Source organism: Chlorocebus sabaeus, chromosome 7 (assembly GCF_047675955.1).
Source record: "Chlorocebus sabaeus isolate Y175 chromosome 7, mChlSab1.0.hap1, whole genome shotgun sequence".
In the NCBI taxonomy this organism is placed as follows: domain Eukaryota; kingdom Metazoa; phylum Chordata; class Mammalia; order Primates; family Cercopithecidae; genus Chlorocebus; species Chlorocebus sabaeus.
Window position 1 is genome coordinate 96,215,820 of NC_132910.1, and position 60,948 is coordinate 96,276,767.

The 60,948-nt window shown below is 38.3% G+C and overlaps 1 long non-coding RNA gene and 1 pseudogene across 1 annotated transcript; one reads left to right on the forward strand and one right to left on the reverse strand.

Moving 5' to 3' along the window:
- Positions 1-16,850: 16,850 nt before the first annotated feature.
- Positions 16,851-52,859, reverse strand: LOC140712104 (uncharacterized). Its single transcript, XR_012093554.1, has 4 exons — positions 52,436-52,859; positions 51,302-51,511; positions 17,062-17,197; positions 16,851-16,975 (listed from the first exon to the last, which is right to left on the reverse strand). It is a non-coding gene; the product is annotated as an uncharacterized lncRNA (long non-coding RNA).
- Positions 34,885-35,737, forward strand: LOC103236727 (nicotinamide/nicotinic acid mononucleotide adenylyltransferase 1 pseudogene; annotated as a pseudogene).
- Positions 52,860-60,948: the final 8,089 nt, after the last annotated feature.

Genomic DNA, 60,948 nt, shown 5'->3' on the forward strand with positions numbered 1-60,948 from the left:
CTTTGCTTCATCTGAAGTGCAGAGAAGTGCTTGCTTTGACATTCTTTTATCTAAGGTGAGTTTCTTGAGAAGATATGCAGTTGCCTTGAGCCCTCTCCTATATCCCAGACAAATTTTGTCCCAGGCTGTGAATGGTGTTTGGTTCATTTTTTGTTTTTTTTGCCCATTCATCTCCCCCCAAAATTATCTACTCTTCCCCTGAATGTGCCTACAGGCTTCACATTCCCTCTCTTCCATGAAGAAAGACACAGAAGCTTCTAAACCTCATGGGGTTAATAGGCCTCACTTTCCTGTGATGCACCTGTGCATGTGATAAATTTATATGCCTTGTCTTCTGTTAGTCTATTGTAAGTTCATTTCTCACTCAGATATCATATCTCAACACGAAAGAGAGAGGGTTATGTCCCCCCAATGCTATGAAACCATTTTATACAAATCTTTATGTAAATACCTATTTTAACTTTTGTGTGTGTAAATACCTAAGAATAGAATGGTTGGGTCACATGGTAAGAGTACATTTAACTTCAGAAAAAAGTGCCAAATTATTTTCCAAAGTGACTGTACCATTTTCCTTATCCACCAGCAATATATGAAAATTCTGGTTGTTCCATATCTGCACAATAGTATTAGTCCAAAAAAAAAAAAAACAAAAATCAGCCCCTCTAATAGGTATGGAGTGGTAGTACATTGTGGTTTCAATTTGCATTTCCCTAATGACTAATGATGTTAAATATCTTTTCATATGTTTATTTGCCACATATCTTTTTTGGTGAAGTCTGTTAAATTTTTTTTGTCCACTTAAAAAAATGCGCTGTCTTATTGAATTATGTGAGTTCTTTATGTACTCTAGATACAAGTTCTTTCTCAAATATGTATTTAGCATACATTTTACTCAGAGTCTGTGACTTGCCTTTTCATTTTCTTAACAGAGTGTTTTGAGGAGTATGTGTCAATAATTTTATTGTCAGTGTTTTAATTTTGATGAAGTTCAATTTATTGATTTTTACTTTTATGGTAGTTGCTGTTTTAAAAATCTTTGCCTATCCCAGGATCACCATGATTTTTTTTTCTCTGTTTGCTTCTAGAAACATTAGACTTTTGGCTCTGATTCATAGGTTTGCAATCTATTTTGACAATTTTTGAACATGCTGTGAGATAAGGATTGATTTCATTTTGTTGTTGTTGTTGCCTGTGGATATCTGTAATATTATGAAACCCTTGAACAACACAGGGGTTAGGGGTGCTGACCCCCTCATACAGTTGAAATTTTACGTATAACTTTTGACTCCCAAAAACTTTACTAATACTGTTGACTGGAAGCTTTACTGATAACGTAACAGTTGATTACCACATATTTTGTATATTATGTGTTTTACATACTCCACTCTTACAATAAAGTAAGCCAGAGAAAAGAAAATGTTACTAAGAAAATTACAAGGAAGAGAAAATATATTTACCATTTATTAAGCGGAAGTGGACCATTATAAAGATGTCCATTCTCATTGTCTTCATTTTTAGTAAGCTGAGGAGGAGAAGAAAGGGGAGGGGTTGGTCTTGCTGTCTTAAGAGTGGCAGAGGCAGAAGAAAATCTGCATGTAAATGGACCTGTGACAACTCAAACCCATGTTGTTCAAGGGTCAAGTGTAATCCATCATTATCAATTACCGAGAAAAGAATGTTGAAATCTCCAACTATAATTGTGAAATTGCTCTTTATTTTTTCAGATCTATCAGATTTTGTTTCATGTACACTAAAACCCTGTTATTAGATACATATTGCTATGGTCTAATGTTGGATTCCCCTCAAAATTTGTATGTTGAAACCTAATTCCCAAGGTGATGGTAGTAAGAGGTGGAGCTTTTGGAGAGTGATTAAGTTATGAGGACAGATTCCTCATTAGTTGGATGGGTGCCTTTATAAAAGAGGCCCCAGAGCGTTGCCTTTGCCTTCCCACTGTCTGAGGACACATAGAAGGTACCATCTATGAAGAACAAGTCCTCATGTGATACTGAATCTGCTGGTACCTTTATCTTAGACTTCCCAGCCTCCAAAACTGTGGGCAATTTCTTGTTTATAACTTACCCAGTAGATGGCATTTTTGTATAGCAGCTCCAATAGACTAAGACACATAGTGTGTAGGTTTCAGATTTTTAAGTCTTTACGAATTTAGTTCTTGTTTTTTCTTGTTTGTTTGTTTGTTTGTTTGTTTTGAGACAAGGTCTTGCCCTGTTGCCCAGGCCAGAGTATGGCAGTGTGATCACAGCCCACTGCAGCCTTGACTATCAGGCTCAGTGATCCTCCCACCTCAGCCTCCTGGGTAGCTGGGACTACAGGTGTGCACCACCATGCCCAGCTAATATTTTGTATTTTTTGTAAGGAAGGGAGTTTGCCAAGTTGCCCAGACTGGTCTCGAACTCCTGGGCTTTAGGAATCTGCCTGCCTTGGCCTCCCAAAGTGCTGGGATTACAGCCTACTTCTTTATTTTTATGACGACCTTTTTATCCCTGGTAGTGTTCTTTGTTGTGAAATATATCTTGTCTGATATTAATAACTATTGCCAGCTTTTAAAATTCATTTTAGCATAGTATACTTTCCTATTCTTTATTTTAACTTACATAGCTTTCTATTTAAAGTGGGTTCCTCATAGACAGCATTTAGTTGAGCCTTGTTTTCATCCATGCTGATAATCTCTGCCTTTTAAGTTGGGTGTTTAGCCTACTATACTTAATGTAATTATCAGCATGGTTGGTTTTAAATCTACCATTTTCTTATTTGTTTTCTGGTGCTTTTTTTCCTCATCTGTACTTTATTACCTTTCCCTTCTTCTCCTGTCTTCTTTCGAATTGTGATTTTTTTATGATCTCATTTCATTGGCCTTTGTTTTGTTTTCATTCTAGTATTTTTTGTTTATCTTGTTTTTTTTAATTGGTTCAAGTTTACAGTATGTCTTTCACGTGTTAGAGTTTACCTCCAAATAATAATATATCACTACATTTATAGCTTAAGAACCTTATTTGAGTGTATGTTCATTCCACTCTCCAACCTTTGTGCTACTGCTTGCTATCTACATTTCACTTTTACATATTTGTAAACCCCACAATACGTTATTACTTTTAACAATCAATTACCTTTTAAAGAGATTTAAAAATAAAAAATATATTTTTATCTACATATTTACTGTATTTTGTGTTCTTCATTCATTTGTAATATCCACGTTTCCAACTGTATAATTCTTTTTTTCTGCTGTCTAAAGGACTTCTTTTTAAATTTATCATAGTGCCAGTCTACTGGCAATAAATTTTCTCAGCTTTTATGTACATATAAAGTCTTTTTCAGAGTGTCACCCTGCTGTGTTTTGGCTCACATTTTTTAATGAGAAGGCTACTGTTATGTTTATCTTTTGGTATAGGCTAAATTTTGCATACACACACACTGTACCCCCAAATTAATACGTTAAAGCCCTAACCCCCAATGTGGCTGTATTTGGAGACAGAGCTTTTAGGAAGTAAATAAGATTAAACGAGGCCATAAGCGTATAGTTTGAATTTTATAGGACTGGTGGCCTTATAAGAGGAAAAACAGAGATACGTCACTCTCTCTCTCTTTCTGTCTCTGTGTGTGTATGTATGTGTGTGTGTGTGTGTGTATTTGTCTTCATGTATACACACTAAGGAAGGGCCATGTGAGGTCATAGCAAGAAGGCAAGAAGGCAACCTGACCAAATTCCTTTGTTATTATTATTTCTTAAATAAATTGCTGTTGTTTAAGCCACCTATTATGTGGTATTTTATTAGGCAGCCTGAACTGACTAACACATCTTTACCTCTCCATATGTAACATTTCTGTTTCACTTTTAAGATTTACTCTTTATTACGAGGCTGCAGCATTTTGGTCGTGTTGTGCTTTTGTGTTGTTTCTTTCAAGTTTTCTGCTTGGGGTTTGTTGAGCTTCTTGAATCTGTGGGTTTATCATTTTCATCAAATTTAGAAAGTTGTTACCATTAATTTTTTCAAGTAATTTTTCTTCCCTTCCCTTCCCAACTTACCTTTTCTAGTACTCCAATTATAAATATATTAGGCCGGGCATGGTGGTTTATGCCTGTAAGCCCAGCATGTTGGGAGCTGGAGGCAGGTGGATAGATTGTGTACAAGAGTTTGAGACCAGCCTGGGCAATCTGGTGAAACCCTGTCTCTACAAAAACTGTAAAACTTAGCTGGGTGTAGTGGTTCATGCCTGTGGTCCCAGCTACTTGAGAGGCTAAGGTGGGAGGATTGCTTGAGCCTGGGAGGTCGAGGCTGCAGTGAGCTATGGTTAGACCACTGCACTCTAGCCTTGGCAACAGAGTGAGTCTCAAAAATAAGTAAATAAATTAATTACATAATTAACTTAGATTACTTGACTTTGTTCTACTGCTTTCTGATGTCCTATTTATTTTTTCCCAGTCTTTTTGAATAGTTTCTATTATCAGGACTTCAAGTTCTTTTTTTTTTTTTTTTTTTTTTTTTTTTGCCTTCTGCAGCAGCTAAATCTGCTGTTAATTTTACCCACTATAGTTTTGGCCTTATATATTGTATATTACATCTCTAGCATTTCCATTTGGGTCTTTTTTATGTCTTCCATTTCTCCCCTCATCAGGCTCATACTTTCATCCACCATCCCGAATCTACATAGTATATTTGCAGATGGCTTAATGTCCTTTTCTACTAGTTCCACCACCTGTGTAATTATTTTATATTTGTCCAGCTTTATATTTGTTTAAAGATGGGGAAGTAAATCTGATTCTTATTATTCCATCATGTTAAGGAGGTAGAGACTTTAATGTTGTTGGGACAACTGTTGAAGAGTTGCTTTATGTATCTGAGGTATGAGAAACAATTAACCAACTAGAAAAATATTAGAACTTATTATTAAGTTAATTCCAACTGGGTCAAACCTGTTGTTTGATATAATTAGGCAAAATATATAATTTTATTATTAGAAAACAAAAATTGACTGTGTCTTGAAGGTTCTAAATTTTTTCTTAAATACAACAAAATGTTTTTATATTAACCATATTTTTCCTGTTTCTATACCACCACAGTCACTAAATTCACACAAGGTGTTTGGCAGTTTCTATGATTGTACTCCTGTGTGTGTCAAAAAGATGCCTGCACTACTGGAAGAAGTTTTGATGTTAGCTGCTAGATGTTTAGATCTTCACTTGCAAATATCTAGCATAGTCTCCCTGCTCAAATCCCACAGACAGAATTTACTATCTCCAGGCTGGATGCGGTGGTTCATGACTGTAATCCCAACACTTTGGGACGCTGAGGCAGGCAGATTTTTTGAGGCCAGGAGTTCGAGATCAGCCTGGTAAACATGGTAAAACCCCATCAGTACTTAAAAAAAAAAATTAGCCAGATATGGTGGCACATGCCTGTAATTCCAGCCACTTGGGAGGCTGAGGCATGAGAATTATTTGAATCTGGGAGGTGGAGTTTGCAGTGAGCTGAGATCGCGCCATTGCACTCCAGCCTGGGTGACAGAGCAAGACTCTGTCTCAATTAAAAAAAAAAAAAAAGAATTTCCTAACTTCAGTTAGTATCTAGTAAATGCTCAACACTTCTAAGCATATCTTCAAACTGATAAGTGAAAACAGAGCTGTAAAAATCTCCTTTTGCACAAAGCACTATTATTTAGTTATTTTAGATGAAAGCATTTGTGTGTTGTTACATGGCAACTTCTTTGGGGAAAGCAGCATGTCTTGTACCTATAGCTATATCCACAGAGACTATGCTGAGCATATAGTGAGTGCTGCAAACATTTATAGAAATCAGTGAACAGACTGCTGTTTACACTCAAAAGATACTCAATGATCTTTGATAATAATTTACCAATAAGTCTCAGAGCCTGTTAATTCTTGCATTTTCAGCTGAGCATCCAGAAAATTGAAATAATAAAAATGATGAAGTAGAGCCTGAGGTGTTAAGGATTATCATTAATATCTGTTGTTCAGAAGCCCTTATGCAATGGTCTATTAAAGTCCGGATACAGAAACTTAAAAAGACTGGATTGCTGGCGTCAGACTGAATTCCTAGAAGTGAATTCTTAACCTTAAAGATAAAACTTGATTCTGGCAGCATGTATTTTTATGGTACCATAAACATTGAACCCATCTTAATTAAGATTATATTCCATAAGCAATAGTTTTTCTTATACATTTTGTCACTCGTTTTGCAATTTCATAGTTAAATATTACCAAAGAAAAGTTGTAAACATTTTGGCTGTCTTTAAATGTTTACTGAACTTTGCTTGTCAGCAGCTGGTCATTGCTATGTACTGTCTGTCTTTTTAACCAAGCCCAAATTGGAAAGAAAATAACAGATGTTCCGTTAATTATTTTTCTGTGTGTATGTGTGTTTGGCTATCTTTCAAAGACATCGGCCATAAGCATTGCTTATTGATAGTCATCTTTTTTGGTTGCAAACTAATCAACTTGCAAAAATAAAATGGATCCTACACAAGGGATTTAGAAAACACTTTATAAAAAAGAATGCCAATAGCAATGCTTATAGGAACTAGACCACACATGTAGACCAAAGCATGTATTGTGTACTTTGGGAATAAAAAATGAAGTTGTTAGCTACATGAATCTTAAATGATTATATTAATATGCTGGATGACTTGGGAAGTTGGACAATTGATCTTTCACTTTTTGTGTGTGTCTCTCTATCTTTAACACCTCTATCATTTTCAATGGTTTTTCACTTTTTAAAGCTTAGCTCTGTTATATACTCTAGGTCATAGGTATAAATGAATAGAATAATTCCTGCATTCAATTTATTATAAATTGTCTATAACATATATAGTAATTTCATAAAGGAAACTTCACATTTTATAACGTTTTATGTTTTACTTAAGGACACAAGCTTGTTTAACTCGACTTATTTTGGTTTTGTTCTGTTTTGTTTTAGGCTTTTAACAGCCTGAAGCCATGGTTTTCCGTTTCTGTCTCTAGTGATAAGCTTAAAAGAGGGATGAGAAAGGGGATTTACCGGCCCAACCAGAAACACGAACTAAGAATCCATGACTGTATTCTCTCCCTTAGACACCCAATAGCTTCTTTCTCCTAGCAGGATAAATATCTTTGTAAATGCTAAGGTTATCTATGCAAATGTTTCACATTCTTTTTGGCCACACTCACTCAATTAATTCCAAGATAGCACCTGTATTTTTTTTTTTTTTCCTTATTTCAAATACAGGGTAAAGGAAAAGCCTTCGCTATGAAAACATTGTATTATTTTCTCACAGCTCCAGCAATATCTGAGTTAAAAATTAGAAAAGCAGTTTCAGATAGTAGTTTATCAGAAAACAGTGAGGTTCTGCCACCAACAAGATATGTGATGCATAATGTAATTTTTAATGAGAGAAAGATAGAGCAGAGAGTATTACCATTCCTCCATAGTCACACAGCAGCTCTAATTGGAACTAAACCCAGACATCTTGACATTCAGTATCTTTCTTGTAGAATGGCAATAAATCTATGAATAGCTTTGTATTTATAAACCCAGATTCTACAGTTATATTACTTGAAATAACTATTAACAAACATTTATTTATTCATTTTCAATGTTAGACAGTTGCATTAGTGAAATAATATCCAAACAAGCATAAATAGTGCCTACATAACAGATTTTTAAATTAGTTTTCAAATTAGCATTCAAAGCAACTAACTATATTGTAACTCAAAAATACACTCAGCTGTGATACTGATGTAGACAAAACTATCTGAGAAGAAGCCTCGATGATTTGCCCCTTGAATCACTACTTGAAAGACAGGTAGGATGAAGGCTAAATGAGCTATTCCTGTAATATAATGATTTTTATGTCTTTTCTAGTAAGCATCAGATCGTACTCCGTTAGTGCTTGTCTCTTTAAAGTGAGTAAAACAAAAGACTACATACTAATTTCAATGGATTCCGCAATCACTTGACAAAACTTTGGCACTCCTCCTTTGAAATTGTCTTTCAAAACTACAACAAAAGCAGGATCAATATTCTCATCTTGCTTTTACCCCAAATGTAACTATCTAGATTAATCATTCACACATATATTTAATGTTTTTGGCTGTTTTTCTTAATCATATCCATGTTAAAAGTTTCACCACCATTGAGCACATTAAAAATAATGAACCAGAAATTCTGAAGAAATTCCTATTAAAAAATTTGAACTCAGGCAGAGTAATTGTCTTCTATAGAGAAGCTCTCCCCACACACATACACAAACACACGTTGAATATTTATGTTCTAGTATCTTTTAGAGTCATATCTTGAATACTAATTAATTAGCAAATACTTATTGACTATACCAGAAAAACAATATGGCATAGTAAAACAGAATTTGGCCTTTTGATTCAGATTAATCTATGTTGCCACCTATTCTACTATCTTGATAAATTATTTGCAATTTTGAGTTTCTGTATCTTAATTTGTAAAATGAGGATGATAATGCTTGTTTTGCAAAGTTGTCATGAAGATTAATGAAGATAATTTATCCAAAAGCATTGAGAACTCAAAATGTAGTGTGAGACAGGTACTTTAAGAAGTCATCTCATTTTAGCCTCAAATCAACTCTTTTTAGGAATACCAGACAAATTAAGTAGCTTGTTCAAGTTTCCATAGTCATTAATCAAATAAATAAATTGTGTTTAATCACTACGCTTTACCCCACCATGCTAGCCATGGTAGGCATCACAGAAGTGAAACAAAACAAAACAAAACAAAAACAAAAACAAAAACAAAAAGCACTAATCTTCCTTATGAGGCTTAGAATCTGTAAAAACCATTCCTGTGAATATAGGAGACCCAGTTTACGGCACAAAAATAGGCTGAAAACCTAATTTTCCAAAACTACATTATCTAATTGCCCTTTAATTTTCTCTTTTCAGTTAGACTGTTTATTTTTTTTCTTTTGTTTCTGATGTTTTTAAAAATCCCTACTGCTATAGCAGAGATGAAACTTGTACAAAGTACTGGGTGTCAGAGAAGAGTACCCAGGATGAAACGTCCTTAGCTTGTTATGCAAAAAAGAGATTGCTGTAATTTATGATGATCACACTGGAATAGTAACTATCTATAACTTCATAGTAAAGCAGTCTCTCTTGAAGTCCATGTCACTGGACCACTTAACATGATAGTGAAACTGACATGCAGCAAGTTTCTCTTGCTACATTAGTGAGTAAGTATAGCCCATTAAATAGTATACAGGATAGGCCATTTTTATTGCCTGGATTTTTTTTTATTTGTAAAAACAGTTTTATGGAAGTATAATTGACATATAATCAATTCATCATTTAAAGTACAAAATATGATCAGTTTCGACATATGTATAACCTGTGGAGCCACTAGCACAATCACAATAATGATCATATGCATCAGCATCAAAAGTTTCGTTTTACTCCCTTTATAGTCCCTTCTCCTTGTCCCTTCCTGCAATCCTCCTTCCCCCAGGCAACCACTAACCTGTTTTCTGTCACTATAGATTAGTGTGCATTTTCTGGAATTTTATATGTATGCAATAAGTATATGGTTGATACTCTTTTTGGTAGGATGGGGTTGAGTCATGTTGCAGCGCGCATCGCTAGTTTGTTCCCTTTTGTTGCAGTAGTATTCCTTTGCATGACTACACCATAGTTTATCCTTCTGTTTTCCTTTTGATGTACATTGTGATCTTTTCAGTTTTGGGCTATTACAAATAACGTGTCTATGAACATTTCTGTACAAGTAAATAGAATGCTTTCATTCCAGAATGTCTACTCATTTCAAACTAGATATATGCTTTCATTTCTCTTGAGTAAAAACCTACAAGTGGAAAAATTAAATTATGTGCTAGGTGTATGTTTTTTAAACTGCTTTCCAAAGTGATTATACAATTTTACATTCTCATGAGCAGCATATCAGAGTTCCAATTTTTCCATATCCTAGCCAATAGTTATATGGCAAATATTTATATATCAAACTTCTTAATTTTAGCCACCCTCATAGCTGTAAGACTAATAATGATGAACTTCTCTTTACATACTTATTTGCTATTTGTATATCTTTTTTGGTTGCCTGTTTCAAATATGTTTAAGTATTTTGCCCAGTTTTTAGTTTGGTTGTTTCTCTTATTGTTGAGTTTTGATAGCTCTTTTTATATTCTGGATACAATTCCTTTATCAGATGTGGTGTACTGAAAAACATCTCCACAAAGATGTTCATGACCTAATCCCCAGAACCTGTGAACATGTGTACCCTGTATGGCAAAAAGGACTCTGCAGAAGTGATTAAGTTAGCGATCTTCAGGTGGGGGATTATCCCTGATTATCTGGGGACCCTATATGTAATCACAAGAGTCTTTATAAGAGAAAGTCAAGAGGGTCAACGTGGGAGAAGGCAGGGATGTGACAAAGGAAGCAGAGATCAGAGTGCTGTGGCCAGGAGAAAGGAATGCTGGCAGCCTCTAAAATCTGGACAAGGTTTCAGCCAGTTCTTCCTTGCAGACTCTGGAAGAAACCAGCCCTGTTGACACTTTGGTTTCAGTCCCTAAAGACTCATTTTGGACTTTTAACCTCCAGAAACGTATAAGAATATATTTGTATTGTTATAAATCACTAACTTGGTGGTAACTTGTTATAACAGCAATAGGAAACTAATCAATCAAATAACTACTTTGCAAATATTTTTCCCAATCTGTAATTTGTCTTTTCATTCTCTTAATAGTGCGTTTCAAAACTGAAGATGTGTTGAACATTGATGTAGTCCATTTTGTCAATTTTTCAAATAGTGCTTTTGGTGTAATAGCTAAGAAATCTGTACTTAACCGAAGGACACAGATAATTTTTCTGTATTTTTCTCTAGATACTTTATAGTTCTATATTTTATATTTAAGGGTATGATGTGTTTTGAGCTAATTATTGTGGAAGATGTGAGGAATGGATCGAAGTACATTTGTTTGTTTCAGAACCTTTTATTGAAAATACTGCTCTTTCTTCACTGTATTGCCTTTATACCTGGTCAAAAATGGGTTATCGATGTATACGGGTGTTAACCTCTAGAATCTGTGTTCTCTTGCATTGATCTATGAATCTATTTTTGCCGCAATATCACACTGCCTTAATTATTCTAGTGCTTTAGTAAGTCTTAAAGTTAGGTATTATTCATCTTCCAACTTTGTTCTTTTTTCAAATTAGTTTTAGCTTTTCTAGGATCTTTTACATTTTCATAAAATTTTAAAGTCAGCCTGTCAATTTCTATAAAAATGTCTGCTGTGATTTTGACTGCGGTTACATTAAATCTACAGATACATTTCCGTATAATTGATATCTTAACAATATTGAGTCGTTTGATCCCTGAACATGATATGTCTTCCCATTTGTTTAGGTCTTCTTTACTTTTTTCAGCAATCTTTTGTAGTTTTCATTGTATAGGACTTGCATATATTTTGTCAAATTTAACCCTAAGAATTTTGTATTTCTTGATGCTTGTAACTAGTATTTCTTAAATACTTGTATTTCTTAATACTTGTAACTAGTATTTTAAAAAATTTTAATACCTGATTGTTTATTGCTAGTACATAGAAATAAAATTGATTTATGTATACTGATCTTCTATCTTGCAACCTTGCTTAATCACTTATTAGTTCCACAGAAACAATGGTGGCTTCTCCAAATAGGGATAGGTTGGTTTCTTCCTTTACAATGTACATGTCATTTATCCCTTTTTATGGCCATTATTGCATTGGCTAGAACTTCCAATGTAATGTTGAATAGAGATAGTGAAAGCAAATATCCTTGAATTGTTTGTAATCCTAAGAGGAAAGCATTTAGTCTTACCATTTTGAATAATACTATCCATAGGTTTTTTTCATACATGGTCTTTATCAGACTGAGAGAGTTCACTTCCATTTCTAGTTTGCCAAGAGTTTTTATCAGACGCGGATGTTGGACTTTGTCAAATGCTTTTCTATGTTTATTGAGATGATCATTTTTTGTTGTTGTTAATGTGGTGAATTACCTTAATTAACTTTCTAGTATTAAACCAACTTGCATTACTGGGACAAACCTTATTTTGCCATGACGTATTGTCCTTTTTACGTATTGTAGTATTCCATTTGCTAACATTTTGTTTAGAATTTTTGTGTTAAGTTAATGAGTTATGTTGGTATGTAGTTTTAAAGTTTTTCACTGGTTTTAGTATTAGGGTAAAACTGGCCTCATAGGACTAGTTGGAAGTGTTCCTTCCCCTTTACTTTCCTGGAAGAGTTTGTGTAGATTTCGCACTGATCACCCGTTTTCTTTAGAACAGGAGAGAGTTAAATGCAAATTCTATTTATTTCTTTATTAGATATACAATATTTGAGTTATCTATGTCTTTTTGAATGAGGATGAGAGCTTGTGTCTTTTAAGAAATTTTTCCATTTCCTCTAAGTTGTCAAATTTATTGGCATAAAATTGTTCATGATATTCTCCTATTATCTTTTGAATATCTGTAGAATCTCATGTGATGCCACTCTTATTCCTGATATTGATAATTTATGCCTTCTCTTTGTTGGATGTGCTGGTATAGTTTTCTTCATTTTCCTTGTGCTTAGGGATTGTTTAATTTATTCCATCTGCGAGTTTATAGTTTTCAACAAGCTTGGGAAGTTTACAATATTATTTTTTCAAATATTTCTTCTGCCTCCTTTCTTTTTAGGAGCTCTTATTATGACTGTATTAGGCCATTTGAAGTTGTTCCACAGGCACTGGTGCTATTTGTTTTCTTTTTGTTCTTTTTCTCTCTGTTTCATTTTGGGTAGTTTCTATGACTATATCCTCAAGTATACTAATCTTTCCTTCTTCAGTGTTCAGTCTGCCATTAATCCTATTCAGTGCATTTTCATTTCAGACATTGTAGTTTCCATCTCTAGCAGTTTAATTTTGTTTTTAAATATCTTCCTTGTCTCTAGTTCACTTTTAAAACTACAGAATATGGTTGTAATTGTTGTTTTAATGTCTTTGTCTATTAATCCTAACATCTGTGTCAATTCTGCATTGGTTTTGACTGGTTAATTTTTCTTTTTATTGTGTTTCATATTTTCCAGCCTGTTTATATGCTTGGTAATTTTTGGTTGGATGTCAGACAGTGTTAATTTTACTTTGTTGAGTGTTGGGATATGGATACTTTTTACATTTTCTGTAAGTATACATAATCTTTTTCTGGAATGCAGTTCTATTACTTGGTAATAGTTTGGGTTTTGTCTTCCTTTTAAGATTTATCAGGCTGGTCCAGAGCAGTGTTTAGTTCAGGGATAATTTTTTCTCACTACTCAGGTAAGACCGTTCTGCACTATGAATTATGAGTTTTTCCAGTCTGGTTGGTGGGAAAAGGCACTTTCCTATCCCTGTGTGAACACTAGGCAGTGTCCTTCTAATCTTTTCAGGGAATTCCTTTCCTGATTTTCTCTCATGCATTCGTGCAGGTCTCTGAAGTCTTCACTCTGTGCTCTTCTCTCTTCTCCAGTTCTCTGTCCTATGAACTCTAGCCATGTCAATCTACTTGGATTCTCAACCCCATCCCCTCAACTCAGGGAATCTGCTGGTATCCTCCTGGATTTGCCCTTTCTGCACTGCAGCCTGGAATTTCTCTCAAGTCAGTAAACTGAGGCAATTGTAAGACCCACTCCACTCTCTTGAAATATCAGTGTCTCATGTATTTTGTCTAGTTTTTTGGTCGTTTCATGTACGAGGGTAAATTTTGATCCTGTTTCTCTATTTTGACCAACAGTAGAAATCCGGTTTCATTGTGTTTTAAAGGTACAGTGTTAGAGCAGGACTTCAGGATATTTCACCAAAGTGTGCAAATTTACTTTATTATTCCAAAGTAACAAAGAGGCATCTTGGATGTATATGCAAACCCCAGCAATTATGTCTTATTCACCCTTGCATTCTTAACATCTATCACAGTCTCTGGCCTGTAGCACATACTGGGTGCTTAATAAATATTTTAAAAATTAATCATGAGTGAAGTAAAGTAAAAAAGTATTGCAAGGACATTACATTCAGATGTTGGCTGTTTGACTTCTGGATTCTCTCTCTCTGTTTGTGTGTGTTTTATTTTTATTTTTCCTTACACAGCCAGGCTTTCTCCAGGGAAAAATATATCAGGGATAACATTTCTAAGCAACTTCATTTTTACATCCTTCTAGCTATGTGACTTCACAGACTCCCTTCTCCTCCTTTTTCCAGCTGCAAATGAAAAAGTCCTAGGGAAGGACTCTAATCAGCCCAGATTAGGTAATATGCCCACCCACATGGTGAGAGAGAACACAATACTGTTATTTTTTAAGAAAGTGTTTTTCCCATTAAAGTATATGTCATTTATAATAATTGTGGAAAATTTAGACAAGTATAAAAAAGAAAATATAAGTATTACACCATCTATAGAAATCCCGTGTTAACCTTTTGAGACCTATCTTTCCTCTTTATGGAACATTGTCATGGAAAATAGGGGAGGGTCCACAGGGTCTGCATGTTTTGCATGTTATTTCAGTTCTTATTTGTAAACACTTGAATTAATTATTTCTGAGGAAAGTTAGACGGAGATGGAAACCAACTAGATCCTGTAATTTGCCTGTAAACACAACAAGTCTATGTGTTTGCAGGAAATAAGGAGAGAAAAGAATGATTCTACCTCTTTGATTGCATTGAGAAATTCTGTCTCTTTAAGAGATCCAGAAACTTTTTTTTCTCATTGCCGGTCTTGACTCACCTGTGTTAAGAAACACCTGTGTGCCTTCAGGGCAGTCTCTTTTGAACACTTGTATAAATTAAAATTTGCCTTTAGGGATTCCAAAGTTCTGTGTGAAAAATTACATGCAAGAGGAGTCTCAGCAAAGCAGCTCCAATAGTTCTCATATCGCACAGATCTTATTACATAGATTTTTAAAACAAACCTCCTATTTTTTTCAGATGAGCTGTTCAAAAATGTTTATTAAATGCCTACTTTGGGCATAACATTATACATGCTATGTTGGGGATCATAAAGATAATGGATGCATGACTACCATCTTAAAAAGCAAACTAATCATCTAAGTAGGGAGGCAGGTAAAATGAATTTATCAGCTTTAGTGTGAGCGAGAGGACAGGATTTTAAAGCCACAAATCCCAGTTTGACAAACATTCAGTTGAACAAATTTGGATTTTATTGCCCATCCCCACAATTCACTGTGTCACCAAGGCTTAAAATATGAATGGCACAATGTTCCTCCCTGCAGGGCTGCTGATTGAACATGAAGTTCCTTTTAAAGGGAAACAGAAATCTCATTCATATCCCTCTGGATTGGGCTTTGCAAAAATGTGTACTCTTTTGACTGACCCATTAGAAAAAAGTGACCCCCCTCGGCAGGCTAATTAAAAAAATGTACCCCTTCCACAGACCTGGGCTGAGCAGGGATACCATTTGTACCCCAATAGCACAATCTACATGAGGAACCTGCAGTTTATTCTCATTCTTCTGTCCTCACATTTTCTAATAATAACCAATCCTAATTCTTTGAGCTAGGTAAATAAGGGATGTTCTTATAGATATGGAACTCTGCTGCCTCAAGTTGTTACTTTTTTCAAGTTGAGACTTTTTTTAACCTCTTGGCTTACCTACAGATTCCACAGTCTTGGTGCTGTGCTTATTATTTCAAGAGATATATATGTTTTTACACCACATTGTTAGATAGATGGCAGAAGATCTGAAGGGCTTGTCATAAGAAGCCCTGGGCAGCTGGGGTAGTTTTTGCCAATACGTGCATTTCAGTGCTATGACTTATGGGCAGAGACAAGAGGGTTAGAGTACCTTCGAGCAAATACACAATCCTCCAGTGACCCCTCTGGCACTACATCAGAGGTTCTGCAATATAGCTCCAGGCAACAACTTAAAGCCAGCCAGAATTTATGGGGGAGCCTCTGCTGTGCTCAGCTTTTAAAAATACCTGCACTACAGTGCATGACAACTGGCTTCTACTTAAGTACATCTGATGACTCCAAACTGAGACTGATTGATATTCAAGCCGGACTGTCCTTGCGAGTGCTTTTGGGAGATGGCTCTCAATTGCAAAACTTTCTTTTCAGTCAGGGTTGTCTCAAGGGTGTAACTAGGGTGTTCCTATAAGTGGTTCCAAATAAATGGAAGCCTAAAGCTAAGAACTTTCAGCCTTTTCACAAGCCTTGCTATAAATTGCCTGGGATTTGTTGGGACTACCATGTGTACTAAAATTAGTATCATGAAAATAAATATTGTTTTGGATGGTTATCATCCTTGGTTAGAAAATAATTTGATTTCTAGCCATACTTCAGTGTTGGCAGCCAACAGCTGTTTGGAAAGCATGAGATTTGCCTCTCTTTCATCTCTACTTGTTTACTCCACTCAATCTTCACTAAATAAATAATAATCTCACCAAATAAGAAGGATAATCTAGGCTCCCAGAAAAAGAATTAAGTTGTTTGTTGTGTAGTATTTGTAGCAGTGGGGAGTTGAAGGTAACCTCAGGATTTACTGGGTATTAAATGCACCCAAGGAGTATTATGCAGTGGTTAGAAACAATGACTTAAATGTACATGTAGCAACATGCATGGATCTAAAACACATCGCACGTAGTGGAAGAAGTAAGAAACAGAGGTAAATATAGCACATTAACATTCCCACAAGTTAAAAAAAACACGTGAATACAAGACAACACTACCCATATTGCAAAAATGCATACAAACAAAAAGATAACACATCACAAATGTTAAAATGGATGCTTGTGAGGGCAGGAGAAGAAAGGGAATGGGGTATTGAGAATGAAAGAGCAAATGGCATAAAAGTGAGACTTACACAGAGCAATGGTTAGCTCTACCCTCTGTTCCTCAGGATCAACAACAACAGTAGAGATTTCTACTTTCCTCCCCGGAGAGCTTCAGAAGGTCTGTTGGGGTCCCAGGAATCTGTATTTAACAAGCATTCTTTTTAAGTCTTCCCAGCAGAAAAGCTGGAGAAACATTGTTCTTAAGTCTAGATAAAAACAGCTTACACATCCACTTTCATTAAATTCACTTCAAAGCAATCTCTGGAGAATTTGATGAGAGCCTCTGATGAGAGGTGCAAAAAGGGAGACACCAAAGAAGTGACATCTGTTCCCTGCTTTTAATAAGCTAACACCAACACACCTGGAAAAATAAAATAGAATGAGTACAGGCATACCTTGGAGATATTGTATATTCAGTTCCAGACCACTGCAATCACGCGAATATCCTTGTTTACACTAACTGTCAGGGAAATTTGGAGAAAAGATATTGAGTGCACTAGAACATTTAGGGAAAATCTCATCAGGTGCTGGAATGTCTAACTGTTCTTTGTAGGCAGGTAGTATGAAGAGTTAGAAAGGGAAAATGGTGTTGGCATTCTAGGAAAGAGAATGTTGAGCCAAGTTTCAGAATTGGAAATTGGCAGTGTGCGCAATATCAGTGTGGCAGATATTCAACATGAAGGGCACATTTTGGACTGGCATGAGGAATGCAGTTGAATAAACAGGCTGAGAAAAGAGTAGGAAAGATTTTTAAACGCAGGGGGAAGGTTTAGATTGATCCCGGAAGAGCAACACTACTCCCCCAATGAATCTCGTGTACATCTAGTCCCATCTTGGCATCTGCTTCCCATTGGACCTGAACTAATGCAAGTGGTACTGACAATGATCCAAAAAAAGTTGAGACAGCAATTTGGGACTGGCTCACCCTGCCCTGCAGGCAAAGAAGACATCACCCTGAATAATAAGTGGGACACCCTGATACAAGGTGACAGTTCAATTGCTAAAGATTTTAGTGGTGATGACCTGAGAAAATGTCCCCAGTAGAGGGAAGCAAACTTGCTAGGCAATGATTCAGACAGGCATGGAATCTCATAGAACATAGCATGCAACCACGAGACCTCTTCACAGTGAAGAGGGTGTGAGAGTGGGCCCAGGGCCATAGGATCCACTAGTCTTTGCATACTGTGGTCTAGAAGCAACCAGTTTCGTGGGACACTGGAATAACCTTTTAAAGGTATAGCTTCACTGTCAGTTCTGAAACAGTACTTTGGAAGGATTTGATACCATTTTCCAGAATAGCATATGCATTTAATCAGAGAACCATACTATGTCCCAAATAGGAGAAATACGTGAGCCTAGAAACCAAGGGATAGAAACATAGCGACTTATTCCCATCACTCACTTCGGTTTTGTCTTTCTCATCCCCACAGCTCTGGTCTCTGCAAGGTTAGAGGTCCCAAAGAGAGGCTCCACTCTTTCCAAGGGACACAGCAAGGGTACTATTGAACTACAAGCTTTGGCTGCCCCCAGCACACTCCCTAAGACTCCTTGTGACTAGGGATTGGCAAATGATCAGTCAATAGAATGACAGGGGTAATTGACCCTGATTAGCAGGAAGAACTGTTATGAGATCCTGGCCAGCTTGCTCCAAGACTAAAAGTCCCATATTTTGTTTTGCTTATAAACTATTTCCCAAAAAGTGGACAGTACTTAGATTTTCTGACTGAACATTATATTGACATTGCTGCTCAAAAGTCCTTTGGGTTCCACAGAGCAAAAGAAAGCAAGTTCACCTGGATTACACATAAATCAAATAAAAATGCTCTGGACATGCCAAAACCCCGTCTCTACGAAACACACACACACACACACACACACACACACACACACACACATACACACACAAATTAGCCGGGAGTGGTGGTGGGCGCCTGCAATCCCAGTTCTCAGGAGGCTGAGGCACGAGAATCACTTGAACTGGGAGGAGGAGGTTTCAGTGAGTCAAGATCACGCCACTGCACTCCAGCCTGGGCGACAGAGTGAGACTCTGTCTCAAAAAAAAAAAAAAAAAAAAAAAAAGCACTGGACAGATGAGCAGACAGCGAAGAACATCCAGTTTTGTTTTAAAGTAACAAGAGTTAGAGTGGTTATTAAATTTTAAGTGAAAGAAGTTTGCCTTTAAGAGGTCATAATAAAATGTGATATACTTTAAATAATGGAAATTTCATGGACTTTCTCAAACCAATTACTGAATTAGATCTTTTATTTTTTCATGGGCACATGGAAACATTTCAAAGTAAAACACTAAATGTGACTTGTTTATCCAAAACAGCTTATAAAGAATTAATAAAAACAGTGTGAAAACTTGCACAAAATGAAACAGCAAATTAAATTAATCCAGAAAATAAATACTGTTCCCTTCCTACAGATTCTCCACACCAGATGTGATAAATACTAATCAGATGGCAATTGTATGACACAGTTATGATGAAAATTCCTAGGAGCTATTTTTAGCTTTTTTGCCAACTGAAAATCATCTTCCAATGACTTCATTCAACAAAGTGAAGGTCTGGACAATCCTAACCTGCTGTTGGACAAGTGTCATGGTCAGTCTTAGGACAACACATGGTGAAAGTGAAACACAGGGGTGCAAACATGACTTTTAAACATTAACAAATTTGTGTATGTGCCACGTAAGGCTCATTCCTTTAATCTCATTAGTGTTGAGTAAAAGTGTCCTGTCTTTCCCGTTTATCCCATCAATGAACTGTTTTAAATATGCAGGCTGTTTGGGACTGAATTGTGTCCCCTACACACATTTTAATATGCTGAAGCCCTAATCCCCGTATCTCAGAATGTGGTTGTATTTGGAGATAAGGTCTTTATAGAGGTGACCAAGTTAAAATGAGGCTGTTAGCATGGGCCCTAAACTGATCTGACTCGTGTTCTTATAAAAAGAGAGTGGGTCATAAAAAGAGACACCAGGCATGTACAGGCATCCTGAGGAAGGGCCATTCCAGAGGAAAGACCAGGTGAGGACACAGAAAGGTGTCCATGCAGAAGGTGACCATCTGCAAGCTCACGGAGAGAGGCCTCAGAAGAAACCAAATTGCTGACATCTTAGTCTAGGACTTACAAACCTATGAGAATATCAATTTCTATTGTTTAAGCCACCAAGTATGATAGTTTATTATGGCAGTCCTAGCAAACTAATACATAAGCAACTTGGATTTTTCTTTAAAGAAACTCAATGTATCCAGATAGCCTGTCCCCTGTAAGACTTTTTAAGCCTTGCATTTTAAGGATTCTAGCCTATATTTTTAAAGATTTGGAAGATAAAACCAAACTCAAATGAGAAGTAAAATGTTTATTTAAAAAAATTGATACAGCCAATTATCCCATTTTAACTATAATCTGTACAGATGTTTTAGAACATTAAAAATACCTGATTTGAACATATATGAAGGGTATTTTGTCATCTTTAAATTTATATGTTCAAAATTTACAAGAAAAAACAAATAGCCCCATTAAAAAGTAGGCAAAGGACATGAACAGACACTTCTCCAAAGAAGACATACAATGCAGCAAACAATCATATGAAAAAAAGCTCAGTACCACTGATTATTAGAGAAATGCACATCAAAACCACAATGAGATACCATCTCACACCAGTCAGAATGGCAATCATAAAAAGTAAAAAAATAACAGATGCTTGGCTGGGTGCGGTGACTGATGCCTGTAATCTCAGCACTTTAGGAGGCCGAGACAGGCAGATCACCTGAGGTCAGGAGTTCGAGACAAGCCTGGCCAACATAATGAAACCCCGTCTCTACTAAAAATACAAAATAAATGAATAAATAAATAAATAAATAAAATAATTAGTCGGGCATGGTGGCATGCACTTGTAGTCCCAGCTATTCAGGAGGCTGAAGCAGGAGAATCACTCAAACCTGGTAGGCGGAGTTTGCAGTGAACTGAGATCACACCACTGCACTCCAGCCTGGGCAACAGAGCAAGACTTCATCTCAAATAAATAAATAATAACAGATGCTGGCGAGGTTGTGGAGAAAAAGGAACGCTTTTACACTGTTGGTGGGAGTGTAAATTAGTTCAACCATTGTGTATGACAGTGTGGCAATTCCTCAAAGACCTGAAGACAAAAATTCCATTCAACCCAGCAATCCTATTACTGGGTATATACCTAAAGAAATACAAATCATTCTATTATAAAGACATATGGGCTGGTCGTGGTGGCCCATGCCTGTAATCCCAGCACTTTGGGAGGCCAAGGCGGGCAGATCACTGGAGGTCAGGGGTTCGAGACCAGCCTGGCCAACATGGTGAAGCCCTGTCTCTACTAAAAATAGAAAAATTAGTCTGGCGTGGTTATGGGTGCCTGTAATCCCAGCTACTCAGGGGGCTGAGTCAGGAGAATCACTTGAACCCAGGAGGCGGAGGTTGCAGTGAGCCAGGATCACGCCATTGCACTCCAGCCTGGGCAACAAGAGCGAAACTCTATCTCAAACAAGCAAACCAAAAACACAGTAAAGACGTGCATGCGTATGTTCATTGCAACACTCTTCACAATAGCAAAAACATGGAACCAACCTAAATGCCCACCAGTTACAGACTGGATAAAGAAAATGTGATATATACACATCAGGGAATACTATGCAGCCATAAAAAGGAACAAGATCATGTCCTTTGCAGGGACGTGGATGGAGCTGGAGGTCATTATCCTTAGCAAACTAATGCAGGAATAGAAAACCAAAAACTTCATGTTCTCACTTATAAGTGGGAGCTAAATGATGAGAACTCATGGACACATAGAGGAGAATAACACACACTGGGACCTACCGGAGGGCGGGGAGTGGGTGGAGGAAAAGGATTAGGAAAAATAATTAATGGATAGTTGGCTTAAAACCTGGGTGATGAAATAGTCTATACAACAAATCCCCATGACACATGTTTACCTATGTAGCAAACCGCACATGTACCCTTAAACTTACAAGTTAAAAAATACATTAAAAATAAATTTATATGTTCAACAACAGAAGAAATCTGTTAAGTTACTAAAATGTGAAAATGATAAAGATGAATTATAAAATCAATAGAAATTGTTTTGACATAAAGCAAATTACAACAAAAGTTTCAAATCATACCAGAAGCCATAATTCATTAAGAAAAATAGATCAATCTTTTCAAACTGAAATAATGAATAGGTTCTTGGACTGTGTGGAAACACAATTAATGAAAAGAATGATGCATAAAGGTACATTAAGAAAACAATAAACTCCAGATTTCACAATATTCTTCTAATATCACTCAAGATAACATACAATTCATAATATTCTTCTAAACAAGTATATCAGTCTGCTATGGCAAGCTAGTTACTGAGTGTTGTCAATTCAACGAGTATTTGAAATTAGTCATTCATTAGAAATCTTGAAATACTTTGAAATTTTATAGCATATGCATAAAAGAATCTGGATTGAGGTTTTCCTAAATTGAATGACAATTCTAAAAATTTATGAGATAGCATCAATAACAAAAAGATGAATAAAACCTGAATGCTTAGAAATTAAAAATAGGCTACTAAATAATGGTTCAAAGAAAAATACAAATTAAATTTAAAAACATTTAGAAATTAATTAAATTGAATATCAAAACTGGGACATACAAAAACTTGTGGAATGAAGTGAAAATGCACTTTCAGAGGCTATTGTAGAAAATAATGATCGATTGAAAGGTAATGGGATAAGTGTCCAACTAATAGGTTAAAAACAGAACAATATAAGCCTGCAAGAAGAAGAGAATAAAGACGAGAGCAGAAATCAACAAACTGGACAACAATTACAAATAGAACAGCAATGAAACCAAAGTTGGCTCTTCAAAAACATTTATTTAAAAAATCAGTCTCTGCTAAGATTGATTAAGGAGAAGGAGAGAGAGACAGACAGAGAACATGCCCAAATGAACAATACTAGGATTAAAAAGGGGTATAACTTCTGTTGTATCCATGGTTGTAATACTAAAGAGTGTTATAACCAAGCTTATGCCAATTTAAATTTGAAAATAAAGACAAAATACACAAAATCTTAGAAAAATATATCCCAAAACCAACACAAAAAGAAATGCATGCCTATTACATATGTGTGAATTTTATCAAACTTCATGAAATGAATAATTCCAATTAGAATTATTATCTTACAGAACTTATTATCTTATACAAGCTTATACAGAACTGTCAAAAGGAAAAACTTGGAAAGGAAAAATCTGGAAATGCATTTTATGAGGCAGTTTAACTTTGATCTTAAAACTAAAAAATTGTATAAGAAAAGAAAATTATAGGGCAATATAATTTAGGAACATGATGAAAAATTCTAAACAAAATATTAGCAAACTGAATCTAGCATATACAGAAAAATGAACTACATCAGGACTAAGCTGGGCATTTATTTCAAAAATGCAAGAGCAGTTTAATATTAGCAAACTCATGAATATCAGTTATCATATAAATATATTAAGGGAGAAAAACGTGGTAATTTTAACAGATATAGAATAAAAATTTTATGAATGTATAATTCATTTTTTATTTTTAAAACCCATCAAATTAGAAGCAGAAGATATTTTTTTACCCTGATACAGAATACCAAAAGTTTGTTTAATATATCATATTAGCCAGGCACTGTCACATGTGCTGTTGTCCCATCTACTAAGAAGGCTGAGGCAAGGGAATCTTCCTCCCAGGCTTGAGCCTGGTAGTTCGAGTCCAGCTTGTGCAACATAGCAAGACCCCCATCTCTAAAATATAAAATGAAATTACATAATCAGGAAAAGCAGGAAAACATTCACTTTTACTTAACATTGTATTAAACATCATAAGCCAGTACAAAAAGTCAAGAGAAAAGCTAATAGATACAAAGATTGGAAAGGAAGGAACAAAAACTATCATTTTTCATAGATGATATGTATATACTGAAAATCCAAAAGAATCTGTAGAAAAATATTGGAATTATGAGTTTGGCAAAGTGGTTGAGCAAAAGATAAATGCATAAAAATCAATTCATTTATATACACCAGCCACAAAGAGCAAACGGCCTCTAAATATCCATTTACAATTGCAACAACAAAAAAAATGTGCTTCAAAGCAATCTCACAAAAAATACGCAAGACCTTTATGGAAAAACTATAAAACATTACTGAAAGATGTAAAAGAAGAACTTGATAGAGAAAGATTCCATGTTCATGAAAAGGAAGACTCAATGCTCTAAATATGTCAGTACTCCCCAAATTGATCCACAGTTTTAATATAGCACAATTCAAATCCCAACAGTGTTTTTGGTGGAAATTGACAAACAAATTTTAAAAGGTGTACAGAATAGCAATGTGCCAAGAATTATAACACTTCTGATGAAGAGGAATAAGGTAGATGTACTTGCCTACTAAATATTAAAATTTTTAAAACTCTAATAATTAAAGTGGTATTGACTTGGTGCAGGAAGACAAATTGACAAGTGGAACAGAACAGAGCTCAGGAATCAGACATCTGATATATAATAGAGATTGTATTGTAGTTCTGTGGGGAAAAGAAAAGATGAGATGGTCAATAAACATGTGAAGATAACTGGTTATCTCTAAAAGAAGTTGGATTCCCACATCATTATTCCTCTAGGGCTATCATAACAAAATACCATAGACTGAGCAGCTTAAACAACAGATGTTTATTTTCTCACAGTTCTGGAGGCTGGAAGTCCAATATCAAGGTGCTGGCAGGGTGGGGTTCTCGTAAAACCTTCCTCCTTGACTCACGGATGGCTGCTTTTTTTCTGTGTTTTCACCTGGCCTTTCCTCTATACTCACGCATCCCTGGTATGTGTGCATCTCTCTCTCCTTAAAAGGCCAAAGTCCTATTGGATCAGGGCCCCACCCTAATAACCTTTAACACTAATTACCTCCTTAAAAGCCCGATCTCCAAATATAATCACATTGAGGGTTAAAGCTTCAATATATAAATTTTGGGGGGACATGATTCTGTCCATAAATCTACAATATACTAGTAGAAATACAAATTTATTCCAGATTGATCAAAGATTACATATGAAAGACAAAACTTTAAAACTTACTACAAGTGGATGTAAGACATGAAACAACAGTTTTTGTACATTGGACATCAGGCAGCTCAAGACAGCAATTCCTGAGAAAATAGAAATTTACAAAGTAAGCCCCAGAATTGCTCCCAAATTAATGCTTAAAGGCAGCTTCCAGGCTGCAGTGCAGGAATGAGGATCTCAAACAGCCTGCAGGCTCCCAGTGTTAAGGGGACAGAGCTAAGGATTCGGAGTAGCCAAGGCAGCTAGAATTTGTAGGACTGAGTAGCAGAAAAATTGTTGCACAGAGAAGAGATCTGCACAGACAGAGCTCCAGATATCTGCAGAGGGTTCCCCTTGAATCTTCAGTTAACTATTGATCAGTGAATGTATATGCTGAGAACCAGAGAAAGAATCACCAGAAAGGAACAGGTGTGATAATCCCCAGAGATCACACAAAGGGCTATTGAAGTCAGAATGGAAAAAACTGTATTATTTGTTTTTAAGTAGCTTAACTGCTTCTCAGAACAAAGTTCAAGAATATGTAAAGGAATGAAGAAATGTCCTGCAAGGAACAATATGAAATTCACATTGTCTGACAGCCAATCAAAATTGCCAGGCATGCAAAGAAGAAGAATATGATCTATAATGAGGAGAAAAATCAGTCAATAAAAACAGACCTAATTAAATGGACTACAGCATTAGTGGACAAGGATGTTAAGGCAGCTACAAAAAGTATACCTCATATGTGCTGGAAGATAGAGGGCAACATGAGCATTTTAAGAAGAGATATGAAAGAGATTTTTAAAAAATATTTTTAAATTTTAAAAATGTGGGTCTTTTTAGACCCAAATAAAATTACTAGAGATGAAAAATACAGTCATTAACAAGAGTGATGCTGTAGAAGAAAAGGTTAGTAAATTTGAAGACATAGCAGTGGAAACCATTCAAAATGAAACACAGAGAGGAGAAAAGACAAAACAAACCAAAAAGCACAGTGCATCACTGAGTATGTGACAATGTGTAATTGGAGTTTCTGAAAGAGAAAAGAAGAAGGAAGGAGGGGCATAAAAAGAATTGAAGAAATAATGGCTGAAAATACTCTAAATTTCATAAAATTTATTGAAATTTTATTCCAAATTTAATTAACAAAGGTCTAGTGGATTCTTTCTTTCTTTTTCTTTTTTTGAGACAGTCTCGTTCTGTCATCCAAGCTGGAGTGCAGTGGCACAATCTCAGCTTACTGCATCCTCTACCTCCTGGGTTCAAAAGATTCTCGTGCCTCAGTCTACCAAGTAGCAGGGATTATAGGCATGTGTCACCACGCCCAGCTAATTTTTTTTATTTTTTAGTAGAGATGGGGTTTCACCATGCTGGCCAATCTGGTCTTGAACTCCTGACTTCAAGTGATCCTCCCACTTCAGCCTCCAAAAGTGCTGGGATTATAGGCGTGAGCCACCGGCACCCAGCCAGATTATTTCCTGAAGCCATTCAAGACAGTCATTAGAAACTACAGAAACAAGGAATCTGATTTTTTTATGTACCCACGAAAAGACAGTAGTTTATGATTAACTCAGAAAAAGAGAACGAGAGAGAGAGAAGTATACAAAAGATGGGAAGTGGCAGGTATCTCCTATTTCTTCAGAACAGACTTCGGGTGATTTAATTCCAACTCACTGATGATTTTAGATCTGGAACATCTCTGAGAGATCATCTCATTTAATTTCCTTGGCTTATACATTCAAGAACTGAGAATCAAGATATTAAATGACTTGTCCAAGGTCACATAAAATGTTAGTTACAGAATTGTCACTAGCACTTAAGTTCCTTGATTTCTAGTACTCTAGACTCTAGTACTCTAGAAGCACTCTAGGCTTTCCAGTCAATCAGAGAACAAAAAAAAAAAAAAAAAAAAAAAATTCCCTCTCTCTCTCTCTTTTATTTATTTATTTTTAACCCTGGGCCAACCATAGGGTACCCCAATGTACAAGTAAAATTCTCTGATCACATTACTCATTTCAGAGAATAGCTATGAAAATGTGAATTTGCTTAGAGGATGGATAGTCTGGTTTTAACTGGCTGTGAGTTTTGGTTGAGCATCAATGAGAGAAAAGTACCTAGCAGTGGCTCTGGGGACCTGGGACACTATCACAGGACTGAGGGCAAAACTATTTTCTCAATAATGCTAAGACGCTATTTGCCTTTTCATACTCCCTCTTTTGTAAATACATAATGGAATGTTCCAGAGTCTACATGACGTGTGATATCATAGCAGATTGAATGTACAAGCAGCTATGACACTATAAACATCTTCTATTGTTAGGCATTAGAAAATTTGCAAAAATGAAAATGCCATTCTTCTCACTATTTTTTTGGAAAAATTATTTTTTCATAAAATATGTTAACATGTAATCGGTTTGTTATTGCTATTTTAAAATATATAAGAAATAAATATTTTAAAAGTTCCCTCAGTCTTCTAATTTAATAAATACTGATAAGTATAGTCCATATAAATAAGTGTTTCTTGGAGTCCTTGATAATTTTTAAGAGTGAAAAGGGATCCTGGCCAGTCGCATGGCTCACGCTTGTAATCCCAGCTCTTCGGGAGGCCGGAGCTGGCGGATCACGAGGTCAAGAGTTCAAGACCAGCCTGACCAATATGGTGAAACCCCGTCTCTACTAAAAATACAAAAAACTAGTTGGGCGTGGTGGTGCGTACCTGTAGTCTCAGCTACTTGGGAGGCTAAGGCAGGAGAATCACTTGAACCCAGGAGATGGAGGTTCCAGTGAGCTGAGATCATGCCACTGCACTCCAGCCTGGGCAACAGAGCAAGATTCCATCTCAAAAGAAGTCCTAAAACAAAGAAGTTTGAGAATGGCTATTATACCAGGTTTCCAAAATCATGCCGAAGAATTTATCTTTCACTATCAGGCTCGTTACTGAAGAGTTTTGAGCAGGGAAGTGTCATAATCAGAGTCAGGCTTTAGTGAAGACTTGCCTGGCAATTTATGGATGGATAGATAATGAAAAAGGGAATGAAAAAACAATCAGAAGGCTATAAAAGTGCAGTTGAGAATTGGGGAGATAATGGACTAGATATGAGAAGGAGGCAAAACGATGTAGCAGTGGAACTTATGGGAGAATGAGTGATGAGATTCAAGGGTCACTGGAGAGAAAAATGACCAATATGTTACCTAGATGACCAAAAGAGTGGCAGTGCCATTAACAAAAATAAAAAATCAAGAGGATGAGTTTTAAGTTTTGAGCTGCTAATGCTGAGGTAAAATTGTGACTATCACCTGCAGAGAGTTGGAAGTGTGGGACTAGAATTTAAGAAAGTTAGTTCATGTTGGACAGATGGAGTTAGATGGTGTTTGAGGTTTGGGAAGCTGAAAAATTCCCCAGGGAGATGAGGGGGTGTGGGCTGGAGAAAGAGAGGGGGAACAATAGACCCCATAGGGTCAATAGGGGAGGTGCCAATCCTAAAGGTAGAATTAGCACTGTGATTTTGCAATGCCTCTGAAACCAGGAGGAGTGCTTCTAGAAGGAGAAAGATGAGTTAATGGTATCCAGAAGCCCATAGGGGTAGGAACTAAAATAATTTCTGTGATGTCTCAGGAATCTTCAAATATAATTTTATTGGAGTGGTGGATGTGAGTCAAATTTCAGAGGGCAAAGGAATGAGTGTGGGTTGGGAAACTCCAAAAAGAAATTTGACCATAAGAAAATAGAGTGAGAGAAAATGGTAACCAACCCAGAGAATGGATAAACTCTGAGGATGAAAACATGCAGGGAAGGAAAAAAAAAAATCCTACAAAAACTTACTGTTTGGAGTCAGAAAGAGGAAGCCTGAAAAGGGGGAAGGATTGGTTAGTGCCCAGGAAAACGAGATGGGCTAGAATTGGGGGGCAGGGGTGGTGCAAACAGGTAACAATGTCCAAGGCAGCAGAAGTCTAGGAACACCTGGGGAATATCAGGATCAGATATGCCTGGACTCCATTCCTGACAAAAACAAAACATGAAAAGCTTATATGCATAGAAAACTCCTGCAGGTTTTATAATAGTCAACTTTCACAAGTAGTTTCCTCTGAAAAGCAGGACTCATGGAGATTTCCTTTTTGTATCTATTCTTCTGTATAATTGGAGTCTGGAATTTTTAAGATCACAAATCCATATTTATTTATAATTTAAAATATTCAAATTTTTAGCAATCTGTGTCAAGTTCAAAAATTTAAACAATTTGACCTTGAATGAGAAGGAAAAATTGAAGAAGGTATCTCTTACTATATATGTATAGAATTTCTTCATGTGCATAAACTTCTTTTATAATTTAAAAAATTGTAAGAGAAAATATTGTCATAAGGAAGAAAAATAAATAGTTGGTATTGTGTTCTATAACATTCACCTTTTAGTTCTGGGCAGGAGGATATAATGTCCCTGCCCTCAGAGAGTAAAGAGACAGGACATGATGCAAAATAGCTTCTAAATCCCAGCCCAGTGTACAGAGTAGAAACATCGTGGGACAAATTAAAAGAATTAACTCTAAAGCTACATCTAAAGCCTTTAAGGTGCCTGTCATATGGTAGCCACTCAATAAATACTAGTTATTATGACTTGTCAAGTTATATTTATATTTAGTATATTATAAAATGTAAATGTAGTAGCCTTAGGCCTCTAATAATTCCATTAATATTTACAGAACCCAATGCCTGCACATGTGCCAGAGATGAGAAAATGAATGAGATATTATCCTTTCCTTAGAAGCTAATTGGCAAACAAAATATAAAAAGATATATAATAATGCAGGTCAGGGTATGCTGTGTTCCAAATATGTGATCCAGACAAAGTGGTTCTGCAATTTGAAGATTAGAAAAATCACAGAGGACAGGAGCAATTAGGAAAAGCACTGCAGAGATAAGACATGAATGGACCTTGGAGAATATTAAAGGAGAGAAAAGGGCATCCTGGGGGGAAACTGTAATGAACAGAGACTAGAAACAAAAAAGATGTGTGGTCTAAATATAATTTGTTATCCTGGATGGGATCCTGAAACAGCAAAAGGACTGTTGTATGAAAACTGATGTTTAGTCAAAAGTAATATACTGATATTGTTTTCTTAACTTTCACAAATGTATCATGATAATGTAAGATGTTAACATTGGGGAAACTGGATAAAGAGTACACATATAGGAACTTTCCATACCAACTTTATATTTTTTTCTGTACATCTAAAAATTATTCCAAATTAATATTTATCTTTAAAACTGTGCATGGTAAGTTCATGAACTAGTGAGTAAATGAATAGAGCCAAAGCTCAGAATTTAGTTAGAAAGATAATGATAAATTAAGACGAACAGGTGGGTAAGTCCTAGATTGCAGAAGACTTTGAATGCCTGGCTAAAGATTTCTGATTTAATTCTGCAGTTCATGCAGTGTCATTGAAAGTAGCAGAGCAATGAGGTGTTTGAAGAATAAAGGAGCCTTCGAATAGGTGGCCCAGAAAGTCTTATGTCACCAGCATCATTGACTTCCATTTGTGCAACATCACGCTTTCTAAAAACCACCACAAATGGCACACTAACATATTCTCATTCATATTTTCCTCAGTTATTAAATGCTAATGTTCAGTAAAAATACCAGGTGATGGGAGAGAAGCAAACAATGTAGCCCTCCCCTCATGAATAATGAAGCCCTAAGTAATGATGATTTGGTCTCACTCAATATCCATAGTGCTAGAAGCAGACCTTTCTCTATGAAAAGTTAGTGTTGTGATGAGCTTCCACTTCTTTTACTGTCAGCCAAAAACAGTTCCTTGAAGGATATTGCTTCACTGTAGGAAAAATCATTTAAAAGACCCTCCAAGTTGTGCAGATATAAGGCAAACAGAAAATCTTTGCCTGTGAGGGTTTGTGTGTAGGTGTAGGTGTCCAAAATGAGCATGTGTTTGTTGCTTAACAACATCTGCCTTTCTCGTTTGCATGAAACAGGGAGATTCATTGTTGGGTGTGCCAAGGTAGTCCAGTGGCAGGAAGAGATGCTAAGACAGACCAAACAAGGATTTATGGAGAAGACTTAGTGTCCAGCATGATAAGAGGCTGGGATTGGGTTCTTTTCTAACCTTGCCCCACCTGGCTTGGTGCTAAGCATTGAAGGGAAAAATAGATGAGTGTGTGAATGTGATCTAAAATAGATGTGATCTCAGAGCTCCAGAGGGACACTGCTGGGGTGATGGGAAGAAGAGAGCTGAATCAGTAGGAGCATCACAGCAGCCACAAACAAATGTTCTGATATCAGAATGTGTGGGACCCATTTTTAACCTCATGTAGTAGAGACCAAGCCAAGGCGTTAGTGGATTGTTCATACTTCCCAGATTTCTCTTTCTTCCTGGCTTTTTGTAGGACTGATCTCCTTTGAACTGAGTAAGTTCCTAGTGTTCTTACCCAAGCAGGCTGGCTGCAGGAGGCCTTAGGAAATAAGTGGACTTCCTGTCACTAAGGGCAGGTGGCAATCAAGCAAGAAATTGAATAAATAAATGTGAGGCAATTGTGTGTGTATTCCAAGCTAGCGAAGTGGATCATTCTAGATACACTATTGATGTGAATTTCTACAAAGTGAGTCATTTCCCCTATGGTCTTTTTAAACATTTCTTAAAGGTATTCCCACAACACCTGCAGTTCAGTGCACTGTTTTTGAGAATGTAAGAAGCAGAGTGCACAACCTACCTATGAGAAAAATGGACTCAGAGGATAGGAATGAGAGAGCTTCACGAAGAGGAAACCTGCATGTACTAGTCTGATTCTTTTTTCTGCTTGTGTAGGACACACTACCGTGCTGCCTGTTTGAAGCCACCTCACAGTATAATTGCAAGAGCCACTGGGACATTGGTTCCATGAAAGGAAGAGTTCTGTGTTGCTTATTGACCTATACCAGGGCCTGGTAGATGCTCAGTAAACATTTACTGAATAAACCAATGAATCTAGTGAACTAAGGGACATCAGAGTATCTAAATACTACAAAGTAGGATTGAAGACTGTTGATAGTTAATGTCTGTCCACTGAAAACACTATTAGGGAGGGAGAAATTTTCTGGGAGAAGATTGTCAGGAGGAAAGAATACATTAATACAAATACACAGCGGAGAAAGCTTATGTAATGGAGGGCTCCAGTCTAAGTCCCTTTAAGCTAAATTGAGCCAAGAGCATTGTCTTACTGATGAGTATTCCTTTGTAGAGGAAATAGAGATCTTTGAGAAGTGGAAGTAAACCTCAATTTTCTGGGCCTGATGCCAGATATTCTAGCACATTAAAGATGACAAAGGAGATGACACCTTAAGATTTATTCCAGATTGTATATTTTCCTCCATTTGTGGGTTAGATTGTATATTTTTCTCCTTTTGTGGGTTGAGAAAGTAATAGAAAATGTGGGGAAAGAAAGTTTCTGCTGTTCTCTCTATAATTTTAGGAGCTACACTATCTGGGAAGCTTGGGGTCTAACTAATCCTGTGATATCTAGACTAAGTAAGAAGAAATGGGTGGATCTCCAGGTAAAGGAAGATGGTAAGATGCATCTTGTCCAAGGGTTCTTGTAGCTGAGTATACACTAATAGTTGATTACCTCAAAGAGTAACTGAAAGGGCCAGGGTAGCTCTACTTACTGGGAAAGAGGGACATTTTATATTTGATTTGAAATGTTTGTTATACTGTCAGAAAATGCTATTGTTACAGATTTTCTGGGACTCTATACTACATTTTCCCCATTCTAATGGTGAGAATGACCTAGTAAGTCAACTGTATCTTGCCATTTATAATTTGGGAAGAGTTTTGAAAAGGCACAGGGTATCTCTGGTCTACAAAGGTTATACCTCATTCAGAAAAAATTGGAGGCACCCGGGTGCAGTGACTCACACCTGTAATCCCAGCACTTTGGGAGGTTAAGGAGGGTGGATCACCTGAGGTGAGGAGTTTGAGCCCAGCCTGGCCAACATGGTGAAACCTCGTCTCTACTAAAAATACAAAAACTTAGCCGGGTGTGTAATCCCAGCTACTTGGGAGGCTGAGGCAGGAGAATTCCTTGAACCCAGGTCCAAGAGGTTATAGTGAGCCGAGATTGCACCCCTGTACTCTAGCCTGGGCAACACAGCGAGACTCCATCTCAAAAAAAAGAAAAGAAAAAGAAAAAATTTGAGGCTTTTCTGCAACAGCAGGCATTTCTTTTCTCTCTCTTTGTTTTTTATTTATTTATTTGTTTTTGAGACATGGTCTTGCCCTGTCACCCAAGCTAGAGTACAGTGACATGATTATAGCTCACTATAGTCTCAAACTCCTGGACTCAAGTAATCTTCTTGCCTCAGCCTCCCAAAGTGGTGGGATTATAAGTGTCAGCCACCACTCCTGGTTAACTATAGGAATTTCAAAGCATAAGAGTTTGAAAGACTGAAATAGCTATGGGCTTCAAAAATCATGTGTGGGAAAACAAACACAGTTAGAAAATTTACTTATGCAGGGCTGGGTTCTCACTACTGTAAAAAAGTAGAGGTAAAATTTAACAGATAATAATGTTCTACAGTTTCTGTGCATTTCCTTTTTAATGAAAATACTATTTAGGTGTCTGCAAAGCAATTTTGATAATAGAATAACAGGTAGTGAGATCATTTTATACAATTAGCATAACTGACATTAAGAAAATGTAGATGGCACCAAGTGCAGGGGCTCACACCTGTTATCCTAGCACTTCAAGATTGTCTGAGGCCAGGAGTTCAACACAGTGAGACTCCGCAAAAATAAAGTAAAAAATTAGCTGGGCGTGGTGGCACACGCCTGTAGCCCTAGCTATTCAGGAGGCTGAGGCAGGAGGATCACTTAAGCCCAGGAGTTGAAGGTTACAATGAGCTATGATCATGCCACTGCACTCTAGCCTGGGCAACAGAGTGAGATCTTAAAGAAAGGAGCACAGAGAAAGACAGAGAGAAAGACAGAAGGAAAGAGGGAAGGGAAGGGAAGGGGGAAGGGGGAAGAGGGAAGGGGAAGGAAGGGAAGGGAGGAAGGGAAGAAGGAGGGAGGGAGGAAGGAAGGAAGAAAAAAGGGAAGGAGGGAGGGAGGGGGGAGGAGGGGAGGGAGGGAGGGAGGGGAAGGAAGAATGACCCATAGTTATCTTATGCATGTCTTTCTCCAGATGTAGAATCAGTCATTTCTCCAAAATGTTTTAGTTTCTTTAAATGGGGAATGTTATTTAGAGGTCACAATCTGGGTGTGAAAGACGTTCATTGCTATTGCATTGGTAATTGTTTGTAAAACTTTTTCTTCAAAAGAGCCAGGGAATATGTATTTTTAGACAAAGTGCATCATGAGTTCATACTGATATTCTCAGTTCAAAATTAAGGTTAAAGTAGTTTTAATTAAACTGTTTAAATTTATATTTCTATTGCTTTTCTTTTATGTGGAAAAGCTTGGTTGATGACAATGTTAATTACTTTTTATTACCCCGTCATATGTTCCTAATGATATGGATACATTCTGAGAAATGCATTGTTAGGTGATTTCATTGTTGTGTGAATATCATAGACTGTACTTACACAAACCCAGATGGTATAGCCTACTACACACCTAGGCTATATGCTGTAGCCTATTGTTCCTAGGCTATAAATCTATATAGCATGTTACTGTACTGAATACTGGAAAAGGTCCAGTAAAAATACAATAGGAAAAATATTTCCCTCACTGGCATCCTGGACATCGGTTTTCTCCAGGAGCACTCAGGCCAGTGGACAGTGAGGGTGCAAGTTACAATTTGGATACAAAACCATTTTTCTAGCTCACCTTAGGGAAGACTGTTGACACACTAATTGGAATGGTTCCAATAGTCTACCTAGCAAGACACTTCAGATTCAAAGAATTTCCTTTGTAAAAGCAAGGGAGGCATCACAGTTTTCCATTTACATCAACAACTTCAAGTTCTAACCATGGAAAATTCAGAGAAGACTGAAGTGGTTCTCCTAGCTGTAGCTCCATCAGTCCTATCACCAACAGGCACCTCAGGTTGTTTGAGCTGGCCAAGGACTATATGAATGGAACACAAAGATATAGAATTGTCAAAGGCATGATCCTTCCTGTTGGTGATGCTTATAAGAAGAAAGGACTCATTCCTGCCCATTACCGGGTCATCATAGCCGAACTTGCCACCAAGAATTCCAAATGAGTGGAAGTTGATACATGGGAAAGTCTTCAGAAAAAGTGAAAAGAGACTGTTATGGTGCTAAAACACCATTAGGAGAAACTGGAGGCTAGTGACTGTGATCACCAGCAGAACTCACCTACGCCAGAAAGGCTGGATGGAAGAGGAGATGAACTGAACAAAGACAAGATACTAGTCAAAAAAAAAAAAAAAAAAAAATCCCTAGAGCCAAAATCAAAAGGTGCACCAAAGGTCAAGCTGCTGTGTGGGGCAGATTTACTGGAGTGCTTTGGTGTTCCTAATTTGTGGAAAAGTGAAGACATCACCCAAATTGTGGTCGACTATGGGCTCATATGTATTACTCGGGCTGGAAATGATGCTCAGAAATTCATCCATGACTCTAATGTGCTATGGAAACCCCAGAGCAACATTAATGTGGTGAATGAATGGATCACTAATGATAGCTCATCCAGAAAAATCCAGAGAGCCCTTAGAAGGGGCAGAGCGTTCACTACTTGCTACCAGATCTTGTTCAAGAATGCATTGAAAAGCATAATTTGTACAGCTCTGAGAGTGAAGACAGGAATGCTAGGGTCATCCTGGCCCCTGTGTAGAGAAATACTGCAGAAGCTAAGGCATAGAAATCCTCCAGCATGATGCTTTGCACTTCCCTTTTGAGTATTTGCAACAATCTGGGTGTTAGTGACAGGAAAAAGAAATTGTGATCCTGTTGCTTAAACTAAAGCTTGTAAGTTTAGTAAAAATCAGCAGTAAGGTAAAATCAGCATCTTTTCTTTTTTTAATTTTTACCAGAAGGTGCTAAGATGAATGTTTTCTGTATTTTTTTTTTCCAGACAGAGTTTCACTCCGTCACCCAGGCTAGAGTACAGCGGCACGATCTTGGCTCACTGCAACCTCCACCTCCCAGGTTCAAGCAATTCTCGTGCCTCAGCCCCCTGAGTAGCTGGGGCTACAGGCATGCACCACCATGCCTGGCTAATTTTTTGTATTTTTAGTAGAGATGGGTTTTCACCATGTTGGCCAGGCTGGTCTTGAACTCCTGACCTCAGGTGATCCGCCCACCTCAACCTCCCAAAGTACTGGGATTATAGGCATGAGCCACCACACCCAGGCTGTTTGGTCTTTTAAAAAATATATATGTATATATAAATCTCTTTATCTTTCAAACAAGAGATTGGCAGCACACTAAAACCAGAAGAATTTTCTGTGAAACTAACTACAAATAAGCAGTCAAAAAGTACATCCTAGCTCTAGCACATAAAAGAAGCAAAGTGTGAAAAGCGAAAGTTCATTTAAAATTCTAACTAAGAGATTTTTGGGTTTCAAGATGGCTGAATAGGAACAGCTCCAGTCTACAGCTCCCAGCACGAGCAATGCAGAAGATGGATGATTTCTGCATTTCCAACTGAGGTACCGGGTTCATCTCACTAGGGCTTGTTGGACAGTGGGTGCAGCCCACAGAGTGTGAGCTGAAGGAGAGTGGGGCATTGCCTCACCCGGGAAGCACAAGGGGTCAGGGAATTCCCTTTTCTAGCCAAGAGAAGCTATGACAAATGGTACCTGGAAAATTGGAACACTCCCACCCTAATACTGCGCTTTTCCAATGGTCTTAGCAAATGGTACACCAGGAGATTCTGTCCTGCACCTGACTCAGAGGGTCCCACACCCACGGAGCCTTGCTCACTGCTAGCACAGCAGTCTGAGATCAAACTGCAAGGTGGCAGTGAGGTCGGGGGAGGAGTGTCCACCATTGCTGAGGTTTGAGTAGGTAAACAAAGCAGCCAGGAAGCTCGAACTGGATGGAGCCCACCACAGCCCAAGGAGGCCTGCCTGCCTCTGCAGACTCCACCTCTAGGGGCAGGGTGTAGCTGAACAAAATGCAGCAGAAACTTCTGCAGACTTAAATGTCCCTGTCTGACAGCTTTGAAGAGAGTAGTGGTTCTCCCAGTATGGAGTTTGAGATCTGAGAACAGACAGTCTGCCTCCTCAAGTGGGTCCCTTACCCACGAGTAGCCTAACTGGGAGACACCTCCCAGTAGGGGCCAACTGACACCTCATACATACAGCCAGATGTCCCTCTGAGACAAAGCTTCCAGAGGAAAGATCAGGCAGCAACATTCGCTGTTCTGCAATATTTGCTGTTCTGCAGCCCTTGCTGGTGATACCCAGGCAAAAAGGGTATGGAGTGGACCTCCAGCAAACTCCAACAGACCTGTAGCAGAGGGTCCTGACTGTTAGAAGGAAAACTAACAAACAGAAAGGACATCCACACCAAAACCCCATCTGTACGTCACCATCATCAAAGACCAAAGGTAGATGAAACCACAAAAATGGGGAGAACCAGAGCAGAAAAGCTGAAAATTCAAAAATCAGAGTGCCTCTTCTCCTTCAAAGGAATGCAGCTCCTCACAAGCAACGGAACAAAGCTGGACAGAGAATGACTTTGATGAGCTGACAGAAGTAGGCTTCAGATGATCGGTAGTAACAAACTTCTCTGAGCTAAAGGAGGATGTTCGAACCCATCACAAAGAAGCTAAAAACCTTGAAAAAAGATTAGATAAATGGCTAACTAGAATAAATAGCATAAAGAAGACATTAAATGACCTGATGGAGCTGAAAACCATGGCACGAGAACTACGTGACAAATGCACAAGCTTCAGTAGCCGATTTGATCAAGTGGAAGAAAGGGTATCAGTGATTGAAGACCAAATGAATGAAATGAAGTGAGAAGAGAAGTTTAGAGAGAAAAAGAGTAAGAAGAAATGAACAAAGCCTCCAAGAAATATGGGACTATGTGAAAAGACCAAATCTACGTCTGATTGGTGTACCTGAAAGGGATGGGGAGAATGGAACCAACTTGGAAAACACTCTTCAGGATATTACTGGAGAACTTCCCTAACCTAGCAAGGCAGGCCAACATTCAAATTCAGGGAATACCAAGAATGCCACAAAGATAGTCCTTGAGAAGAGCAACTCCAAGACACATAATTGTCAGATTCACCAAAGATGAAATGAAGGAAAAAATGTTAAGGGCAGCCAGAGAGAAAGGTCGGGTTATCCACAAAGGGAAGCCCATCAGACTAACAGCGGATCTCTCAGCAGAAACTCTACCAGCCAGAAGATAGTAGGGGCCAATATTCAATATTCTTAAAGAAAAGAATTTTAAACCCAGAATTTCATATCCAGCCAAACTAAGCTTCATAAGTGAAGGAGAAATAAAATCCTTTACAGACAAGCAAATGCTGAGAGATTTTGTCACCACCAGGTCTGCCTTACAAGAACTCCTGAAGGAAGCACTAAACATGGAAAGGAAAAACCAGTACCAGACACTGCAAAAACATGCCAAATTGTAAAGACCATCGATGCTAGGAAGAAACTGCATCAACTAACGAGCAAAATAACCAGCTAACATCATAATGACAGGATCAACTTCACACATAACAATATTACCCTTAAATATAAATGGGCTAAATGCTCCAATTAAAAGACACAGACTGGCAAATTGGATCAAGAGTCAAGACCCATCCGTGTGTTGTATTCAGTAGACGCATCTCATGTGCAAAGAAACACATAGGCTCAAAATAAAGGGATGCAGGTAGATCTACCAAGCAAATGGAAAACAAAACAAAACAAAAAAAGAGGGGTCACAATCCTAGTCTCTGATAAAACAGACTTTAAACCAACAAAGATTAAAAGAGGCAAAGAAGGCCATTATATAACGGTAAAGGGATCAATTCAACAAGAAGAGCTAACTAGCTTAAATATATATGCACCCAATACAGGAGCACCCAGATTCACAAAGCAAGTCCTTAGAGACCTACAAAGAGACTTAGACTCCCACACAATAATAATGGGAGACTTTAACACCCCACTGTCAACATTAGACAGATCAACGAGACAGAAACTTAACAAGGATATCCAAGACTTGAACTCAACTCTGCACCAAGCGGACCTAATAGACATCTACAGAACTCTCCACCCCAAATCAATAGAAAATACATTCTTCTCAGTACCACATCGCACTTATTCCAAAATTGACCACATAATTGGAAGTAAAGCACTGCTCAGCAAATATAAAAGAACAGAAATCACAACAAACTGTCTCTCAGACCACAGTGCAATCAAATTAGAACTCCAGATTAAGAAACTCATGCAAAACCACACAACTACATGGAAGCTGAACATACTGCTCCTGAGTAACTACTAGGTGCATAACGAAATGAAGGCAGAAATAAAGAAGTTCTTTGAAACCAATGAGAACAAAGACATAATGTACCAGAATCTCTGGGACACATTTAAAGCCGTGTGTAGAGGGAAATTTATAGCACTAAATGCCCACAAGAGAAAGCAGGAAAGATCTAAAATTGACACCCTAACATCACAATTAAAAGAACTAGAGAAGCAAGAGCAAACACATTCAAAAGCTAGTAAAAGGCAAGAAATAACTAAGATCAGAGCAGAACTGAAGGAAATAGAGACACAAAAAAACCCTTCAAAACATCAATGAATCCAGGAGCTGTTTTTTTGGAAAAATTAACAAAATTGATAGACCGCTAGCAAGACTAATAAAGAAGAAAAGAGAGAAGAATCAAATAACCCGATAAAAATGATAAAGGGGATATCAGCACCGATCTCCCAGAAATGCAAACTACCATCAGAGAATACAAAAACACCTCTCTGCAAATAAACTAGAAAATCTAGCAGAAATGGATAAATTCCTGGACATATATACCCTCCTAGGACTAAAGCAGGAAGATGTTGAATCCCTGAATAGACCAATAACAGGCTCTGAAATTGAGGCAACAATTAATAGCCTACCAACCAAAAAAAGTCCAGGACCAGACGGATTCACAGCCGAATTCTGCCAGAGGTACAAAGAGGAACTGGTACCATTCCTTCGGAAACTATTCCAATCAATAGAAAAAGAGGGAATCCTCCCTAACTCATTTTATGAGGCCAGCATCATCCTGATACCAAAGCCTGGCAGAGACACACACAAAAAAGAGAATTTTACACCAATATCCCTGATGAACATCGATGCAAAAATCCTCAATAAAATAGTGGCAAACCGAATCCAGCAGCACCTCAAAAAGCTAATCCACCACTATCAAGTTGGCTTCATCCCTGGGATGCAAGGCTGCTTCAACATATGCAAATCAATAAATGTAATCCATCATATAAACAGAATCAAATCCGCACAACTACATGGAAACTGAACAACTTGCTCCTGAATGACTACTGGGTAAATAACAAAATGAAGGCAGAAATAAAGATGTTCTTTGAAACTAATGAGAACAAAGACACAATGTACCAGAATCTCTGGGACACATTTAAAGCAGTGTGTAGAGGGATAGTTACAGCACTAAATGCCCACAAGAGAAAGCAGGAAACACCTAAAATTGACACCCTAACATCACAATTAAAAGAACTAGAGAAGCAAGAGCAAACTAATTCAAAAGCTAGCAGAAGGCAAAAAATAACTAAGATCAGAGCAGAACTGAAGGAGACAGAGACACAATAACCCTTCAAAAAATCAATGAATGCAGGAGCTGGTTTTTTGAAATGATCAACAAAATTAATAGATTGCTAGCAAGACTAATAAAGAAGAAAAGAGAGAAGAATCAAATAGATGCAATAAAAATGATAAAGGGGATATCACCACCAATCCCACAGAAATACAAACTACCACCAGAGAATACTATAAACACCTTTACGCATATAAATTAGAAAATATGGAAGAAATGGATACATTCCTGGACACATACACCCTCCCAAGACTAAACTAGGAAGAAGCTGAATCTCTGAATAGATCAATAAAAGGCTCTGAAATTGAGGCAATAATTAATAGCCTACTAACCAAAAAAAAATCCAGGACCAGAGAATTCACAGCGAATTCTACCAGAGGTACAAAGAGGAGCTGGTAGCATTCCTTTTGAAACTATTCCAATCAATAGAAAAAGAGGGAATCCTCCCTAACTCATTTGATGAGGTCAGCATCATCCTGATACCAAAACCTGGCAGAGGCACAACAAAAAAAGAGAATTTTAGACCGATATCCCTGATGAACATTAATGTGAAAATCCTCAATAAAATACTAGCAGACTGAATCCAGCAGCACATCAAAAAGCTTATCCACCATGATCAAGTCGGCTTCATCCCTGGGATGCAAGGCTACTTCAACATATGCAAATCAATAAACATAATCCATCAAATAAACAGAAACAATGACAAAAACCACATGATTATCTCAATAGATGCAGAAAAGGCCTTCGACAAAATTCAACAGCCCTTCATGCTAAAAACTCTCAATAAGCTAGGTATTGATGGGACGTATCTCAAAATAGTAAGAGTTATTTATGACAAACCCACAGCCAATATAATACTGAATGGGAAAAAACTAGAAGCATTCCCTTTGAAAACTGGCACGAGACAGGGATGCCCTCTTGCACCACTCCTATTCAACATAGTGTTGGAAGTTCTGGCTAGGACATCAGGCAGGAGAAAGAAATAAAGGGTATTCAATTAGGAAAAGAGGAAGTCAAATTGTCCCTGTTTGCAGATGACATGATTGTTTATTTAGAAAACCCCATCATCTCAGCCCAAAATCTCCTTAAGCTGATAAGCAACTTCAGTAAAGTCTCAGGATACAAAATCAACATGCGAAAATCACAAGCATTCCTATACACCAATAAAAGACAAACAGAGAGCCAAATCATGAGTGAACTCCCATTCACAATTGCTTCAAAGAGCATAAAATACCTAGGAATCCAACTTACAAGGGACGTGAAGGGCCTCTTCAAGGAGAACTACAAACCACTGCCCAAAGAAATAAAAGGACACAAACAAATGGAAGAACATACCATGCTCATGGATAGGAAGAATCAATATTGTGAAAATGGTCATACTGCCCAAGGTAATTTATAGATTCAATGCCATACCCATCAAGCTACCAATGACTTTCTTCACAGAATTGGAAAAAACTACTTTAAAGTTCATATGGAACCAAAAAAGAGCCTGCATTGCCAAGACAATCCTAAGCCAAAAGAACAAAGCTGGAGGAGTCACGCTACTTGACTTCAAACTATACTATAAGGTGACAGTAACCAAAACAGCATGGTACTGGGTACCAAAACAGAGATATAGACCAATGGAACAGAACAGAGCCCTCAGAAATAATACCACACATCTACAACCATCTGACCTTTGACAAACCTGACAAAAACAAGAACTGGGGAAAGGATTCCCTATTTAATAAATGGTACTGGGAAAACTGGCTAGGCATATATAGAATGCTGAAACTGGATCCCTTCCTTACACCTAATACAAAAATTCATTCAAGATGGATTAAAGATGCAAATGTTAGACCTAAAACCATAAAAACCCTAGAAGAAAACCTAGGCAATACCATTCAGGACACAGGCATGGCCAAGGACTTCATGACTAAAACACCAAAAGCAATGGCAACAAAAGCCAAAGTAGACAAATGGAATCTAATTGAACTAAAGAGTTTCTGCACAGCAAAAGAAACCGCCATCAGAATGAACAGGCAACAGACAGAACCACAGAAAACTTTTACAATCTACACATCTGACAAAGGGCTAATATCCAGAATCTACAAAGAACTCAAACAAATTTACAAGAAAAAAATCAAACAACCCCATCAAAAAGTGGGAAAAGGATATGAACAGACACTTCTCAAAAGAAGAGTTATGCAGCCAACAGACACATGAAAAAACAGTCATCACTGGCCATCAGAGAAATGCAAATCAAAACCACAACGAGATACCATCTCACACCAGTTAGAAGGGCAATCATTAAAAAGTCAGGAAACAACAGGTGCTGGAGAGGATGTGGAGAAACAGGAATGCTTTTACACTGTTGGTGGGACTGTAAACTAGTTCAATTATTGTGGAAGACAGTGTAGTGATTTCTCAAGGATCTAGAACTAGAAATACCATTTGACATAGCCATCCCATTACAGGGTATATACCCAAAGGATTATAAATCATGCTGCTATACAGACATGCACACATATGTTTACTGCGGTACTATTCACAATAGCAAAAACTTGGAACCAACCCAAATGTCCATCAATGATAGACTGGATTAAGAAAATGTGGCACATATACACCATGGAATACTATGTAGCCATAAAAAAGGATGAGTTCATATCCTTTGCAGGGACATGGATGAAGCTGGAAACCATCACTGTGAGCAAACTATCAAAAGGACGGAAAACCATACACTGTATGTTCTCACTCATAGGTGGGAATTGAACAATGAGAACACTTGGACACAGGGTGGGGAACATCACACACTGGGGTGTGTCGTGGGGTAGGGTTAGCGGGGAGGGATAGCATTAGGAGATATACCTAATGTAAATGACGAGTTAATGGGTGCAGCACACCAACATGGCACATGTATACCTATGTAACAAACCTGCATGTTGTGCACATGTACCCTAGAACTTAAAGTATGATAATAAATAAAATAAAATAAAATAAAATTCTAACTTTAGTTATGAAGTGAATTGACATTTTATGCACACCTGTTGGTGGGTAATCTGCAGCCAGGTTAGTCAAATGAAGGAATTCTTAACGTGGTGATCTTGTAAAATGCACCATTGATAAATCATCTCTAGTTACACAAAAATAAAGATTGTTCAATCTTGGCAGAAATCAAGGCCTGGCGGAAATATTGTACCAATAGTTAGTTCTCTGTGGCACAAATCAGAATTGCCAACTCAACTTTGGCAAGACCTATCTCCCTTGAGCTCCACCTTTGGAGGTTAAGGAGTGAGGTCCAAGCCCTCATATGTTTAGAAACATACACAGGTATTTCTGATGCCCATGAGAGGTGGAGAGCTGCTGCCTTACACTTTATACACATTCACTTAGCCTTGTTGTGGATCATGATCTCGCTCTGTCACTCAGGCTGGAGTGCAGTGGCATGATCTTGGCTTACTGCAACCTCTGCCTTCCAGGTTCAAGCAATTCTCATGTCTCAGCCTCCCAAGTAGTTGGGATTACAGGGGCAAGCCACCACACCAGGCTAATTTTTATACTTTTAGTAGAGATGGGATTTCGCCATGTTGGCCAGGCTGGTCTCGAACTCCTGACCTCAAGTGATCCACCCACCTCGGCCTCCCAAAGTGCTGGGATTACAGGTGTGAGCCACCATGACTGGCCATCATCTGCCCTCTATTTTCAGGAGCAACTTCAGAGATGACATATTACTACCTCGAATTGAGAGAACCACAGAGAATGAGGGGTCGCATTCAAGGAGTTTGTAAGTCTGAATGTTCTTAGCCTTTATTGATAGCTGAATCAGCAGACCTGAGTAGACTTCTCTCACACTGTCATGCTTTCCTACTTAGAAGTACCCGTGGCCTGCTCACCTGTGACTCTACTGACCTCAGGACCTCACTGGTCAAGGCATGTAGAGACCCTGGTAGGAGCCTTGGTAATGGTGAAATGATCCTATCGTTACACTATTTATGGAGCAACAACCTTATACAGAGAATGAGCTGCTTGGCTTTTTCTCCCAGTGCCCAGGATGCTGCTGATGCGGCCGTGTAATAGCATAATTTTGGGTGTCCTCAAGGACAGAACTTCCCCTTGGAATAATGGAAATTAGAACAATGTACTTCACAGGGGAATAAATATTAATGACTGCTATGACTTTCCTTAAGGAAGAAGAAAATATGCCATTGTTGGTTCCCTCTCGCATCATTTCCATAATTTGCTTTTGTACTGTGAATTTAGAGGAAATGAGTGATGCTGGTGTTTTGTTTCACTTGTTTGTTTGATGCTGGGGTTTTATGTGTTGTACACTTTTTACCCCTTACATTGTGTCATTCAAATGCAACAAACCTGCAGTAAAAGTCCTTTATTGGCATCTTCATTCAGATGAAAAATAAAATAAAATAGGAAAGATTTGTAAATGGTACAGTTGTATAGGGGCATTTACCATGAATAGAGCTTGTAGGACTGGAAATTGCTCTGTGTGAGTCAGAGAGTAAGTGGTGGGTGAATGTGAAGGCCTAGGACATTACTATACACTACTGTAGACTTGTAAACACTGCACACTTAGGCTACACTGAATTTATATAATAAAGGCTATCTTCAATAATAAATTAACCTTAACTTACTGGAACTTTTTGATTTTATAAACTTTTAAATTTTTTAACTTTTGAGTTATTTTGTAATCACTTAGCTTAAAATACAAGCACATTGTACAATTGTACAAAAATATTTTCTTTCTATTATTAGTATTCCACAAAGTTTTTCTATTTTTAAATTTTTAAATATTTTTCTTTTTGCTTTTTAATTGTTTTGTTGTTAAAAACTAAGACACAGACACACACATCAACCTAGGCCTGCACAGGATAAGGATCAATATCACTGCTTCCCACTGTCACATCTTGCCCCACTGGAAAATCTTCTGAGATGACATGCATGGAGCTGTCACCTCCTATAATAACAATACTTTCTTCTGGAATACCTCCTGAAGGACCTGCCTGAGATTGCTTTACAGTTAACTTTTCTTTAATAAGTAGAAGAACTACACTCTAAAATAATGATACAAAATATAGTTAGCAAACACATAAACCAGTGACATAGTCATTTATTATCATGTATTATGTACTGTACATAATTGTATGTGCTATACTTTTATGTAACTGGCAGTACAGCCAGTTTGTTAACACCAGCATCACCACAAACAGGAGTAATGAATCATGCTATGACATTATGATGGCAATGTCACTAGGTGATAGGAATTCCTCAGCTCCATTCTAATCTTATGTGGAACCACCATCATACAGGCAGTCCATCACTGACCAAAACATCACTATGTGTTGCATCACTGTATATCTTTATGATAATTTCAAATTTCAAATGCCAAATATTATTAATAATGATATGACTATGAAAGTTTTCTTTTCTTTTTTAGTTATTTTTGCCCTTCAATTATATTCCACCAAGGATTTACAGATTGTGGCTTTTTTTTTTTTTTTTTGAGACGTAGTCTCACTCTGTCGCCCAGTCTGGAGTACAGTGGCACAATCTAGGCTCACTGCAACATCCGCCCCTCCAGGTTTAAGCAATTCTCTGTCTCAGCCTCCGGAGTGGCTGGGATTACAGGCATGTGCCACCACACCCGGCTAATTTTTTGCATTTTTAGTAGAGACGGGGTTTCACCATTTTGACCAGGCTGGTCTTGAACTCCTGACCTCGTGATCCACCTGCCTCAGCCTCCCAAAGTGCTGGGATTACAGGCGTGAGCCATCGTGCCCAGCCTTTTTTTTTTTTTTTTTTTGAGATGGAGTCTCACTCTTGCCAGGCTGGAGGGCAGTGGTGCAATCTCAGCTCACTGTAACCTCTGCCTCCTGGGTTCAAGCGATTCTCCTGCTTCAGCCTCCTAAGTAGCTGGGATTACAGGTTGGCGCCACCACACCCAACTAATTTTTTTGTGTTTTTGGTAGAAACGGGGTTTCACTGTGTTAACCAGTATGGTCTCGATCTCCTGACCTCGTGATCTGCCTGCATTTTTTAAGTCATTTGAAATAATTCGTTTCTGTATCACAAGCTTGATTAACAGGTTGATTTACTTTTTTATTTTAGTTTCTATTTATTTTAGTTTTATTTCTATTTTAGTTTCTATTTAGATTCTTTTACAAAATGACTTTCACTTTATAAGTAGGTAAAATACTTCCAGGGTTCAAAGTCAAATCCACAAAACATGGTATATTCAGAGAAGTCTAGCTTCCATCCTGTTTTCTCTACCTTTTTTCCCCTCTGCCCTCTATGTAACTGTAAAATATTTTTTTGTTTATCCTTCCATTATTTATTTTATGATCAAACATGTATATGTTCATATCCCTCACCTTTTAAAAATAAATGATAACATACAATACATATTTTTCTCTACTCAACTTTTTTCACTTAACAATATATCCTGGAAGAAGTCAAATTGTCCCTGTTTGCAGACGACATGATTGTATATTTAGAAAACCCCATTGTCTCAGCCCAAAATCTCCTTAAGCTGATAAGCAACTTCAGCAAAGTCTCAGGATACAAAATTAATGTGCAAAAATCACAAGCATTCTTATACACCAGTGACAGTCAAACAGAGAGCCAAATCAGGAATGAACTTCCATTCACAATTGCTTCAAAGAGAATAAAATACCTAGGAATCCAACTTACAAGGGATGTAAAGGACCTCTTCAAGGAGAACTACAAACCACTGCTCAGTGAAATAAAAGAGGACACAAACAAATGGAAGAACATACCATGCTCATGGATAGGAAGAATCAATATCGTGAAAATGGCCATACTGCCCAAGGTTATTTATAGATTCAATGCCATCCCCATCAAGCTACCAATGAGCTTCTTCACAGAATTGGAAAAAACTGCTTTAAAGTTCATATGGAACCAAAAAAGAGCCCGCATCTCCAAGACAATCCTAAGTCAAAAGAACAAAGCTGGAGGCATCACGCTACCTGACTTCAAACTATACTACAAGGCTACAGTAACCAAAACAGCATGGTACTGGTACCAAAACAGAGATATAGACCAATGGAACAGAACAGAGTCCTCAGAAATAATACCACACATCTACAGCCATCTGATCTTTGACAAACCTGAGAGAAACAAGAAATGGGGAAAGGATTCCCTATTTAATAAATGGTGCCGGGAAAATTGGCTAGCCATAAGTAGAAAGCTGAAACTGGATCCTTTCCTTACTCCTTATATGAAAATTAATTCAAGATGGATTAGAGACTTAAATGTTAGACCTAATACCATAAAAATCCTAGAGGAAAACCTAGGTAGTACCATTCAGGACATAGGCATGGGCAAAGACTTCATGTCTAAAACACCAAAAGCAACGGCAGCAAAAGCCAAAATTGACAAATGGGATCTCATTAAACTAAAGAGCTTCTGCACAGCAAAAGAAACTACCATCAGAGTGAACAGGCAACCTACAGAATGGGAGAACATTTTTGCAATCTACTCATCTGACAAAGGGCTAATATCCAGAACCTACAAAGAACTCAAACAAATTTACAAGAAAAAAACAAACAACCCCATCAAAAAGTGGGCAAAGGCTATGAACAGACATTTCTCAAAAGAAGACATTCATACAGCCAACAGACACATGAAAAAATGCTCATCATCACTGGCCATCAGAGAAATGCAAATCAAAACCACAATGAGATACCATCTCACACCAGTTAGAATGGCGATCATTCAAAAGTCAGGAAACAACAGGTGCTGGAGAGGATGTGGAGAAATAGGAACACTTTTACACTGTTGGTGGGATTGTAAACTAGTTCAACCATTATGGAAAACAGTATGACGATTCCTCAAGGATCTAGAACTAGATGTACCATATGACCCAGCTATCCCATTACTAGGTATATACCCAAAGGATTATAAATTATGCTGCTATAAAGACACATGCACACGTATGTTTATTGCAGCACTATTCACAATAGCAAAGACTTGGAATCAACCCAAATGTCCATCAGTGACAGATTGGATTAAGAAAATGTGGCACATATACACCATGGAATACTATGCAGCCATAAAAAAGGATGAGTCTGTGTCCTTTGTAGGGACATGGATGCAGCTGGAAACCATCATTCTTAGCAAACTATCGCAAGAACAGAAAACCAAACACCGCATGTTCTCACTCATAGGCGGGAACTGAACAATGAGATCACTTGGACTCGGGAAGGGGAACATCACACACCGGGGCCTATCATGGGGAGGGGGGAGGGGGGAAGGATTGCATTGGGAGTTATACCTGATGTAAATGACGAGTTGATGGGTGCAGCACACCAACATGGCACAAGTATACATATGTAGCAAACCTGCACGTTGTGCACATGTACCCTACAACTTGAAGTTTAATAATAATAAATAAATTAAAAAAAATATATATATATATATATATCCTGGCAATTACTCTCTGTAGCATATAGAAAACAGTCCTAACACTTTGTTATAGCTCCAAAGTACTCCATTGTGTTAATTCAGCTAGACCTCTAGGAACAGACAGTTGTGTTGTTTCCAGCCTCTGACAAAGCCAAGGTTTTTGAGAATGGAAGAATGACTAGCAGTGTTTAATGAATCTGAGCCATGCAATAGAATAAAGACAGAAAAGTATTTATTAGATTTGGCAATTCAAAGGTCAATGAAATTTTAACCAGGGAAAGACTGTATATATACAACCTACCCAGCAGTATGCAATGGCCCTGTCTTAGCAAGAATAGTTTCAATGGCATGAAGCAGACAGAAGTTGGATTTTAGTGGGTTATGGGATGAATGTGACTCACGAAAATGAAGACAGTGGGGGCATAAACTACTCTTTCTGGAAGTGTGAATGAGAAGAGAAAAAGAAAATGGATAAAACTAGATAAATATTTAGGAACAAGAAGGGTTTTATTTTTGTGGCTCTGTTTTGTGTATTTATAAGATGTGTGCATATGTGTATATTTTTAGGATGTTTACTGTTCGGGGGAAGGAGTCAATGGAGAGAAAGAGTTGAGACTACAGGAAAAGAAAGGTTGTTGCTGGTGAAGAAATTGTGCAATTCTTCATTCTTTGAAGAGAAGACTCCTGAGGTTATTGAGAGTATGGTTGAAAAATATAAAGGTGTCCACCCCCTAACATCATTCTCTGTTACATTACTCTGTTTTATTGTACTCATAGCTTAGATCTTGTGTTCCAGTGTTCATTGTTGCTCTCCTCAATTAAAATATCATTGCCAACTTAAAGTGGAAGCTTCTTGCTCATTGCAGTCATCCAGTGCTTAGAACTGTGCCCAGCACGCAGTAGGTACTCATTAAACATTAGCCAACTAAGTTAATATTGTTCTTTAACTGTCATCAGGACTTTCTATAGTAACGTTCCCATGTTTTTAATTTTGTCTCCTGTGATTTTACACAAAGCATTCCAACTTAGCCGTGGCTTTTGGGGACAATACAACCCATTTGAAATGGACACAATTTGAGCTTAAGCACCTTAAGAAGAAAACACAAACTTGGTTGGATGTGGTGGCCCACCTACATCTGAATCCCTCTGGGTTCTACCCAGCATTCTGGGAAGCCAAGGTTGGAGGATTGTTTGAGGCCAGGAGTTCAAGACCAGGAAGATCCTATATCCATTTAAAAAAAAAAAAAAAAGAGCAGATTGTGATGGCATGCACCTGCAGACCTAGAACTACTAGGGAGGCTGAAATGAGAGGATGGGCTCAAACTCAGGAGTTCGAGCCTGTAGTGAGATGTGATTGCACCACTTCACTCCAGCTTGGGAGACAGAGTAAGACCTCAAAATAAACAAACAAGAACAACTTCAGGAAGTCTTATTTAGGCAAAATGGAGCCTCCCTTGGTTAGCTGGGGGAAAAAGTGATCACTTTGTCTCAAATGGAAAAGCGCAACATTAGCCTGTCTTTTGAAAGATGAGGTAACTAAGGGTATAAACTGATACAGAGTGGAATAATCTTTTGGGAAACCAGAAGAAGGGCATTTTCTCATCAGAGAGAGACCTTTTGTGATCCACAGTTATTGCAAATAAATTGCAGCCTGTGGCTGTTCCACTATGGTAGTATCCGAGACTTTTTAATTTAGAGGTAAAATATTAGCAAGCAAATTTGGCCACAGATCTAAGGCCAAATCTTCCAATCCACGTTTTAGATAATAAAGATCATATTTAGACTTTTATCTCTCTGACTTCTGAGTTTTGTTTATTTGTTTTGTTTTTTTGGGACAGAGTCTGCCACCTTGGCTGGAGTGCCCTGGTGCAATGATAGCTCACTGTGGCCCTTAACTCCTGGGCTGAAGCAATCTTCCCGCCTTAGCCTCCCAAAGTGCTGGAATTACAGGCATGAGCCACTGTGCTGGGCCTGATTTTGGTCTTTATTTGGCTTCATACTTAGGAGAGCAAGCAGGTGTCATTTGTTGACCATCCTCGAAAAGCCCTCAATAGATAGTGTTCAAATATGTATAATTCAGCTGCATAGCCAAACCTTTCAGACTGATCAATATGGATCATTTTTTTATTAAAGAGATTCTTCATCATAGCTACTACAGTTGGATAACACTAAAGGAAGTCATACAAAGCGAGATTTTTCAAAGAAACATCTAAGGTACATGTTGCAACTCTAACTGATACATACCTTTGTTTCCTGTGCTTCTTTTTGTACATCCTAAACACTGTCTTGGAGGCAAGACCCCTTAAGTAGGTTCATGCTCACAAACCCTTGAGGCTTTCTTCTTAATTTCCAGCTCAGCTCCTAAAATCTTTCTTCTTATTGCCTTCTTTCAAACCAAAAGGAATGCATTCTTTGTCGTTGTCAATGTTGTGCTTTTAAGTACCTGTTTATATTCTAAAGAAAAGCGGAAAAGACCTTTTTAGGAAGTCTCATCCTTGAGAATGAAGAGACATTGACTCTTCCTTATAACCAGGAGGGGACAATATTCCACTTTACCCTTTTCTCAGGATTAAATTTGGGAAGAAAAATTATTGTAAGGTATTTTTTTCTACCTCAGTAAAATTATACCTTAGAAAAGCTAATGGTCTTAGCAACAGCTTGATATCACAATTGCTTCAAATATAAAATTAAGAAGCTATTTCTGAATATATCTGAATCTTTCTAGATCAGAATATTTTAAAATAAAACTTTTTAAATGTCTAGAACAGAAATTCACAATATTTTATCAATATTTTATGACTCTCCTAACTTACTACCAAGAAGCAACTTGTACATTCTCTGCAGAAAGAATAAAACTCAATAGAATAAAGAGAGGAGGATTATTAAAACACCAAGTATTTCAAAAGATTACTTACCTATGTGTTAATAAGTCTCAACCAGTAAAGTCAGAAATAAGTGGAAAATGTAGTAAGACCAAAAAAAAAAAAAAAAAAAAGCCTTCAGTAGCAGGGACTCCCAGTTACCTATCCAATATTCAGTGGTGTGCTGGTAAAAGTTTAGCAACTGCCTCTCCACAAAAGGAAGCAGGGCCTTAATGTTCAGTGTTTGACAATTTTTGCATGTAAATACTCCCACCATGGCCAGTTTCAGGCTAGCAATGTGTTTAATGATAAGCTTGCAAAAAATCTGAAAATGTCACCATCAGCTCTCACAGCCAGTACAAGACATTTGGAGCACAACACTGCATTCATCCTTTACCTTCTTTCTCACTTTGTCATTTAGTTGTCTGGGTTAAAAATAGTTTGCTTAGATTAAAAACCAAAAATGATATTTCCTAGCCATCTTTATAAATAGGAAAAGCCACATGAGAGTTCTCACCAAGGATGAGTTGGCAGATGTTCTGGTGGTGATGACAGCCTATCTCCCATGGTGGTAGGTGGTGTCTTCCTTAAAGGGGCTTCAGGCTTGGTCCATTCCTCTTTTCCTTGCCTGTTTATTTTTCCTGTCCAGAATAAAGAGGTGACTGGAGCTGCAGTGGCCATTTTATAATCAACAATGAGGGAGAGGCAAAGGGAATCACAGAGACCTTGGCCTAACACCTCTGAGTTGATTACTTGGGGTTTTTAAAATTTACCTGACACACGTTCAAACCCCTGGTTTGTGCCAGATATGGTCCTGAGCTGCCCTACTGAACTGTCCCTGAAATTCCTTTTTCTGGTCTCTTTCTACAAGTGATAAAGTAAATCCTATCTTGCTTAAGCTGCTGTTATTCAGGTTTTGTGTTAAATGTAGCCAGAGCCAATCTTTCAGCATGGAAAACCTTGCCAATGGATGAAGGCCTAGTGAAGGGAAATAACTTTTGAAAGCAAAATTGTTAAATAATTTTTTCTGGAAATCATGTGATCATTAAAACTTTAAAAAGGGACTAATCCACTAATTGAGTCTACCTAAAATACTTCACTTAAGTACAACACTATGAATGTCCAGTGAAAAGAATATTGGCTACATTTGCTGAACACATATATATGCCAGATACTTCATTAAGTACTTTAGACGTATTAGCATACTTGCTGTGTGACCTTGGCAAGTCACTTAACATGTTGGTGTTTCAGTTTCCTCATCTATAAAATGGAAATAGCATAGTATCTATCTCATAGGATTGATCTGAAGAAAAAAGGAGTTTATAACATATATGTAAGGTGCTCAAAACAATGTCTGGCAAATAGTAAACATAAGTGTTAGCTATTATTATCACTATTATTATTGTTTCTCACAAACCCTATTCAATAAACACTGATACTATCCACAGATAAGAAAGATGGCATCTACCTTGTATGGAGATTTGAGACTGAAAGAGATGATGCCTCTCAGCTCTTTAGTATTGTGACAGGTAAGTGCTCTGTCAACTCTAGCCATTATAAGTTTGATATGTAACAACACTTGAAAAAGGCTCTCATTTCAATTTTACTTTCTGGGGAACAGGTGGTTTTCATTACATGGATAAGTTCTTTAGTGGTGACTTCTGAGATTTCGGGACACCCATCACCTGAGCAGTGTACACTGTACCCAACGTGTAGTCTTTTATCCCTCACCCCCACCTCCACCTTTCCCCAACAAGTCCCCAAAGTCCATTGGATCGTTCTTACGTATTTGCATCCTCATAGCTTAGCTCCCACTTACAAGTGAGAGCATGCAACAATTGGTTTTGCATTCCTAAGTTATTTCACTTAGAATAATGGTCTCCACCTCCATCCAGGTTGCTGTGAATGGTGTTATTTTGTTCCTTTTTATGGCTGAGTAGTATACCATGGTATACTACTATATATGTGTGTGTGTGTGTGTGTGTGTGTGTGTGTGTGTGTGTGTATAAAAAACACTTTTTTTTTTTTTTTTGAGATGGAGTCTTGCTCTGTCACCCCGGCTGGAGTGCAGTGGTGTGATCTCAGCTCACTGGGCAACCTCTGCCTCCTGGGTTCAAGCAATTCTTCCACCTCAGCCTTCCGACTAGCTGGGATTACAGGTGGCCGCCACCATGCTTGGCTAATCTTTGTATTTTTAGTAGACACGGGGTTTCTCCATGTTGGGCAGGCTGATCTCAAACTCCTGACCTCAGGTGATCCACCCACCTCGGCCTCCCAAAGTGCTGGGATTACAGGGGTGAGCCACTACACCCAGCCCACATTATCTTTATCCACTTTTTGGTTGATGGACATTTAGGCTGGTTCCATATTTTTGTAATCACAAATTGTGCTGCTATAAACATGTATATGCAAGTATCTTGTTCACATAATGACTTCTTTTCCTCTGGGAAGATACCCAATAGTGGGGTTGCTGGATCAAATGGTAGTTCCACTTTTAGTTCTTTAAGGAATCTCCATACTGTTTTCCATAGTAGTTGTACTAGTTTACATTCCCACTAGCAGTGTAAAAGTGTTCCCTTTCACCACATCCATACCAACATCTATTATTTTTGATTTTTAAATTATGGCCATTCTTGCAGGAGTAACGTGGTATCTCATTGTGGTTTTAATTCGCATTTCCCTGATAATTAATGATGTTGAGCATTTTTTCATGTTTGTTGGTCATTTGTATATCTTCTTTTGAGAATTGTCTATTTATATTTACTTAACCCACTTTTTGATGGGATTATAATTATTATTATTGTTTGCTGATTTCTTTGAGTTCCTTGTAGATTCTGGATATTTGTCCTTTGTTGGAGGCATAGTTTGCAAATATTTTCTCCCACTGTGTGGGTTGTCTGTTTACTCTGCTTTTGTTAGGTGAATTTAGGAGCAACATTTGAACAATGGATATAAAATGATTGAATTAATAGAGATTAGATAAGTGAAGAGAATGCTGTCAGTCCATATCAGGAGTCCAGTAGCAGTAATATTCTCTGTGATGTTTTGGGGAATAAGGACATTGAAGTATTGAAGTTTCACGTGGCAGGAAAGTGAGTGAGAGAATAAATTATCCTCAAAGGTCTGTGTCTAAATGCTACAAATACTTCCTGACTTCACTGACAATGTAGCACAAGACAATAATTCCATTAAGCAAAGAGTATAGAATGCCCCATGTATTAGTCTTTTCTCACACTGCTGTAAAGAACTACTTGAGACTGGGTAATTTCTGAAGAAAAGAGGTTTAATTGACTCACAGTTCTGCAGGCTTAACAGGAAGCATGGCTAAGAGGTATCAGGAAACTTATAATCATGGTAGAAGGTGAAAGAAAAGCAAGCCACATCTTACCATGGTAGAGCAGGAGAGAGAGAGCCTATATATGCTACACTTTTAAACCATCACATCTCGTGTGAACTCACTCACTATTATGAGAACAACATGGGGGAAATCTGCCCCCATGATTCAATCACCTCCCACAAGGTCTCTCCCCTGACATGTGGGGATTACAATTCAACATGAGATTTGGGTGGGGACACAGAGCCAAACCATATCATTCTGCCCCGGCCCCTCCCAAATCTCATGTCCTTCTCACATTGCAAAATACAATTATCCCTTTTCAATAGTCCCCCAAAGTTTTAACTCATTCCAGCATTAACTCAAAAGCCCAAGTCCAAAGTCTCATCTGAGACAAGGCAAATCCCTTCTGCCTATAAGCCTGTAAAATAAAAAAACAAGTTAGTTACCTCCAAGATACAACGGGGATAGAGAAATTGTGTAAATACTCCCATTCCAAATGGGAGAAATGGGCCAAAACAAAGGGGCTATAGGTCCCCATGCAAGTTCAAAACCCAGCAGGGCAGTCATTAAATCTTAAAGCTCCAAAATAATTTCTTTTGACTCCATGTCTCACATCCAGGTCACATTGATGCAAGGGGTGGGCTTCCAAGGCCTTTGGCACCTCCTGTGGCTCTGCAACTCCAATGCCCCTGTGGCTCGGCAGTGTACAGCCCCCTTTGGCTGCATTCACAGGCTGGCATTGAGTGCCTGCAGCTTTTCCAGGTGCACAGTGCAAGCAGTTGGTGGATCTACCATTCTGGGGTCTGGAAGATGACAGCCCTCTTCTCACAACTCTACTAGGCAGCGCCCCAGTGGGGACTCCATGTGAGGGCTCCAATCCCACATTTCCCCTCTGTACTGCCCTAGTAGAGGCTCTCCATGAGAACTCCACCTCGGCAGCACACTTCTGCCTGGACATCCAGGCATTTCTGTACATTATCTGAAATCTAGGCAGTGGCTCGCAAAGCTCAGCTCTTGTCATCTATGCACCTGCAGGCCCAACATCACGTGGAAGCTGTCAAAGCTTGGGGCTTGCACCCTCTGAAGCAACAGCCCAAGCGGTACCTTGGCCCCTTTTAGACATGGCTGGAGCTGGAGGGGCTGGGTTGCAGGGCATCATGTCCCAAAGCTGCATAGAGCAGCAGGGCCCTGGGCATGGCCCGCAAAACCTTTTTTCCCTCATAGGCCTCCAGGCCTGTCATGGGAGGGGCTGCTGCAAAGGTCTCTTACATGCCCTGGAGATGTTTTCCCCATTGTCTTGGCTGTTAATATTTGGCTTTTTACTTATGCAAATTTCTACAGCCAGCTTGAATTTGTCCCCAGAAAAATGGCTCTTCTTTTCTTTTTCAACCACATGGTCAGGCTGCAAATTTTCTAAACTTTTATGCTCTGTTTCCCTTTTAAATATAAGTTCCAATTTCAGACCATCTCTTTGTGAACACATATGACTGTATGCTGTGAGGAGCAGCAGACCACATCTCCAGTGCTTTGCTGCTTAGAAATTTCTTCTGCCAGATACCTTAAATCATCTCTCTCAAGTTCAAAGTTCCACAGATCTCTACAGCAAGGGCACAATGCTATCAGTTTGTTGGCTAAAGAATAGCAAGAGTGACCTTTACTCTAGTTCCCAATAAGTTTCTCATTTCTATCTGAGATCAACTCAGCCTGGACTTCACTATCCATATCATTATTAGCATTTTGGTCAAAATCATTCAATAAGTCTCCATGAAGTTCCAAACTTTCCCACATCTTCCTGTCTTCTGTGTGCCAAATTGTTCCAACCTCTGCCCAGTAGCCAGTTCCAAAGTCGCTTCCACATTTTCAGGTATCTTTATAGTAATTCCTCACTTTCCTGGTACCAATTTTCTGTATTAGTCCATTCTTACACTGCTATAAAGAACTACCTGAGACTGGATAATTTATGAAGAAAAGAGGTTTAACTGACTCACAGTTCTGCAGACTAAACAGGAAGCAAGCCTAGGAGGCCTCAGGAAACTTACAATTATGGTGGAAGTTGAAGAGGAAACCAAGCATGTCTCATTATTGTGGAGCAGGAGAGAGAGAGTGAGGGGGTGAAATGCTATACTTTTAAACTATCACATCTCATGAGAACTCACTCACTATCACAAGAACAGCATAGGGGAAATCTGCCCCCCATGATCTAATCACCTCCCACCAGGTCACTCCCCTGACACATGGGGATTACAATTCAACATGAGATTTGGGTGGGGACACAGAGCCAAACCATATCACTCCACAAATTTAAGAAACTGGAAATACAAAGTTTTACTGTCATCATAATGTTTACCATAGAATTTTCACATGGAACTTTGTACTGTATAGGCTGTTACAAAACTCTTAGGAAAAGGGCTGACAACTTTTTATTAATTCCTACAATTTATAATTAGATCTGAATTTCAGACTTGGGGGCAATAATGAGAACAATTACTATGAAGTATGCTGTAATTAAGAAAAAATACCAATTTGTATTTGACCACAACAGTTGTATTAGAGATTTATTCTTTCAGCAAATATTTGAGGGTCTGCCATGACAGGTCTGTGCAAACTTTGGGCTTGGAGATGGGAACACAAACTAGATACAGCTCCCACCCACATAGTACTTAGAAGAGCAGTGGGGTTTTCTCACTGGATACTCAACAATTTGACTAAATACACTTATAATTACAGAGAGCTATAACTTCTTTGGAGCAAAGGGTGTGATGGGAGAATAAAGGATTCCAACAACAACATTTTTTTCAGAGACAGAGTCTTGCTCTTTGGCCCAGGCTGGAATACAGTGGCATCCTCACAACTCACTGCAGACTTGACCTTCCAGACTCAATCCATCCTCCCACCTTAGCCTCTTGAGTAACTGGGACTATAGGCGTGTACCACCACACCTGGCTAATTTTTTGTATATTTTGTAGAGATGGGGTTTCACCATGTTGCCCAGGCTGGTTTCAAACTCCTGACCCCCACCTTGGCCTCCCAAAGTGCTGGAATCACAGACATGAGCCACCATGCCGGGCCAGCATTCCTTTTAATATGAAAAATAACACACCAATGATCCTTGGCAGGCTCATTCCAGGAAAACTGAGTCACTTAAATTCCCTGAGGGAGCTGAACTATAAATCATTACATTTATTTTTCTATTAAGTAGAATCATCTCTTAAAACAGGTTTTTGGATTTACGTTTTGCCTATATAAAATTTGCAGCCAATTTTAGGAGCTTCTCTTATCTTAAGTGATTAGTAGCTGATTTTTTCCCCGATAAACTGATTACAAAACATAATTAATTTGCCTTCAGTTCCTCAATATCTCCTTTTCTGGAAGGATCTTGTCCTCCTCTCTACCTCAGCCATACACTATCTCTGGTCACACCCCTACATCTTGGCATTGCTCAAAACTGCCCCAGCATCATGATTTCAATTTCAAGTATCTCATTCCCAGACTGCTCCCCAGCTTTTGGGAAAGGCTCCCAACTTCAGTAACTCATGGACCCCACTGGGACCTTCGCTCGGTGGATCCTATCATCTTTCCAACATTTCACATTACTATACGTTTTCACCTTCCTCCTATCACAGACCCCCCCAGTCACTCCATTGCCTATACCTTCTGCTGTCTGATGCCCTTTCCTTCCATGACATACACCTGCAAAACCCCAGCCCTAGTTAAACTCAGCTCTGTCCCCTTAGGTTAACCGAGGCTGGAGAAAAACCCACAGCCATGCTGACTGGTCTTACTTTAAATTCATGGCCACTAGACTGGGCGTAGTGGCTAATGCCTGTAATCCCAGCACTTTGAGAGGCTGAGGCAGGTGGATCACCTGAGGTCAGGAGTTTGAGACCAGACTGGCCAACATGGTGAAACCCCATCTCTACTGAAAATACAAAAATTAACTGGGCATGCTGGTGCATGCCTGTAATCCCACTTACTAGGGAGGCTGAGGCAGGAGAATCACTTGAACCCGGGAGGCAGAGGTTGCAGTGAGCTGAGATCCTGATGGTGAGGCAAGATCATGACACTGCACTCCAGCCTGGGTGACTGAGCAAGACTCCGTCTCAGATAAATAAATAAAGTAATTAATTAATGGCCACTAACCTCAAATGGACACTTAATAGTAGCAATCCTACCACATTTCCAGAGTTCATTCGCTCTCAAACCTTCCTAGATGACTGTTAAATATCACTCCTCTCTTTTCCAACCTCCAGCATCTCTTCAATCCCACCATTCTCAGGAAGCAGGTTCCCTGGCAATTTCACCAAGATGAGAGTGTTGAGAAGAGACCATCCCCGTGTTCTCACCTCTGCAAGCAAGCACCAGCTTGTGTGCATCTGGGTACACATACTCTGCCTTCCCTCCAGTGACTAGCTTTTCCTACATCACTGCACTGCCCCCAACCCCGCCCCCCGGCTTTTCAGTGCATGCGTAAAGTAGACTCAGCTTCTAGGTCTTTACACTTGCTCTTCCTTCTGCTTGGGAGGTTGGGAACTCATCCCTCAAGACTGTGTACTGTGCTTCCTTCCCTTCCTTCAGGACCTCTTGCAGTGAGGTTTCCTCTGTCCCTTTAGAAATAGTCATCTCTCCCGTTCTCAATCCCTCTTCCCCTGTTTTTTTCCATCACTTGTACCACTGTCTAGCATATTTGTGTATTTATTTAATTAATTATTTATTTTTTGAGAGAGAGTCTCACTCTATCACCCAGGCTGTAGTGCAGTGGCACGATCTCAGCTCACTGCAACTTCTGCCTCCCGGGTTCAAGTAATTCTCCTGCCTCAGTCTCCCAAGTAGCTGGGACTACAGGCACACGCCACCATGCCCGGCCTTTTTTTTTTTTTTTTTAGTAGAGACAGGGTTTCACCATGCTGGCCAGGCTGGTTTTGAACTCCTGACCTCATAATCCACCGCCTTGGCCTCCCAAAGTGCTGGGATTACAGGTGTGAGCCACCATGTCCAGTCACGTATTTATTTATTTATTATCTGTCTTCCTTGATGAGGGCAGGGATTTTTTTCTGCTTGCCACCATATCCCCTGCTAGAACAGTGCTTCATTTACTCATTCATTCATTCAACAGATATTTAATATGCTCCTATTAAATACCAGGCACTGCTTACGCACTGAGATTATAGCAATGAACACAGTAGACCAAAAATCCTGCTCTTTTGGCTAAATAACATGGAGACATTTGAGTGGAGACTTGAGGGAGATGAAGGAGTGAGCCATGTGGACATCTGTGGGAAGAGCTGTCTAGGGGGTGCTATGGTTTGAATGCATCCCCCAAAGTTTATATATTGTAAACTTAATCCCCAATGCAGTAGTGTTGAGAGGTAAGAACTTTAAGAAGTGATGATGTCATGAGGGCTGTTAAATTTAGACTAAAGCTGCCTCCATATATATATATATATATATATATTTTTTTTTTTTGTGATAGAGTTTTGCTCTTGTTGCTCAGGCTGGAGTAAAATGGCACAATCTCAGCTCACTGCAGACTCCACTTCCCGGGTTCAACTGATTCTCCTGCCTCAGCCTCCTGAGAAGCTGGGATTACAGGCATGCGCCACCACGTCCAACTAATTTTGTATTTTTAGTAGAGACGGGGTTTCTCCATGTTGGTCAGGCTGGTCTCAAACTCTTGACCGCAGGTGATCCGCCCA